The 56890-nt window shown below is 46.2% G+C and overlaps 1 protein-coding gene and 1 non-coding gene across 3 annotated transcripts; one reads left to right on the top strand and one right to left on the bottom strand.

Moving 5' to 3' along the window:
* Nucleotides 1-896: 896 nt before the first annotated feature.
* SLC25A33 (solute carrier family 25 member 33) lies at nt 897-30535 on the bottom strand. Of its 2 annotated transcripts, none has more exons than XM_023635845.2 (7): nt 30237-30535; nt 21216-21395; nt 10603-10680; nt 8836-8936; nt 6257-6323; nt 2823-3103; nt 897-1372 (listed from the first exon to the last, which is right to left on the bottom strand). In XM_023635845.2, the coding sequence occupies exons 1-7, from the start codon at nt 30290-30292 to the stop codon at nt 1170-1172; spliced, it is 966 nt and encodes a 321-aa protein (XP_023491613.1). In that variant the 5' UTR covers nt 30293-30535; the 3' UTR covers nt 897-1169. The 2 variants fall into 2 exon arrangements, with proteins under 2 accessions (XP_023491613.1, XP_005607608.1); XM_005607551.4 differs by lacking the exon at nt 30237-30535 and adding an exon at nt 29583-30206.
* Nucleotides 6505-6604, top strand: LOC111772609 (small nucleolar RNA SNORA32). Its single transcript, XR_002806616.1, has one exon. It is a non-coding gene; the product is annotated as a small nucleolar RNA SNORA32 (small nucleolar RNA).
* Nucleotides 30536-56890: the final 26355 nt, after the last annotated feature.

Consider the following 56890-nt stretch of genomic DNA (forward strand, 5'->3'; position numbering starts at 1 on the left):
TACCACAGTCTTTGCCAGTGAATCTGAAGCTACAATGCATCAGTTATTAGAATCAATTATCTTTTAGATGTTCAGACTGAAAAATAACCTTACTGTGTAATACATTCAAATTCCAGTGAAGGAGCTAATGGAAGGCTATCGATCTTACCTGCCTTCCATCTTATCTTTTTGTCCCTTATTAAATTTCCTTTAAAAATGAGGGGAGGGTGTTCAAAATTCTGGCAATTACTCACTTCTAAGATTTTTTTTTAACTTTGATCTAGGGTATTTAAACACCACCACCACCTCCTGTCAGAGCAGCGTGAACTCTGTGACGGGCGTCAGCCTCTCTCGTGGTTCCCTTCTCCAGCAGCAGAGACCCAAGAGCAGGGTTCCAGACAGGAGAGGCTGTCTGTTCCTCGCCACGCCCCACACTCACAGCCACCTCGGGGGCTATGCTCTCACACTTACAAGGGACCTGGGCTTGACTGGGGCTTAACTTCTAGAAATACATGCAAGAGCAAGGCACCTGGTAAACAGCTCTTTGAAACTCTCGCCTTTGGTTCAAACTGGAGATAGAGGGTAACTTCAGGAAAATGTGTATGGTTCAAAATATTTAGTGCCAGAAAGTCGTACTTCGTTTTTTAACTCTGCAGCCTGAAAGCTTAGATGATCAATTGGAATGAGACTTGGAAAAGGTACAAAGGAGAAAAATAGCTGGGAAGTCTGTCCTGGTCCACCCAGTGCCACCAAAATGTGACACTTCTTATCTGTCCAGCAGAGCAGGGTCAGAGTAGGAAACAAGCTGTACTTTGACTTTATAGTTCTTCTCTGCATTTCTAGCATTACGTTTCACTAAAGTTCTTAGTAAACTAGAGTTTACAGTAGAGTGAACATAAAGGAGGACACAAACCAAATTCACACTTAAATTAAATAGCATGATTTAATTTAGTTGCTGCTTAATCCTGAATCCCCTTAAGTTAAAAAAAAAAAGTTACAATTAACTATTAACGTTAATGACTTTAAACCTTCCAGAAAGCATGAATCCAAAAGGAAATATCCAACAGGTGATATGAACCAGATATTTTATGGCCTTTCCTGTTTCGGTCTCAAACATTCTAAACATCAATGGAAAAAAAATTCTCTAGAGTTTCTCAGTTTTATTCTTCTAGAGTATATTTTCTGGCCTGTTACTGAGTATGGTCCTCTAACAGGTACACAATTAACTCATAGGTAGACAACACAATGGCAGTGTTTGGTATCTGCCGGATGAGCTGAGCAAAGAGTCCTCTATAAAAGGCAAGGTAACCTTCTTCTCGGAAGACCAGCCGAGCGGTCTGGACAAAGGACTTGTACTTGGTGCCCTCCTCCCGGAGCCGCGTCCTTATGACTTCTGCAGAGAGAAACACACACTTAATGCTAGAAATCAACGGTATTACAAGGTAATAAGAGGAGAGAATTCAAAGCACATAACTTTATAATCGTCAATGTACAACTCTGGCTCTTTGCCAGAGTATCTCTGCTCTCAGCTGTATTTGGACAGGACAATCACATAGATGTAATGAAAAGTTAAGATTTTTTTTTTTGGTGAGGAAGATTGGCTCTGAACTAACATCTGTTGCCAATCTTCCTCTTTTTTTGCTTGAAGAAGATAGTTGCTGAGCTAACATCTCTGCCAATCTTCCTCTATTTCATATGTGGGACGCCACCACAGCACAACTTGATGAATGGTGTGCAGGTCAATGCTCAGGATCCAAAACCGCAAACCCCAGGCCCCTGAACTGGAGTGTGCAAACTTAACCACTACACCACCCGACTGGCCCCAAAAGTTAAGATTTTTTAAAGAACTTTTTCTAACTCTGGGAAATGGTCATTTAGGGACATTTAGATATACCTACAAGAGTACAAAATAATTTTGAGGGATTAAAAAAAGCTCAGTCTGAATGGGACTTAATTTTAAGATAGTTTATGGTTTTCTATTACCAATTAAACAAACACTACGTCACTGAAGGTGTAATTTGTATTAAGTATGGTAATACTTCAACGAGACATTCTTTTCATTTATTTCCCAACTTTCTCTCCCTACTAGACTCCGTCTCCACTCTGTCCAGCTTAAAGCTGCCTCCTCCTTTTCCAGACCTTCGCCCACCTGGCCCTCCTTCACCCAAGCATCCACGGCGCAACCCTTGTCACCACCTGTCAAGCAGACCTCAAGCTTCTGTCTCCCGACATGGGAGCGTCCCGACCTCTTCTCCATGAGCCCCATGGTGTCCCTTAGTGCCCCAGAACATGGTGGGACTCAATTACCTGTTACTGAGTTGAGCACGTGCATTTGTCACAGCTGACAGTGCAGTAGGCTTTTGAAAACAAAACCTATTTTTCATGGCACAATAAACTGAGCTATGTTTTTTAAGTAGGTCAATAGGACATTAGGTCTATGATTCCTTAAAAAATCATCTTACCCAAAGTAGCCTTACTCAGTACTCCATTCAAAATGGAAGCTGGGAGATTTTGTTTGTAAAGTTTGGCTCCCACATCATTCTTTTAAATCAAGGAATTTTAAATAAAATCCGGATTGCCGGCTTCTTTGAAAACATGCGAAGTTCCGTAACACAGGGCCCACATCTGCACATCACGTTCTGGCCACGACCAGCTGCAGGCGAGCGGAGAGGACTTCCTAGCACTCCTATAACCTACGCGCAGGGCAGCTGGTCTCACTCGTGAGCAGTCACCTGTGACCTGCAGGTATGTGCACTTCTGTGTGTGCTACAGAGGCCCAGACACTGAGAAACGACACAAACCCGACAGCTGTTTTACCGCTCTGAAAGAGAGAGAAAGCATACCGTGTGGATAAGCAATGCAGGAGGCACATCCCTTAGAAATAGCAGCAGCTGCCATAAGTCCAAAAAAATTTGTGGAATTTTTCTCAGTCCCACTTGTAGAAGAGGCTAATGGAGCTTCTTTCAGATACTTCTTTAAACTTTCATAAATAGCAAAACAGATGATAGTTTCTGAAATTCCAGCATAGGAGGCAGTCAACCCCCTGTAGAAGCCGCGGATGCCTTCCGTCTGGTAAACATAGCGAGCGCACTGGAGTGTGTTCATCTGCTTGGAGCCTCGCACCCTGTGTAAAGGAGACCAAAGACAGGAGTTACAACGCACGCCGATGAGCCTGGCCGGGGTTCCAAGTCACAGAACGAACACTGGACCTAAAGAGACATCACACAGCAGGGCAGCGTGTCCTCCCTGTTGTGCGAGGCTGAGTCTCTTAGCTGGGACACCTCAGAGGCCCATAGCCCATGTGCATCTGTACCAAGATCCATAAAAACACGTTCACAGCCTCTGACCTAATTTTGGAAAGGGTCATATGGAGGAAGATGTTCATCACGGAGGAAAACATAACTGCAATATAATCAAAACAAACATCTAAAAACAGGAACAGATAAGTAAACTATGGTACATATACTAGGTTAAAACAGTTGTGAAGGCAGTAAGATACGGAGAACGGCTTAAGCGGAAAGCAGGGCAAAATCATGTCAAGTATAACTACAATTACAGTACGAATATGCTTTAAGAAAATACTCCAAGAAAATTCACCAGCATTCTGACGGGGCGGTGAGCAGAGGAGTGCTCTTTCTTATTACTCTAGTCTCCAGACGGTGTGTTTTGATTCTATTTTTTCTAAATTTCTACATTTCTAAACACTAAATAGACTACAATAACCAATAAAAGACCTCAGGCCTGGAGGCTCCTACCCCATGACGGGAAGTTTCCATAACCGCCTGGATACAAATGGGACCTGAGAGTGTTTACGCTGGTGGCATGGCAGAGACCCCTCCTGGGGGCTGAAGGCCAGCACACCCTCCTGCTCCGGTCAGTCTCAACAGGTCTCTTCGAGGCCCTTCTCTGCTCCCTAGCTGGAGAGACCTTTCTAATGCAAATCCAACCGTGTCTCCTTCCTGCTTAAAATCCTCTAATGCAGGGTGTCTCAACCTTGGAACTACTGACATTTTGGGCCAGATAATTCTCTGTTGTGACATGCGTCCTATGCATTGTAGGATGTTTAGCAGCACCCTCAGCCTTTCCTAGCAGATGCCAATAGCAGCCCATTTAAGTTGTGACAGCTAAAAATGTCTCCAGACACGGCCAAATGTCCCCTGGGGGGCAAAGTGTCCCCCAGCCCCACCCTGAAAAACAGCTCTAATGACTCTCTACTGCTCTCAAAATACAGCCCAAGTTCAAACTCCAAATTCCTTCCCAGGGCTTTTAAGGATGTGGCCCCCACACGTTTCTGCAGCCCTATCTTTCTGTAATTCCCTCCTTCTCTAGTATGTATCCATGCAGCCCACTCTGATCATACCTCACTTCCTTCAGTTCCCCAGAACCCAGGATGCTTTCTTGCCTCCAGATTTTCTGCACGCACAGCTCTCTGCCTGAAGCACCTTCACTGATGCCCCACCTGGCTATTCCTCGGATGGTGGGGTGGGCATCACTGCTTATCTCTGCCTGTCCTGCCTACACTGCACTAGGAACCCTCCGGGTCCAGCAGGCCCCTTATCCCACCAGACTATAATTGTCTTTCTTTTCTCTGAAGCTGTGAGCTTCCGGAAGGCAGGGCCTATGTCTTACTCCCTGTTTCCCCAGTGCCTAGTGCACAGGAAGCATGAAATAAATACTTCTTGTTGAGGGACATGTTAACAGAGCCCGCCCAAACAAAATGTCCTCCACAGGGGTCATTAGGCAGATTTAAAAGAATGCACGCAGGGGCGCTCAGCCGACTCGTGCACGTATCCTCCGCTCCAGAGAAGTGCTATCAGGACACCGCGTGCACAGCTGGAACGGGGAGTGATTACAAAGGGTTCCAGGAGAGGATGCTGGTCAGAAGCCTGAAGGACAAGTATGTGTTCTTGAAGGAGAAGGGGAAGAGGGATTCCTTGTGAGGGATGGCATACTCAGAGAGAGGGGAGCATGAGAGCATGTGGCATTTTTAGAAAATTGCAAAGGACCTTGAATGTTAAGCCAAAGTGTTAGGATTTGACCCTGAGAACCACCAAGATTCATTGAAGGATTCTGAGCAAGGGATCTGTTCAAAATGATTAGACCTGATTTTTTTTAGAAGGTTCTTTCAGGCAGACTGGACTAGGGGGAATATGGAATCAAAGATCAATTCAGAGGCTACTGATCATTCGAGAGAAAAACCAACTAACGCAGACTCCCGCCTACACTTCCAGCCGGAGTTCTTGCTTGCTCTCCTCCTTTCTTTATGGGACTAGCTGGAAGTTTCCAGTGCGCCCTCCCCCCATTTCTAGGCAACACAGTTTCACAAGGGTTATCTTAGATAAAATCCTACCACAGAATCATTTACCATCATCATTTCTTTGAAATCACTGTAGTTACTGGGCTGCTTGATCTCGTTAACATATTAAAAAAAGTATATGGATATATTGGGCAATTTTTTAAAACATTGATGGGGCCAGCCCAGTGGCGCAGCGGTTAAGTTTGCACGTTCCGCTTCAGCAGCCCAGGGTTCGCCAGTTCGGATCCCGCATGCGGACATGGCACTGCTTGGCAAGTCATACTGTAGCAGGCATCCCACAAATAAAGTAGAGGAAGATGGGCACGGATGTTAGCTCAGGGCCAGTCTTCCTCAGCAAAAAGAGGAGGATTGGCAGCAGTTAGCTCAGGGCTAATCTTCCTCAAAAAAAAAAAAATTGATAACTATATTTCAATAATTGGTTTCCACTGCTTTTAAAAACATTATTCTAAAAAGTGCCTGCAGGCTTCCCCAAGCTGCCAAAGGAATCCGCAGCATAAAAGATGTTAAGCTGCCCTGGCTAGAGTTTCAGGGCAGAAATCTAGTATATTTGAGGGCCTTGGAGATTAAAATCACTCTTCTGAGGCCTGAAGGCATTTGCTGTTCTGCCCTTACTGGCATCTTCCCCCTTGAAAGAGAGGTCATCTGGAGGAAAGCCCAAAGCACTCCAACTTGGGGTGGGGTCTGCCAAGAGCAGAGACCCACCGACTATCCGAGAGGAAGTCAGGACTGCTGAGCAGATTTTTGACCTCCCCTTATGTTATTTATGTTGGTCCTTGTCTCCCCACAATGCTTGGCAGCACAAATCTCAAAACAAAAGGAATTTCTACATGTGCCTGTATTCAGAAAAAATAGGGGCAGGGATGGCTAAGGACGCTGCACACCTCACTCCACACCTGGAACTGGGGGAAGAAAAAATCCCCAAGAATTCTTCTATTAAGGAAGGAACAATTAATAACTTACTTCCGTTCTAGCTGCATCCGGGTTTTCACCATCCATATAGGATTCATTAAGGAATTTGTGACAAAAGCTGGGAAAAAAAGCACAGAAAATATCATCACTGAACACAGTCAATGCTTGTTAAAGCTGCCTATTTCATATGATAAACTCTGAAATGAGAATTTCAATGCCTTAATAGTGAAAATGGACAGTAGGGAGCAGTTACGTTTCTGTACTGCAGGTGGCCACTATGGTCCCCTAAATGTAACATCTGTTGGTATGCTGGACCTAAAAACAAACAAACAAACAAAACTCTTCCCACTGGGTTTTTTTTCTGCTACCTTGCTAGCGTTCAGCCTATTGGGAACATTTTACTAACCCTTGTTTTATTTCCATTGCTTAGATCAGTACTGTCCAGTATAAATATACATCACGAAAGGTCATGAATGAGACTGACCATGGCTAGTGGTGGTTGTACAGTGCATGCCTAGATCTCTGGAGTCTTGCAACTATCTTTTGCCTGGTTAATCCTTCTTAAATTTTTTTTTTTTTGAGGAAGATTAGCCCTGAGCTAACTACTGCCAATCCTCCTCTTTTTGCTGAGGAAGACTGGCCCTGAGCTAACATCCATGCCCATTTTCCTCTACTTTATACGTGAGATGCCTGCCACAGCACAGCTTGCCAAGGGGTGTCATGTCCGCACCTGGGATTTGAATCGGCGAACCCGGGGCTGCCCCTTGAAATTTCTTTTTTAAAAGGGCTATCTTGAAGATTATGACTCAAACTTTGGAGGAATTAAGGTGACTGGAAGGAATCACAACATGGGAAATTATTTAAATAAAAATTTATGGACTTAAAAAAAAATCCCAATTTTCTAGAGCCCTGTCTAATCTTTCCAGCCTCTAGGTGGTGCTGTTGGCATTTCTGTTCATGTGATTCAAATCATTATAGTAAATATGAAACTATCCCAAAACTCAATTTATGAGCTTCAGGGCCAGAAATAATTTGTTTTAAAAAGTTGCTTATTTAATCCAAAAGGTTGCTTTATTTTTATTTATTTATTTTTTAGGAAGATCAGCCCTGAGCTAACATCTGCTGCCAATCCTCCTCTTTTTGCTGAGGAAGACTGGCCCTGAGCCAACATCTGTGCCCATCTTCCTCCACTTTATATGTGGGATGCTTACCACAGCATGGCTTTTGCCAAGCGGTGCCATGTCTGTACCCGGGATCTGAACAGGCGACCCGCAAGCCACCAAAGCGGAACGTGTGCACTTAAGCACTGAGCCACCAGGCCGGCCCCAAAAGGTTACTTTATATCTAACTTAAAATAGAAGGAACCAAATCTCCATTTACCTGAAGCCAAACTCACACTGCATTTTAATACCTGACTAATCATTTCAGAAAAGTGGAGTTTTAAGACTAATCTGCTTACAGAAACATTTTGTTAGTAACTCTTCCCCATGTTAATACTACGTATCGTTTCAGACCAAGCAAAAAAGTAGCATCGTGGTACTGGCCTGACACAAGGAGTCCTCTGGAACACCTCCTCCCCTCCACAGTTCTAAGCAGATTAATTAGCAACCAGGAACCTAGAGAGCGGTTTAAACACCTCCCCCTCCAGGTCCAATTTATTTCCCGAGGGTTCTTCTAAGTTAATTTTGCAGAAGTTATAAAACTGACGAGCAGCTCTTGGTCTGGCTCGCTCACTACTGGTCCAGCGAGTGAAGACAGACCGGTTCCCACACTCCACATTTCCTCCTCAGAGCTCTGTAGTCAGTAGAAGCGCCTTTCTTGTGTGAAGCCGCTTTGCTTAACATTACTTTCTATTTGGGGTCCAGAAATTATTAGCTATCGCTATTCAGATGGGCTACTCGTACTTTTACTTGGAGTAACACAGGCAGACAAAACTGGTGCCTACACCTTACAGGCTGGCAAAAGTTGGAAATTTTCCATCAAATGCCAATTTACATTCTCTAAAATACCTTTCTCTTTGAACAGACATCAAACAGTATCTACAAAGACACCGTCTTCTCTCAGCAATCTGCAAGTCCATGTTTTGTGCCACACATTTCCTGGGGAAAAAATCCTGTCATGAATTTTCTAAGTAAGTGGAAAGACTCCCTCGAAAGAGAATAGAATTATCTAATGTGTCACTGGGCCCACTAAAAGAACTGCACTCTGAGTCCTGAGCCCTCATCACAGAATCCAGTCGTGAAGGAGAGAAGTACCAACTGTACACATGGTATGCGGGACATCGTTGGGAGTCACGAAAAAGGCAGCTTGAATTTTAGAAAATAATGAAATAGACAGACATAAAAACATTAATATTCCTTTAAAAGAAATATAACACTAACCAGTAGCACGCATGAGAACATGTAAATTTTGAGGGAGAATAAAAAGCTTTAGTGGTTGAAGAAAACGGAACCAAGTTACAAACTGCTCTCAAACACTCATATTTTCTCAGTTCTAATACACAGCTTTAGAAAAACGACTGTAGATGCAAAAGGAGCAGAGGGCTAATTTCTGATTCCTGGAAGAAGCTGTTGGGCACAACACATGCTTTAGGAGAGTGAGAAACTTCTCTCCATCACTGGGGAACATACCTGCAGAGCCAGCTGAGAAGATGTGCACAACATTGCTGTTCGGCACAAAAATGCCATTGAACTGCTCTTTGGCTTTGGAGTAACACGCGAAGTACACGGCCCTGTTAGAACCAAGAGAGAACGCTATGAAGACATCGATATGGAGCTATGTGATAGGTATGTCCCTCTGCAACCTCTGGAAAATTTAGGAAAATATGGGAAAGAAGCTAACATATAACCAAAAGCTTGACCTTATCCGTGCTAAAACCAAAACCTGCTGCAGGCACCTTCAGGAACTTCCTGCCTGTCCTTCCAGAAAGTATTCAGTGATGACGGAAATGTCCAAAATAATTAAGGAAAATGAGATTTTGGTAATATACACACGAAGTCCATTTATGTTCTTCATTTTGCAATCCCTGAAGCACCAACTTTAAAAATCTGTACTGTTTCTAAAATACAGCACACTTGTCCTGCCTTACACCAAAATGAGTATGTCAAATATAATTTGAGCTTTATTTTGATGACTCAGGATCACACAGAAGCAATCATCATACATGTTCTCATAAAGCGCTCCCTCCGCCCTCCTCCCCAAAAGTGACCCCTGTTGGTGGCGTCTGGCCTCTCCATGGCTTTCTGGTCTGGTCTTCTCTGTCTCCGCCTGCTTTTCCCCTTCTGTCTTCTCTGTTGGGGCTGGGGAGCAAGGGCTGGTTGGGATTTCCCCTGCTCCTTCATCAGCAATGCCAGGGAAAGTGCTTCTTTTTTTCCGGCTGGCCAGTGGATCAACCATAGAATATATTTTTCAACTTGGGATCCTGACTACTTATCATTATTGTGTTGCGAAACAGTCTTCCGTTTTTTCTAGGTCCCAAGGGTTCTAAATGGGTGTGGTAGCCAGGAATCTATATCCTAATTTTTGTTACAAGACTTAATTCTCTTTAAAGCCTATTTGAATATTTAGAGCTACATTGTCCCAACACAATAGCCACTGACGGCATGGAGCTGCTTAAAAGTAAAGTTTAAAATTCAGTTCCTCGGTCTCACTAGCCATGTTTCAAGTACTTAATATTCACATGTAGCTAGTGCTCCTATACTGGAGATCATAGTTATAGAACATTTCCATCTCTGCAAAAGTCCTCTTGGACAGTGCTGATATAGCGGGTAGAGATGTGTGAACATAAAAGTGAACAGATGAGTATGTGTGTATAGCATCTCTGAAAAGTAGACTGCCTCCTAGGCGGGGAGCTGGGTGACTGGGGTAGGACATTTACATTACCCCATGTAATACTGGAACAGACTCTAAAGAGAATTAACCTTTATAACAAAAATGAGTATGTTGTTTCATACTATAAGATGAAGACTAAAAGCTTCTAGAATTCTTGCAGATCAGTGCTCCAAGTTGTACACCTGAGGATGTTGTGAAAATGTAGATTCTTATTAAACCCTTTGTTCCTTTAGAATTTTTAGTACGTGTGTATAACAAATTTTATCAAATCAGCACTACCCACAAACATGAGATACAGTTCAATTTTCTTAACTACTAGATATGTACAGTACCTTTGCCATCTATTAATCATGCATGCCCCATATAATCTCACAGACTAGTACTTTCTACTTTTTAAATAGATTATACACACCAACAGTTATCATTATTTCTGTATGTCGGATGTATTTAGGCAAATCCCACACAGAAAAAGAACCTGGCCATCACGAAGTATTGCCCTTCGGGAAGAAAGGACTCAGGATATTATATACCGTATGCAGTGTGCAGGCTGAAAGTTTAATGCTTACCTTGATGGCGCGACTCCAACCAAATTTGGACCCAAGCCTCTGAAAAGTGACTTTGGTCCCTCCTTCTCCAAGATCGACCTGAATAATAAGAAAAGATGTATCTTTAAAACCCCTAGACAATACTGCAAAATTATGAGACATCTGCCTTCACATGAGTTCCTCGAGTAAAGCACAGAATGTTTACAAGAGCTCAGACCCTATCTGATTATATGACAATACGGAATCAGAAGACTGAAGAATACTGCTTTCATTAATACGGTGAAACAGCACGCTTCAAAAGCCATCAGTCCGACACGTCTTCAAGGGGCCCTTTCCCTTGTTCAGGCAGGAGCGAGACGTTCAGGGTTTGTACCACCCATCGAAGTCCTAGTGAGGGAGGAGCAGCACCTGGCAGAGGGCCGGACACAGGGAACAACGTCCTCACTACAACAAGATTCACTGAAAAACGGGTGCAGAGATTCCTGGTGATCATATTTCCTTTGGATTTACTCCTTGTTCATAATAATCCTATCTTCTAGATCTTTACCTATTGCAGGACAGCCCTAAACAAAAATATAAGGAATAGAAAAACTTAATAATTTCCATGGGCTGGATGAATGTTAAGCCAAAGCCTAGTATCTCAAGTTTGAAGAGAATACTGTGCCTGCTTTTTCTTTTTTTTTAAAATTGTGGTAACATATAACAAATTTTTACCACTTAACCACTTTTAAGTGTACAATTCAGCGGCACTGAGTACGTTCACATTGTTGTGCAACCATCACCACCATCCATCTCCACTTTTTCATCTTCTCAAACTGAAATTTCATACACTTTAAACACTAACTTCCCATTCCCTCCTCCTCCCAGCCCTTGGCAACCACCAGTCTATTTTCTGACTATGAATTTGACTACTCTAGGGATCTCACATGAATGGCAGCATACAGCATCTGTCCTTTTGTGACTGGCTTATTTCACTTGGCATAGCGTCTTTGAGGTTCATCCATGTTGTGGCATGTGTCAGAATTTCCTTCTTTTCAAGGCTGAATACTCCTCCATTGTATGTATGCACCACATATTGTTTATCCATGTATCTGTCAATGGACACCTGGGTTGCTTCCCCCTTTCAGCTACTGTGAATAACGGGGCTATGAACATGAGTGTTCAAATATCTGTTCAAGTCCCTAGTTTAAATGCTTCTGAGTATATGCCCAGAAGTGGCATTGCTGGATCGTATGGTAATTGTATGTTTAATTTTTTGAGAATTCGCCATACTATCTACCACAGCAGCTGCACCATTTTACATTCCTACCTGCAACACACAAAGGTTCCAATTTTTCCACACCCTTGCCAATGTGGTTTAAAAAAAAACACAAGTTAAATATGTTTTCTGATTAAAAGTGACTAAGAAAATCCTAAAAAGACTGTACAGAACATTCTTTAGGGGCATTTTAGTCTTTTTTTTGTTTTTAAAGATTGGCACCTGAGCTAACAACTGTTGCCAATCTTTTTTTTTTTCTTCTTCCCCTGCTTTTTTCTCCCCAAATCCCCCCAGTACATAATTGTATATTTTAGTTGTGGGTCCTTCTAGTTGTGGTATGTGGGATGCCACCTCAACATGGCCTGATGAGCGGTGCCATGTCCGCCCCCAGGATCCGAACCTTGGGCTGCCAAAGCAGAGCGTGCGAACTTAGCCACCTAGCCACGGGGCCAGCCCCTAGAGGCATTTTATTCTTTTCAATGGCTCAATTTTCATGGTATCCATTTACATTGTTAAATTATAGTCCTCTAATTTAATCTCCTTTTCTTACTGAGGATTTTTCTTTACTTAGCAATTAGTACCTCCAATTTGACAGCATTCTAAGTTGATCTGGCTCACAAATAATCATACCATTGTCAAAAGAATTTAATGTTTTACCTTCATTATGACATTGAAGATAAAGATATCTTTCATTTTATGCAAAAGCTATTCCTATAAAGCTAATAATAAAGTCAATCCTGCCAAATCTCTTTCTACCAACTTCCATTTTTCCCGAAGAGAAAAAGCTCCCCAAACCAAGCTGAAATTTTTGGTGCAAAACAAGTTAAGCTGACGTTTTGGTCCTTGGTGTGCTGGCTAACGTTAAAGTTTTACCCACTCGTGCTTTTCTTCCCTGCTCTTCCCTTCTTCAGATCAGTGTGACTTTTCATGGTCTAAATTCCCTCAATGTACAAACTACATAAAATTTTGAATCTTAGCTTCTCTTCTCCAAATTTTGGGATGTTTATAAATATTTCAATTGCTTGAAAATAAAGAATACTTATACCTTTAGGAGCTTTCCTAAAAAGCAGTAGGCTAACAATTACACAAGAAATAAAAAGTATCTAGATTGGAAAAGAAAAAGTAAAACTATCTTTATTCACAGAGAACTTGATGTTGTACTAAGATAAATACTAAGAAATCCACTAAAAAGTTACTATAACTGGAAAATGAGTTCAGCAAGGTTGCAGGATACAAGTTCAATACAGAAAAATCACCTATATTTCTACACAGTAGCAATGAAGAATCTGAAAATGGAAATAAAAATCAATTGCTTTTTATTTTTACAACAGCATAAAAAGAATAAAATACCCATAGAGACGTTAAGTAGATCAGGGGTTGGGGGAGGGAGAGATGGGGAATGACACATTTCTTTTTGGTGTGATGAAAATGTTCTAGAATTACATAGTGGTGATGGTCACATAACTGTGAATATACTGAAAACCATTAAACTGTATACTTTAAAAGGATGAATGTTATGGTATGTGACTAATATCTCAATAAAGCTATTATTTAAAAAGGTAGTAGGGATTGGCCTGGTGGCGTGGCGGCTAAGTTGGCATGCTCTGCTTTGGCAGCCCAGGGTTTGCAGGTTCAGATCCCAGGCGTGGACCTATACACCGTTCATCAAGTATGCTGTGGCGGCAACCCACAAACAAAATAGAGGAAAATTGGCACAGACGTTAACTCAGAGCCAATCTTCCTCACCAAAAAAAGAAAGAAAGAAAGGTAGTAAACTAAACCTCAGTTCTATTTATATAATTAAATTACTTCAATATATTAGGGAGACAATAGTCTTATTTTCTAATCATAAAATCTTTTCTTACTGGCAGATTTAAATCCAGGCCCTTTTAGGTGATTCCAAGACACACTCTTGTTGGCGTGGCCCACATGAAACCCTCTGGCCACCCCTCAGTGTCACATGAAGGTACTCTGTTCGCCACACTAGATAACTAGGGAGCACTCACTACGAGTACAGTGTAACTTCTTTTCTTCTCTTTTCATGGCATCTGGGGAAGGTCAAAGCAATGTATTTAAAATAAGACCTAGCCATACAGGAGTATTATTCAGAAATAAAAAGGAAGGAAGTACTGGTACACACTACAACAAGGATGAACCTTTAAGAAACATTAGATTAAATGAAAAAAGCCAGACACAAGAGGCCATATGTTGCATGACTTCGTTTATGTGAAAAGTCCAGAGGAGACAAATCTGTATTGACAGAAAGTAGATTCCTGGCGGGCTGCCTAGGGCTGGAGGGTGGAGGACGGGGAACGACTGTGAGCGGGGAAGGGGTTTCCCTTGGTGGGGATGAAAAGGTTCTAAAATCACACTGTAGTGATGCTTGTACAAAACTCTGTGAACACACTACAAACAGTTAACTGTATAGTATGCGAATTACATCTTAATAAATCTGTTAAAAAAAACCCGGCAAGGAGGGAAAAAAACGCTCACTGAGAAAGCTCTCAGGAGCAGAAGAGCTACTGGCAGGAACAGAGCTGAAGACAAAATTTAGTTCTTGTGCCACAGCAATCACAACAGACAACTGATGAAACTAGAATATGGACTGTAGATAGGTAAAAAGTAGTATTTCAATGTTAAATTCCTTGAACTTGAAAACTGTACTGTGGTTTTAAAGGAATACACTTGCTCTTAGGAAATAAATGCTGAAGAATTAAGGGTAAAGGGGCATAATACCTGTAACTTATTTTCAAATGGTTCAGAAAAAATATGTATATAGAGCAAAAATTAAAAAGCAAATGTGGCAAAATGTTAAAAATTGGTGATGAAGTAGAGAGTATAAGCAAATTATTTGTACACTCCTGTAACTTTTCTGTAAGTTTGAAATTATTTTAAAATAAAAAGTTCTTAAAGCTATAAGCCACAGGTTATAAAAATATTGAATTCATGATGACAGCTCCCCCGAAAGTCATGGAAACAGGGGTTGGGTGAAGACATTCTTGGAGGTCGGCCTGGTGGTGCAGCGGTTAAGTGCGCACGTTCTGCTTTGGTGTCCCAGGGTTCGCCAGTTTGGATCCCGGGTGCGGACATGGCACCGCTTGGCAAGCCATGCTGTGGTAGGCGTCCCACACATAAAGTAGAGGAAGATGGGCATGGATGTTAGCTCAGGGCCAGTCTTAGCAAAAAGAGGAGGATTGGTGGCAGATGTTAGCTCAGGGCTAATCTTCCTCAAAATAAATAAATATTTCTTTCCTTTTTTTCAAAAGATTTTATTTTTCCTTTTTCTCCCCAAAGCCCCCTGGTACATAGTTGTGTATTTTTAGTTGTGGGTCCTTCTAGTTGTGCCGTGTGGGACGCCACCTCAGCATGGCTTGATGAGCGGTGCCATGTCTGCGTCCAGGATCCAAACCAGCAAAACCCTGGGCCGCCGTAGCGGAGTGCACGAACTTAACCACTCAGCCACAGGGCCGGCCCCTAAACATTTCTTAAAAAAAAACAGACATTCTTGGGTTTCCATAAACCTAACACTCCAAATGAAGATCATGGAGTTTCAGTGAATTTTCACATTGGCCAAAAACAAGCCATTTGGCCTTTAATAGAGGTATGAGAATTTAGTGTTTTCAACTCTAAGTACTTTCACTCTTTCTCAAAAAGGATTGTGCTTTTAAAAAGCCAAGCTCTCGGAACAAAACCTTCTCCTAAATATCACCTTGAAGTGACCTACACCTTACGATAAAGCATGTAAAAGATTTCCAAATGCTCAGTATATTCGTAGTTTTTATAAGTTTGGATTCTGTCTCTGGTCCCATTAATGTACACTGTGCAGCCACCCCAGGAATCATTTAAACACAATTAAGGGAATCTCTGGCTCCAGAAAGCCTGAAGCCTCTCATCTATAATGCAGGAGCAAACTCGTGTCCTCAAGTGACTCAGGCCTTTCAAGAACTGCAGAAGCAGTCTCCATAGTTACACATATTAACAGTGGGCAAACGGTCAAATGGATTACATAATTCAAACTTCTAACCTATTTGGATGTTGACAAAACTTTTCTGGAACAATCAAGTTCCTACTATAAATGGTACGCTTTGGCTTCAAAATAAAGAATGTTAGGATCCAGACTAATTTTCCCACAGTCATATAAAGTGTCATTTAGGAAAGAAATGAAAACAGAAATTAAGGTCGTCTTGGAGCATTTCCTTCTCTTCACCAGTTTGAGGTCATAAAGTGAGCACCACAGACTAATCCAAGACACAGATCTCGTCTGAACCCAACAGGTTTTAAAAGATAGAGACTAGCTCCTAACATATTATGTTTCAGATTAAAATGGTACTCGAAAAAACAAAAATAAGGTACCTGAGTAGTTTAAAGAATAGGAGCTCTGATTTAAAAAAAAAAGATTAAGTCCTAAGACTTTTTAAAGTAGATACCTGAAATAAATTGGTATATTAATACCCTTTGGCAAATTTAATAGTGAGAGCCTAAATGTGTTAACATCTTGCCTTTTCTTCTTTTTAAGTAACTATACTCAAAATACAAAGATTATTAGTACTTCGATAGAGAATATTTTTTCTCTAATAGGTTAACCTAACATGAGGCACAAGCAAACACTGATTTGCATTTTGGAAAATAAATTTCCTGTAAACAAGTTCTGCAGCCTGCTAAGTCTTTTAAAGGAGTACTTCCTGAAAGAGTAAGACTAGTAATAAGCAGGTTAGTTTTAAATGAATAACCATTTTATTCCTTGGGGTTTTTGATAAATCCCATGTCTTCTAAAAATGTGAACAGAACACTTCGATGGGTTTTGTGGCACAGAGAAAAGGCCTGCGCCTTGTGCTCATTTGCTCGATAAAGAGCCCTGTCTGTGGGCCGTCATCACCGCCCTTAGCTTAGCGATAGTTAATGGAAGAATGAGAAAGCAGTCCAAGAATCCAAGGGAGAGAGGAAGGGAGCTTCAGCCAGGGTGGTGGTAAAGCGAAAAGCAGTCATCTATTAAACTATCCTACAAGACAGTGCTGCTTATGCTGGTCCACTGTCTTTATGTACGTGCTGAGCAACAGACTGCTTTTAGAACTTATTAACAGGAAAGGACACATTTCCCCTGAAGAGTGAGTGTGCTTTCAGATGAGAATTATGTAATATGATATTCCTCTTTTTGCCTTGGCTGCTAAGAAACTCAGTTATAAATCTTACGTTTAAAAAGTACAGAAAGTACATATTATGACAGCAACTAATATTTATTATTTACATGGCAGGGCGAGGGGTGTGTGTTAAGCTCTTTATATGTAATGTCTCACCGACGTGCTAAAATAGAATGCATCCACTCATTCTATTGTACCGAACGCCTGCCATGTGACAGGCAGCATCCTAGGTGCTTGGGGTGCCTCAGGGATCAAAACAAATCATAGTTCCTGCCTCTGAAGAACTTCTATTCTGGTGGCGGCAGGGAGAGAAAATAAACCACGTAAATAAGTAAACTACACTGCATGTTGGATGGACATAAGTGCTGTGAATAAAAATAAAGCAGGAAGGAGGGAAGAGGTGAGGGGGGAGGGTCAGTTTTAAATAGCATGGTCGCTGTAAGGCCTTCCCGCAAAGGTGACAATTGGGAGCCAGCCATGCAGATAATGCCCAGTAAAAAGGCCCTGCGGTGGAACGTTCCAGTGTTCCTGTTCTTTTAAAGGGACTGCAAGGCCAGAGCAGCTGCAGCAGTGTAAGAGGGGAAACATCACGAGATGAAGTCAGAGAAGCAAGGGGAGGAGTGACAGCTCTTAGGGGCCACAGGGACAGCACTGGCTTCTACTCGGACAGAGGGTAGTCCCTGGAGGGATTTGAGCAGATGATTCTCTGGCTGCGCTGGGAAGACTGAGGATGGAGAGGGGAGTGAGGTCTCAGGCCAGATCAGCGCTAATGCAATAATACAGGTGGGATATGGCAGCTTCCACCAGAAGAACAGTGGAAGAAGTAGTGAAAAGGGGTCAGATTCTGTCCGTATTTTGGAGGTAAGAGTGACAGAATTTGCTGTGGGGTTGTGAGAAATAAGATCCAAAGATGACTCTGAGGCTTTAGATCTGCATAGCAAGAAGGATGGCGCCGCTTTTAACTCACAGAAGACTCCGGGAGCAGCAGGTTTTGGGGGGTTTAGTTTTGCACAAGTTATGCTTTGAATGCCAAGATGAGATATCACAGGCAGCTGGACGTGAAGTGCAAGGCTCCAAGGAGAAACGCTGTCAGCTTACAGAAGGTATGTAAAGCCATGACACTAACTGTGGTCCCTGAAGGAGGGGCTGGAGTTGGAGGAGACGGCCAAGGCCAGAGCCCTGCGGCCCTCCACCATGAAGAAGTTATCAGATTGGAGACTCAGCAAAGGAAACAGAAGCAGCAGCCAGCAAGGCAGGAGCAGGTGGTCCTAGAAGCGTGTGAGCTGGGACCTGCTGAGGTCTCCTCGTCAATACAGCAGAAGCAGAGCCTCTGCTGGGCTTTGCTGTTGTTTACTCCTAGCTGCTTCCAATCTTTCTTAGAAATAGGTGAATATACACTAAAAATGACCTCGAGTAAGTCATTTAACCTCTAACTTGCATTTCCTCATCTATAAAAGAGGGGTACTATCACACCTGAGTGCTAAATGTCATAGGGCTGTGAAAAATCAATGAAATAATACTACATAAAAATACAGTTGTGCACTGCATGATGATGTTTTGGTCAATGATGGACCACATATATGAGGGCGGTCCCTTAAGATTGGTAACATAGAGCCTAGGTCTGTAGTGAGCTATACCACTTAGGTTTGTGTAGGCACACTCTATGATGTTCACACAACAAACTGCCTAACGACACATTTCTCAGAACGTACCCCGTCGTTATGCGATGCATGACTGTAGTCACTTTTTAACTTGAAAGCTATTAGATATCAGCTGAGAATCTTAAAAACATGTATATACAAAGCCAAGGAAATAAAGCTTAATGAAATAGCTCTTGGGTGAAAAATGCCACCTTACAAATACTTTTCTTAACAAAATATCATTATAAAAAATTTTTCTTAATAATTCCATTATATTTTGATGTGAACACAGAATAAATGGTTTTAGAAAGTATTCATGCATAAGTGATGTCTCATTATTGTGTAGCTGTGGCTGCATTACCCAGTGACTGCTGGGGTGCACAGTGGAAATGAGTTGTCTTCTGTGTAGTGTGGTATGGGTGTTGTTCCTGTATTTTAAAAGACGGAGAGGCTTTTTTCCCCTTTGATTTATGTTTTAATAAACAATTGTCCCATTTGGAGGGGAAATATAGAGAAAGATGTACTGGAGATACAGAGACACTGGAGATGTAGAAAATGCATTCTAAACAACTTGAACTACAGAAACATTCCCATTTACCTTATTTTCCTTACAGGCTTGGCCCTGTTGACACCCACAACTTCTGGGTAACAGTTTCCCAGTTACAGTAAATATAAATCCACTAGTCATGAATTATGAGGCAAGCAGGTCACAGGAAGTTCATTTTGGATGTTAGTAAAGTCAGCAAATTACCTGTCTGTTTCATTACATCCAAAGTACTTTATGCTCCTCAGAAGAAAGGTGTCGTCTGAGATATTGCAGCTGCCTAAACGTATAAAAAGGCAAACCAGGCTGGGGGCGTTTTCACAGCCATGTCTTATTGAGGTTGTGGGCCCGTCTCTCTCCTTACTGAGCTCAGAGTGTGCCTCCCCTCTCTGTGTTTCTTTCTCTCCTGGGCCCATCCCTAACCTCGTACTCTCTGTTGTCTTCACTCTCTTTCTCAGTGTTTAGTTTACAAAGCAGATTCTCCTGGAGTCCCGGGTACCAGCCTCCTCTTTCTCTAGCCGGGCTTCTGACTCTCTCACCTGGGACCTTGCCCTTGCAGCTGGTCTTCTGTCCAGTTTTGCTCAATATGCTCAGATGCACCTCATACACAGGTTTGGTATGGATGCCTGGGTGACTTCATAAGTAGGCTTTCCAAACAAAAGTACCTAAAAATAAATTAAGTGCTTTCCAATTCATTCTACCTCATCTAAAATGTGACTGAACTCTGTTCACTGTGCCAAGAGTAGTGGTTATTAAGATAGAGCATTTCCATTTTATTGTATCTTTTTCTAAGGTTTCCCAACTAAACATCCATGCTGACAAATAGCAATGTCTTTCTTCAACACACCCTTTCCCAATGATAAGTTTCAGAGATCTGAATATCAAGTGTAGTTAAATTCAACTATAATTTATTGAACATCTCTTTTAAAGCACAAGGCCCCAAGCTAAAATGCAGACATTGTCAAGTACTCTTCTGAATTCCTGATTTTGCCTTAAGCATAGAGACTGATAAGCCAAATTTAACTTATGAATATTTAACTACTTGGTAAGCAATGAGACTTTCTTTTTCTTCTTCTTCTTCTCCCCAAAGCTCCCCAGTACATAGTTGTATATTTTACTTGTGAGTGTCTCTGGTTGTGGCACGTGGGACACCACCTTAGCATGGCCTGATGAGTGGTGCCATGTCCGTGCCCAGGATCCGAACCGGCGACACCCTGGGCTGCTAAAGCAGGGCGTGTGAACTTAACTGCTTGGTTACGGGGCCAGCCCCAGCAATGAGACATTTTTAATGCAGTAAAAACAATAAATTAGGCAGGTCGCCTAGGTATGAAACAAAAATTTTAAAAAACATTTTACTAAATACATATTGCAACTTTTCTACAAATGTAAAAGTATTTCCAAATAAAAAGTAAAAAATTAAAACATTTTGTTTTCGTATTACTTCCTCTTAGAATATTCACAACTCTTCTCTTGTCCAATTTTTAATTTCATTCTACCACCCCAAATCTTCTTGCTAGTCCTCAAAGATTTTGGGCAAAAGCAACACCTTGATGCAACAATTTAAACATGGATTTTTTTTTTTTAAGATTTTATTTTTCCTTTTTCTTCCTAAAGCCCCCTGGTACATAGTTGTACATTTTTAGTTGTGGTCCTTCTAGTTGTGGCATGTGTGATGCTGCCTCAGCATGGCCTGATGAGCAGTACCATGTCCGCACCCAGGATTCAAACCGGTGAAACCTTGGGCCGCTGAAGCAGAGCACGAGAACTTAACCACTCGGCCACGGGGCCGGCCCCTAAACATGGATTTCTGGTTTGCTTTTGGTTTGCTTTGGTTACTTTGTCCCTGGATGGTGACCACATGTGCACTGGGAGCCCTGCTGCCAAGGGAGCAAGGTCAGGGTTCAAAGGTACTAGTACAGAAACCTCATTCATAAGTTTGGACAAAGACTGTAAAAACAGAACACCCATCTGATGGGCCTGATAAACATTCTGTATTGACACGGGGGGCCAGGGGTGTGCTGGTGGCCCAAGCCCAGAGTGAGGACTGAACTTACTTCAGAACCTGTAAAAGTCCAGGTGTCACTGACGTTGGTCTCACCATTCCAGCTCCACTAATGGTCCCCAGATGAACCTGAGGATAATAGACGGTCCGAAGAGCTAGTCTCGAAGACTGCAATCTCGTCTTAATGACTTCTAGTGGACAAGTGAAAATAGCACCAACTGTGCCCCCACACCTGTGAGGAAGAAATCACAACACGATCAGAAAAGCTATAACATTCTCTATACAAATGAAATGCGAAACTTAACTTTTCTCTATTAAAAAAAAAAGCACCTATGTTCATTTCATAATTAGAACATACTGGAAGGTAAAAAAAAAAAAAAAGTAGTTGAAATCCCAGCAGCTATAGAGATAACCACTGTTAAACGTTAGTACATCCTTTGGGGCTTTTACTACTGGCTTTTTAATCCCACTTTCCCCCCCACCCCGGACTTATCTAGATATTGTGAATGTCTTTCCATGTCACTATACACACTTACATCATGACTTTTAATGGTTGCATACTATTCCTCTGTATCGATGTATAAGATTGTAACCCATTTCCTACTGTTAGATATTTGTTATTTCTAATTTCACTACCATGCTGCAAAGAATATTTTAGAAAATTCACCTTTTCAGAGTCAAACAGAATCGTTATTTGGGTAACGCTACAATGTTTTTTGAAAATCAATGCAACACAGACTTGTATAAAAATCTTATTAATTTGGATTCCATTGAAAATTAAACTAAAGCTTACTTTTAAGGACAAAGTCCTTGTGTTTCCCTCAGTCAGAACTAATCAATTCACCCTCCATGTTTTCATTGGTCACACTGTTTCCCTGGGTCAGGGTTCCCCTAACTACCCTTTATGATTTGTTTATATCAAAATATTACCTGAACTAAAAATTTAAGTATTTTTCTTTGAGACAATTCATTTATTTTAAAACACCTACTTTTATCCTTTTTTAAACAATAACATCCATGAAATTGTGTATTTGACGGGCTAGTTATAATTACCAACGTTACGTACCATCTAAAGCCACCTCCACACCACCAGTGAGAGGTTCCACTCTTTGGAAAACATTCAAGATCAGGACCTGAGTCTTATTCATCTTTGTATCCCTGGCGTTGGGACTCACAAGGTCACAAACAATATTTGCTAAGCGAAGGAACTACTGAACTGAAATTTCAGGGGGAATGTCTCTTAAGGGATCTAAATGTTTGAAAATAGCACTTACTGTCTACCTTCTATCACAGGCTGACTCTCCCATGAGACCAGGAGCTCCCTGCAGGGAGGGGCTGCGTAGTCATATAGTGTTTTTTTTTTAATTGCAGTAATATTGGATTATAACATTACATAACTTTTAGGTGTACACTGCAATATATTTCAAATTCTGTGTAGATTACACCATGTTCAGCACCCAAAGACTAATTACAATCCATACCCATATATTCTTGCACTTAGAGTATGATACCTGGCACAAAACAGGTGGTTCAACAAAAATGATGCAGCACCAGCATCTCTGTTTGAACAGTAACAAAGGGAAGGAAGGAGAGGCCCTGGCAAACAGAATATTTAAGCTAGCTTCCCTGCTCCATAAGGTGCAGGTGCTGGAAATCTGGAAGCAAACGAACCCAGCACCTAACCCGACCCTGAGGTAAGGAATGAAGTAGAACCTCCAGGCAGTATTTTAAAATCAGGAGCCCGCAGTTCCACAGAGCAGGTAACATTCTGACAACTAAGAGCTAGAAGCTGCTGATTTAAATAATAGCTCCACTGCCACTGATCATTTTTTGATCAAGCATGCAATCCTCTAAGAAGCCTATGAGGTAGGAACGATTTAGCCTCAATTTACCACGAGGAATCTGAATGTCAGAAAATAACATCTACAGATGGGGGCGGATGGAGAAGAGAAGGGAGGAGAGGAAAAGAGACATTTATGACTATTTAGGTAAATCTGCTTTAAAATCATGATGATAATATCCCCTGAGTTGAGCTATTTATCTACTAATTTATTACTACTAATTTACTACTATTTATCTAGTATTTTCTGGACGGTGGGCCAAAGCCCACCAACCACTAAAGCAATGCAGGGCGTCACAATCAGAATGGAAGGAGGACGGCAGGAAGGACTCGCCATATGAACCAGCTGTCACTTAACCCTCAAGGATTTTGCTGAGTGGTATCACCCTCACTTCACAGACGGGGAACCTAGGTCTCAGTGAGGCGATACACTTTCTCAAAGTCACAAAGCAGTTACGTGTCTAAATGGAAACCCAAAGCCAGACCCTGCATCTCTAAAGCCCGTTCTCCCCACTGTACTCAGGTGTCCCCTTCGGGAGTATTATGGAAAGACAGGTATTATGTATAGTCCTGTTAGCTCCTTTAGACTATTTACATTCACACTCAAAATGGAAAATTGTTGATTAGACAACTAGGACTTTAAAACTCCAGGGGATCGGCCCCGTGGCCAAGTGGTTAAGTTTGCACGCTCTGCTTCGGCGGCCCAGGGTTTTGCTGGTTTGGATCCTGGACGCGGACATGGCACTGCTCGTCAGGTCATGCTGAGGTGGCGTCCCATGTGCCACAACTAGAAGGACCCACAACTAAAATCTACAACTATGTACTGGGGGGCTTTGGGGAGAAAAAAGCAGGGGAAAAAAAAAAAGATTGGCAACAGTTGTTAGCTCAGGTGCCAATCTTTAAATAAATACAATAAAACTCCAATGTGTCCTTTTGTATCAAGAAAAAATTGTGAGCCTAAATGAATGCTTGTTTGTATAATTTGCTCTCAGCACTAGAATATATCTAAGGAAAATGGGATATGATGGGGAGTGTTTATAGAAAGACAGGAAAAGTAACTTCCAACCCGTGTCTAGTCACATCAATTCCTCTTATCTATTACATAACCATGCACTTAAAAAGTGTTTAACACTTAAAAACACTGGAAAACTTACACGCTACAGAGTAAGATAAAGAAATATCTGAAATCTATTTATGTTCAATAACATGACTATGTCAATGAAAAAACAGAGCTTCTGGGTAAATTCTTTCATCAGAAAGTCAACATGTTCAAATATGACACAGGTCAACCACTTTTGCTTTGACCCCAAGTCAGATGCACTCCTACTTTGGCCAACTGTCCTCCAAATCTATGCCACTGATCCGATGATCCGAAAGGTGGTGTGCCAGCCTAACAAAGCACGTGTCCTACTGACAGCAAGGCGGTGACCTCTTCGAGGGTGGCAAGCCACACCCACTACCACAGGCACTTTTCTATATGTTGTACACTGTGCCCATGGCAGGAGTGGGCGGTGGTGGTGAAAAGGCCCTGACCTTTGGGACCACTTACAGGGCACCAACCAAGGCCCTCTAAGGCTCAGGTGCCCCTCCTACAAGACTGGGATGATGCTGTCTCACGGTGTCACAGGAAACAACTGAAAAATAGGACAACACTGCAAACAATGGTAGGAAGTTACTGCTCAGTAGGTAAGCCCCTCCTTACCTACTAGGAAAAAAAATCTTAGATGAAAAATGGCCAAAGGACATTTTAAATCATTACCTGTACTGGATATTACAGAAGGAAATAAAATTTCATTTTATCTTTATAATCTTCACCATTTAATTTCTATTTTGTGTACATGCTTTATAACATGTATAAAATTAATAGGGTAATAAACAGACATGTAGATATGCACAAACATTTTATTTAATTTAATTAATTTTATTTATTTATTTATTTTTTTGAGGAAGATTAGCCCTGAGCTAACATCTGCCACCAATCCTCCACTTTTTGCTGAGGAATACTGGCCCTGAGCTAACATCCATGCCCATCTTCCTCTACTTCATATGTGGGACGCCTGCCACAGCATGGTATGACAAGCAGTGCCATGTCTGCACCAGGGATTCGAACCGGCGAACCTGGGGCCGCCAAAGCAGAACACGTGAACTTAACCGCTGCACCACCAGGATAGCCCCAAGCACAAACATTTTAATCATAGGGCTGTGTGATCAAAGTTTGAAGACCACTATTCTAGAACAATGGTTCTCAACCAAGGCAATGTCCTCCCCACCACCCCCCACCCCATGACATTTGGCAATGTCTGGAGACATTTTTGGTTGTTGAAACTGGGGGAGGGGGTACTAGCATCTAGTGGGATTTCAGCTTTTCTCTCAATGGGACAGTTTAAACGGTAGAAAAGGAAAGATAGGTTTTATTATGTAGTAACAATAAAATTTGCTTGAGTACATTTTTTGTTTTGACAGCACCACCCAATTTTCTAACAAATCTATTACTTGGATTTTTCTGTGCCTTTTCCCTCTTTTACTACTTGTTTCTTTTTCTATACACAGTCCCCTCCCCCCATCCTCTACCTTCTCTCATCCCTCCTGCCCAGAACTGCAGTCTGCTGCTTCTGCATGAAGATACATTTACTGTTTATCTCCTTACCCACATAGGCCTTGCTTGATTTTCCCCTATGGTTTAGGCTCCCCTCCTCCAGTTTACAGCACAGAAAAGCTGGACTATTACTACCACAATATATACACCAGGTTTTTTTCTACTATCTTTATGCGATCAGAGACATAAAAATTTTAAATTAGGCACACAAATTTTCACCTTTTAACTCTGAGTTTCAAGGAACAAGCATCACTTTTAAAACTAGATGTTTTCAACATGAATCTCTGTTTTCTATACATACACTCACTCATTTTAGGCACTAAAGCCAAGACTGATGTGCTCTTTACTATAATTGCTACCCAGTTGATAGTAAACTGGTTCTTGGACGCACAGCTTATATATTACCTACAATATGGACCCCACCAACAAATGACACTGCCAGACAGGCCGGAATCCTAATCTTTGGGGCTTTTGGTAATTTCTCCTTTTCATCTGCTACCCCTATAGTCACTATTTGAAAAACACTCCTGCCTCTTTTTAAGTGCTATACTTTTCTGGAATGTTTTATCTGAATTCCTGGCATAAGGTTTGAAAGATTTTGATTATGCAAATTCTGTATTCACTCAGTGGAGGCAAAATGCATAGTTTTTGATCCAGCTGATTATCCTTTAGATGCTATTTCCTGTAGTCTCTCTCAGTTGGAAAGAAAATTTAAAACAGCACCCTGAATGAATAAAAAACTCTATAGTACTTTCTGAACCTGAAGAGAACCAGTATCTTTCACAAATACACAAATCCAAAATAATATTACCTTATACCAATACAGTTTCACCAAATCTTAATACAGAACTACAGTCATAATTCACAAATAATCAAAGTACTGCTTCTCTTTATTTGGAAAATTTAACAGGCCACATCAATCTACATCTCCAAAATACCTTTCATGCACTGAGTCAATCGTTAAGCAAGTATTGACTAGGCATCTGTAACGTGCCTGGTACGGTACTGGAGATGTACCAGTGAAGAAAGCAGACACGGCTGCTACCCTCATTAAGCTTAAATTCTAGTGAGAACCTTTCATCCAAACACCACATCTCACATATGTGAAATACACTGGATGAAACCAAAGTCAATTCATATTCTTAGCAGTATATTTATATAAGCCTTGTATAAGATACTATGTGCACACTGTATTTCTCTTATCAAAATTTAAGCATTTCAAATATGCTTGCATCTTCTTCTGCACTGTTCCCCTGGCAAAATCATAAACATGTGCCTAACGCTTCAAAAGAACCATTAGCAGATGCAGACTAAACCTGCAAGGACAAGGTCTGTACGGGCATACACCTGGTGACACTGTCCATAACAGAAAGGAAATACTGAATTTTGAAAATATCTTGGCTCACATACTTTAAAACCTTAAAGATATACTATATTCTCATCAAAAACACATTTTAAAGGCTATATATTTGATGACAAAAGAAAAAATCATGCCATAAAAATAGGACCTAAAGCATATAATCCAGGCCACTCACCTCTAAAGAGGATGACAGCTTAGCCCAGCTATTTCAGGTGCTGAGTCCATCTCCTAAAGCGCTACCTGCTACATTACCGCTTGTTCAGCAGTTGACGGACACCACGAACACTACACGGACAACCAGAACCCCCAAGTCATTTGAGAAGTTAAGGGATTTTTCTCAACAGACATAAAGCCTAGACACAGAAGGGCCACCTCAGAGGATTTCAGCTTTTCTCTCAATGGGACAGTTTAAACGGTAGAAAAGGAAAGATAGGTTTTATTATGTAGTAACAATAAAATTTGCTTGAGTACATTTTTTGTTTTGACAGCACCACCCAGATTTTGGGATAGGAGGAAAGAAAGCAGCAAACAGGAGGATCCCTAAAGACACTAAAAATCGACAAAGGAATGAGGTTCGCTCAGGCAGAAGTAAGCTGCCCTGAGGCGGCCTGTGAATGTGCTGTGCAGGTATCAAAAGCCTTAAAAGTGTATTTTGACTCAGTAATTGTAGTTCTGATAGTTTATACAAAGGAAATAATCAGACCACCACACATGGACACTTAAGGACGTCCAGTTATTTATAATGGCAAAAAGTCAGCAGTGAGAGATCAGAAAGAAATTCTGTCAGCAGAATAAGTTAGGCAGCCCTGTCGGAAATTACTCTAACATCCTCACTGAACTCAACCACTGGGCTTGCAAACTGCCTTTGCCTCTTTGTTGTAACCGCTCAACGGTAAGGACCGCCTAAGGGTACACTCAGAGAACTCACGACTATGCTGCCATTAAAACTCAGCTTGTTACTAAGAAGAAAGCAACTTAAAGACTATGAGCATATTTTAAAATTAACCTAACCACTCGGCCAGCGGGCTGGCCCCTCTGACTTCTTTTCAAAAGAAGTGAATTTAGTTCTTTGGAAAGATGCCAGCTTGACAACTGTGGAAACTCTTCACTTAGAGCAAAGCAGCAACAACCTGACCAGGTGGGACCACTAGGTTGACTAACATTAACTGCATGATAGACCCTTTCAATACTTAGCTCCTTTAATGTTCTTCCATAAAAAGAAATGGAAGTAACATATTGTAGGCTAGTGGGAATGAATCCAAATCCAAATCCAATTAGTTACTCTGAAAGCATCCTTTTCAAAGATTTATTTTCTTGCTTGAATATCTGCAAGTAATCCTTAATTGCTGCTAATGAAGGAATGGAAAGCTGTTAAGTGCAACGGCCTCAGGCACTACCCTAATAAACTCCCTACTTTTTAATCAGCCCAGGCAAGAGGTGCTGGCTACTGCAGTTTCCTCCATCACAAGGCAAGACGCTGGTGCTCTAGGAGAATCGGCAGCCAGAGGGCACTGTGAAGGGCGCTAGGGAGATTCACCAAGACAGGGCAATGCATTAGTAGGAAGCCTCACAAAGGCTCTCCAGGCCGTGTAACTCTCCCAGTTTGGGATACAAAGAATTTTTTAAAAGACCATCTCACTAAAAACAATAAATCAAAATCACTGAGTACAAAATCATTTTATTTATTTTTGAGGAAGATCAACCCTGAGCTAACATCTGGTGCCAATCCTCCTCTTTTTGCTAAGACTGGCCCTGAGCTAACATCCATGCCTATCTTCGTCTACTTTATATGTGGGACGCCTGCCACAGCATTGGCATGCCAAGCGGTGCCATGTCCGCACCCGGGATCCGAACCGGTGAACCCCGGCCCGCAGAAGCAGAATGTGCGCACTTAACTGCTGTGCCACCTGGCTGGCCCCCAAATGATTTTAAAAAATTATTCTTCTTGGCTTGAGAAATGACTTTAATAATACGGCCAACTTGTTTAAAATTCCCAAGGAAGATGAATTAATAGAGTGTCTTAATTCAGGAATGCTCCCCCCTTGTCTTCTTCTCAGGAAAGGCCATGGGGAGATGAAGGGAAGAGATGAATGAGAAATCCTCCCTGTCGGTGAAGAACCACCAAAAACTCTTGGTTGTGAGAACAGAGTAACTCGCTGATCACCTACAGTGATAAGTACAAAGAGCTCAGAAACACTTCATCATAGTTATTTTCGCAAAGTTCTCAACCACTACTCGTTTGTCATAAGGAATATATGTAGGTAGCAGTCCAAGCTGCAACTGAAATACTCAAGTCAAGACGATAATGCATAATAAATTCTATTTTACGCAGAATGTCCTACACCTAAAAATTGCTGTGCCAGGCCTGTGAGGTCCTCTAACAAGACTCCGAACATCTGGAAGACTCCAAAAGGACCCAAAGCCACCGGCTGTATTAAAAAAAAATTACTAATACTCTAAACCATATTAACGTCTGTTTTCTGAACAACAACAACAAATCAGCTCCCTCCCTAACACCCCTACCGCCCAAGCTCTCTAAAAACGCATTGCCGCCTCTGAAAGAATCAGGCGCATGATATCCAAACTAACGCAGCTCTCAAAACAGGGCACCCCTTAAAATTACGTTGTCTCCGACGTTGGACGCGTCCACCAGCAGATGAGAAGCATTTCAACACATCTTCCCGACCTCACTTTCTCCCGAGGTCCCTCGTGAGCCCTCCCACAGGTTGCTGGCCAGCATCACGGCTCGCCAGCACTTTCCAGGCCCCTGCTGATGTCCAACACCTGCAGCCCTCTGGACCGTCTGAACTTGTCCCTGCACTGCCCCCGAGGAAGTCCCAGGCCGACCCGAGCATCAGCAAGCCCGACCGGGGCTCTGAAGGGCCGAGCTTTCGGGAAAAGGCCCTGGAGGACCCAGGCAGAGACAGAGCAAGTGCAGTGTGGCCCGGGCAGCCGAGCCACAGTGGCCAGGCAGGACCGCCCCTAAGTGACACTCGTCACATCAACCACTAATTGTTTAAAAGGAAAAAAGCTAGAGACGCCGCAGGAGGCGGAGGGGCGTGGGAGCGCGGCAGGGCGGGGTGAAACCACGCTCGGAGGATGCGGTCGGGAGGGGGCGAGAGGCCGCGCCCCCCGGGCCTCCCCACCGCCGGGACTCCCTCCTCCGGGAGCCGGCGCTTCGGCCCGAGGAGGGCCGGTAACCGGCCGGGGCGGCCCGAGGGCGCGGGGCGGCGCCGCGGACGGGGATGGGGGCGCGGGGGCGCGCCGGGACGCTCACCCGCCGGCGAAGAGGTGAAGCAGCGTGTTCTCCTTCTGCTGAGTGCCGGTCGCCATGGCCGCGCCAGCTCCCAGGCCCGCCGCCGCCGGCTGCCGCGGGCGCGCGGAGGCTCGAGGGATGCGCGAGGCGGTCTGCTGCGCTCGCCCCGCTGCCCGCAGGCGGCCGCCAGAGCCGCCTCCACGCGCGCGCCCCCTCGCCCGGCGCCCTCGCTCCGCGCCCTCCGCGGCGTGGCCGCCGGCGCCTCAGCGGCCTCTGCGGCGCGAGCCCGGAGGCCAGCGGGAGCCCGGCGCGCGGCCGTCACGTGGCGGGGGCCGAGCCCTGACGTCGCGCGGCGGCGCGGGCCTGGGGCGGTGCGCGGCGGGGGTGTGGGCCCGGACCCTGCGCGCCTATTGGCCGGCGGGCGAACGTGGGCGGGGCGACTGCGCTACCGGGGGCGAGGGCCCGAGCGGATCGCACGGCTGGGCGGGATCGGCCTGGGCCAATGTGCGTGGAGTGAGAACCGGCCGAGGCTGCCTGGTCTCTGCTCAGACGCAGAGAAACTGGGCTTGGCAAACCTAGCGAGACCCCGGGCCCAGCCTTTTTCTTTTTTTAAAAAAATCTATGTTTAGTTTACTTTGTGATACTTAGGATGTGGAAAAAGGCCTATACATGACATATTACACCTCACAGCTCTGTACTCACTACCCAGCTTAGGCGAAAAAACATGATGAAAACAGCCTAAACTGCCAGTGTACCCTTAGTATCATTTCGTGTATTTTTAGTTTTTCTATAAATAGCATTATATGCTGTAAAACGCTTTTTGGTGTATCCTTTCTGATTATCTCCAGCCCAGACTTCTAAGCTCCAAGCTTCTATATCCAAGACGCTTCCCAATTTGTATGTCCTTGGGTCACTGTCAGACTCATCCTGGCCTCTTCTTATCTCCAGGTTTCTATAGGCGGGCCTTCCCTGGTCACCCTTGCAGCGTATTCTATCACATGACTCCATTTAATTTCCTCCCGTAGGCTCCCGCAGTACTTTGTTGACTGACTTGTTTAAGCTGTCCTTCTGCCCCTGGAGTATAAGCTTCAGGAGAGCAGGCACCTTGTTTCTTTTGTTCAGGGTTGTTCCTGACAAGGTACCTGCTGCTAGTAATGCCCAAGAAACTAGTGGATAAATGTCCTGAACTAAACTCATCCTTGCATTCTTCCCCTCCCCCCAAACCTGCCCTGCCTCTTGTATTTCCTGTCCTGGTGGTGACACCACCATCGGCACAGTCACCAACCCAAGAAACTTTCCTGTTACCTTAGACTTCTCTCCTTCTCTCTCCCTCTCACTTTCTCTCAGCATCCCATCAGCCACCTGGCACTTCTATCTCCTGCTATTCTCCCAAAGCCATATCCTTCTCTGTGTTCCTTCCATTGCTGCTGCTGATTTCAACACTTGATGTCTCTCACCTACTTTCTGGCAAAAAAATCTTCTACCTGCTCGGACAGGCCATCCCTCCACCCCTTAGTCTGTTACTCCCCACTCTCACCTCCTTCTAGAAGCACCAGGTACTTAATATATCAACCCTTTGTTTTCAATCTCCCGGAGCTGTGGAAAGCAGTACCTTGATCAGACTGAGCTGGTAGATGTCCTGTGTGTAAACACAAAGAGAGCTTAAGTAGAAAGGAAATTGTGCGCACACACAGGAGCTGGGTATTTGATTGCTGGCACTGTTTAAAAACAACTCTTAGGAGCAGTCATCCAAAAATACAAATACAGTGAGCATTCTATATTAAAACCATTACTCCCAGGCCTAGAAAGGCGGAAAAACCAGACTAGTGCTCCATATATGGGAAAAAGAGGGAGGAAGGAAAGAAGGCAAGCAGGAAGAAAAAAAGTGAATTTCTTCATGCTTCCCGGATCTCCCAGACCCCTTGCTTTCGTTGCTTAGGAAGTCAGCATTGGTCTTAGCTGAAGATGATTTGTGAGGCATGAGCAGGAAGGGAGGAGAAAGTAACGTGACTCTGTTAACCAGGAGGGAGCTGCTCCCATCCAGACAGGATTCTAAACCCGAGGAGATGCCACCCTTGGAGCACAGCCCTGCATCTTGGCTCCTCTCTCACAGGGGGGTTTGGAGCCTGGGACCCAGGCTTCTAACGCCACGGCAGCACCCAGTCTCTTGCCTTCTTTCCCCAAGGACAGTCAGCATAGGCTGTGCTGGACACATAAACAGGCGTCCCCACCTCCTTGTTAATGGTAATGCTGCCTTTGTATAAGAGTTTTTCCAAGGTCTTTCATGTATATTATCTTGTTGGATACTCACAAAGTTTGGCAGCCCTGTTGTTTTCATTCCCTTTTTATGGATAAGCAGGATAGATTTACCCAAGGTCACATAGCTGGTTAGTGGCTGATGCAATGATCTTTCATACCTCCGTGCCTTGAAACACGCTGTTGCCTAGGATGCGCCCTTCCTCTGCCAGCCAGATGCCTTCTGGTCCTCCTCTGAGACCAGCTCGGAAATCAGCTTCTCTGTAAAGCTGCCCTCTGTGCTTCCCGCTCCGTTCTCTACCACTTAGCAGAGGGACTGTGGCTGTGGCTCCTAGGCCCTGTTGCTGCGCCATATTGCAACGAGCTGCACCAGCATTCATTGCCTGGCATACGTGTTGGTGGGAGTGAGTTCTGGGACAACATTTTCAGAGGGAATTCGGTACATTTCTGTCAAAATGTCATGATGCTCACATCCTTTGACCCCGACATCAAGGAAGTGATCTGATTCCTTCGTTCATTCAACATATTTATTGAGCATTTACTCTGTTGAGGGCAGTGTTCTAGGCTCTGCGGGTACACCAGAGATTAAAATGGATAAAAAAAACTTTTAGTGAAACAGTCACAACCAAATCCCCTGATGTATCAGAAGGATACTACATCATGACCAAATGAGATATGTCCCAGGAATGAGAGGTTGGTTTAACAATTAAAAGTCAATCAATAAAATTCAGCATATTAATAGAACAAAGGAGAAAAAACAGATGATCGTGTCAATAGATGCATTTGGAAAAGCACTTGGCAAAACTGAACACCCATTCCTGAGAACAAGAAGGAATTTCTCTACCTGATAAAGGATGTGTACAACAAACCTACAGCCAGTATGGTAATCAACGGTACACGACTGCCTGCCTGCCACCCTAAGATCCATCGGCAAGAAGAAACGATGTCTGCTCTCACCACTTATTCAACATGGTACTGGACGTCCTAGTCAGTGCAATGAGGCAAGACAAGGAAATAAAGGCATAAAGATCAGAAGGAAGGAAAACTGTCTTTAGTTAAAGATGATAGAATAGTTTAGTAGGAAATCCTAAGGAATCTATATAACAACTGCTAGAACAAATTGGTGAATTTAGTAAGATCATAGGAGACAAGGTCAATGTACAAAAAAGAAACACTTTTTTTGCCAGCTGCCAACAATTTGAATACGAAATTTTTAAAAATTCTATTTGCAATAGTATCAAAAAAAGTTCCACCACCAACAAAGAAGCCAGAGGTAAAAAAAAAAAAAAAAAAAAAAAAAAAGTACGTGGTTTCATTTATATGAAATTTTAGAAAAGGCAAAACTAATCTACAGACATAAGAGATCAGTCGATGCCTGGGGCTGGGGAATGGACTGCAAAGAGACCAGAGGAAGTTCTTAGGGTGATGAAAATGTTCTGTATCTGGATCGGCTTATATATGTTGGTCAAGATTCATCAAATTTACACTTAAAATGAGTGCATTTTATTGTATGTAAATTATATCTCAATAAAGTTGATTAGAAAGAAAGAAGGCAAGACAGATTACATATATAATATATGATAACATAGCAAGTTTAGAGATGACGGAGGGCACAGACACTTGTCCACAGAGATCCACTTGGACGTTGCTGAGTTTCAGACCAGGGCCTCCCTCCCAGACTTGGTGGGGCGGAGGAGGAGAGGCTTGTTTGGGTTTTTTGTAACCATTTGAATTTTGAAGGGCCTGAGGCTTCCTGCTGACCTGCTCCCGCTTGTTTCTTGCTTTCTTTCTCTGACTCTTGGCTGTCAAATCTCTAATTGCTTTTTTAATCCTTGTTTTTCTGCAAAAGCTGCTGGCTATTGGAAAACCACCCCCACCCTGAGGGGCTGAGATTTGATATCTGCACAGGGAATTATAAGGAGCATTTCGGTTTTGCAGAGGGCCTAAGGCTGGGGCAGGGCGGGTGTCTCCCCTGAGAGGCCCCACCTGGAATGAGCCGCTGAAAGGCCTGGGTCTGCTCAGGGGCTGGAGGGCAGCAGGGGCGGGTGGTGTGGTTGGGGGCAAAGGACGCATGGCCAGCGGGCCGCTGTTCTCTCTCTCCTTTCCTTTCTCCTGAACAGATGCAGCCTGAGCCAAGTTTCCGGCCACAGTCCTAATGAGGCTCTGCAAGCCGAGCTTCTCGTTCATGAAAGGCCCGGCTGTTCCGGCTCCGGCTGTGGCAAGGACAAGCCACTGGCAGCCAGTCTCCCTCTCCGTGTCTGCCAGGCTGGAACACGTTTTTCCAAACTCTTCGCGAGCCCATTGTCCTTGCCCTCAGGTTTCCCCAACCATTTCTTAGAAGGAAAGCACCTTGGGTAAAATGTCAATTCTAAGAGGCCCAGACTTGTGTTCCAGTATATTTTGAATAATTCTTGGAACTTGATGGATACTCAATATTAACCAATGACGCTTGTAGCCGGACTATCTGACCAGCTAGGTTGGCACTACCAGGGTGGACAAAGCTGTTTTTCCTTCCTCCTCCCTCCCTCCCACGCTTCTCTCTGTTCCAACTTCTGCGAGGCAGTAGCACACAGGGCTCTGTCGCCAAACTGCCAAGTGACTTAATCTCCCCGTGCCTCAGTTTCCCCATCTGTACAACCAGGCCAGTTATGGTACATACTTCAGAGTGAAGATTGATGATAATAATTCTGGGTGTAGTGGTTAAGTTTGGCATGTTCTGCTTCGGCTGCCCAGGCCCATGGGTTTGGATCCCGGGCGTGAACCTACACCACTCGTCAGCCATGTTGTGGTGGTGTCCCAAATACAAAATAGAGGAAGGTTGGCACGCATGTTAGTTCAGGGCTAAACTTCCTCAAGAGAAAAACGGGGAAGATTGGCAACAGATGTTCGCTCAGGGCTAATCTTCCTCAGTAAAAAAATATAATAATAATTCTAATAATTCTGCTAACACTGACTATGTGCCAGGCACTGTTCCAAGTCCTTCCAGGACTCTTTCAGTTGGAACTATGATTGTAGCCCATTTTCTGTATCATGGATAAGTCAAACAGCAGGCCTTGCTAGTAGGTGGCAGAGCTGGGATGGGAACAGAGGGCATGCCTTGGCAGAGGGCATGTGCTAACCACCCAGCTACACTGGCTGAGGCAGGACGCCAAAAGGGCTTACAGCCCTGCCCATGCTCAGCACTGAACACCCGGTAGATATTACCAGAATTTCCACTAGTATCTATTTGAATCCATTGAAATGCACAGGAATTCTTTTTTCTAACGTAGAAGAGCAGAGTGGGCTGGAGAGAAAGAGGTTAAGGACATGTGGAATCCTAAAAGAAGGAAGAAGTGTCATTCATTGAGCACCTGCCATACGCCAGCCTTGTGCGGAGGGTGCTATAAACACAATCCCTCATGCGAAAGCCTGGGGTGTGTTTCACAAGCATTCTAGAGAAGTCAGATGGTGCATACTCCATGTGCTAGATGTCACCCCCGGCCTGGGGCACCACTCCACTCAAGCACGGAACAGTTGTGAAGAGTCCCACTGCGTGGGTTTTAAAAAACCCTGTAAATGGCCTCACGGTCAGGCAAGGTCAGGGTTCACCACCAAATGAGGCGGAGCCAGGTCAGGTTCTGCTACCGAGGGAGTTAACGTCCAGTTTTCAGGGCTTCTTGGATCTTAGAACTGTGTATGAGGGATTGCGGAGGGGTGTTGTGTTTCATCCTCCCACCAACCCTGAGAGGTCGGCATTCTCTCGCCTGGGCGGCCAGGCTGAGCCCTTTGCCTCAGGTTGCACAGCCACAAGGGCAAGAGCATTCACTCTAGCCAGGTCCAGTGCTATCTCATTTAATCCTCCCAACAAGCCATGTCCTCTTGTTATTCCCATTTTACCGATTAGCAAACTGAGTTTAGGAGAGGTTAGGCAAGCTACCGCAGCCTACAGAATGGGAATGCTTTACCACCAAGCTGGGTTGGAAGTTAAGCATACCCACCCTACAGTCAGGCCATGTGGGTTCGCATTCCAGAAACTTGGGCAAGTCGCTTAACCTCTCTGAGCATCTGTAAAAAGAAGATGGATGCTAGTACCTGCCTCACAGGGTTGTGGTAAGGATTACAGAAGCTAATGGTGCCTCGGCTGGAGAAAGTGTCGCTAAACATGAGCCTTGTTATTGTCATGCTTTTGGCTTCCCAGCCCCTCAATATGAGTTTAAGCCACATTGATTGGTGGGAGATGGCTGGCAGTTGGCAAGGCTGTTGGGCAAGAGACTTTGGGAAGTGGGATCTGGGTTCTTGTCCAGAGAGTGTGGCCTTGAACCGGAGAGAGGCCCACTGTTCTCCTCAGCCTGTACCCAGTGCTGACCTTGCTGAACTCTGAGGGGTGCTGGCCAGGAGCATCAACATGGATGTGGCTGTCCCATAGGGAGAGGCAACGGTGTCTGGACCTGCAGCAACTTCCAACCACTGAGGCGGGTGGGGAAGAGCAGGAAAGAGAAACAGGGCAGACAACACTCATTCATTCATTCATGCAACAAATACTGATTTGCGCACTGCTTTCTTATAATCCTGAGCCTGGCACAGGGCCTCCATAGGGAGTAAACTTTAGAGGGTTCTGCATGCCTGGAGCTTCAGTCTAGTGGAGAAGAAAATGCAACAAACCCTGAAAGAGAAGGGAGCCAGGATGGGGAGCACAGTGTAATAGGAGCCCCCAGGCTTGACTGGGGAGGCTCAAGGGTGCTTCCCTGGGGAAGAGAGACCTGAAGATTGACCCGGAATGAACCAGGCTAAAAGTAGCAGGGAGAATGATCCAGGGGGTGGAGCAGCAGGGGCAAAGGGCCTGAGGCCTGGAGGGAAAATAAGTCCCATGGGGCTGCAGACTAGAGGGAGAGAGGGTGAAGAGGTGGGCCAGGTCAGAGCAGGAAGGCCCAGGAATTTGCACTTTATCCCATGGGCAATTGGAAGTCACCGAGGGTTTCAAGGGGTAGTAGTGTGACTGGAGACTTTTGAAGGAGATGCTGCTGGCTGCTGTGTGGACAAAGAAATGGTTGGTGGAACATCAGAAAGAGGGAGATGTTTGCATGGTGCAGACAAGAAAGGCCAGTGGCCTAGACCAGAATCATGGCATGGGGCGGAGGAAAGGGCTGTAAATTTATGGCGGAGGAAAACTGGATGACAAGGCAGTGAGAGGGAGGGGGGAGAGGGGATAGAGACTGTGACTCCTGTAGCAGAGAGCTGGTATTCTGAGCCTGCTTATAATGGAGTGGGGGACACTGTGAAGGTGGGGGCAGAGCTCCTGTGGTCAGGAGGGAGGGGCTCGGACCCCTCTAACGTGGGCATTTGGTGTCAGCAGGACCTCCGGTTATAGCTTAGGCTGGCAGGGGCATGGCTCGCTCTACCTCCATTACTGGACCTGCCATCTGTCTGGGGGCAGGTCTGCCTCAGCTGTCTGTGACAGTCTTGAGAAGGAACAGCTGTCTGGCTTCCTGTAAGATATGAAGGAGCTGGGAGACCTAAGAGCAGGGCTGGGAGTCCCAGCGGCTCGTGCAGACGTGCGGGTGAGTGCAGGTGACGCAGGTCCCTGGGTGTGTCCCGGAACTGTCCCTCAGTGGGCGCAGCCTCAGGCTCTGACGGGGCACTTTTCAGTGGGGTTTTTCCTGGGCCTGCTTGCCCGGGGAAGCAGAACCAGGCGCCCTTCAAAGGACTGAAGGGGTAGTGTGCCAACGAGCCCCAGGGGTTTGAAGAATTCATTAGCTCCTGGAAATGATCCCACGTTCCCTGCCCTCCCGGGGGAGCTGGCTCCGGTTGCAGGCCTGGCATTGCCACAGTCTAAGTAGGACAGAGTCAGGATGCTGTTGCCCTGGGCCCCGGTCAAGGGGAGGGGGCAGGTCTGCAAAAGGGACCCAGAATCCTAGCTAATGTTTATGGAGCGCCTGTGCTTGTGCTAACTCACTCAGCCGTGCCAACAACCCCATCGGTGGAGACTGCTATTACTGTCCACATTTCACGGATGAGGAGCACGGAGGCTGTGAGTCCGTGTGAGTCTGCTCCAGAGTCTGCTCCAACCCCTCCCAGGACTGGATCAGAGGCTCTAGGAGAATGCATCCCTCTGACTTTCTCCCTCGGGCATTCAAGTCATGCTGATCTATGAGCCACCTTCCCCATTGATCACGCCTCTGATATGTAAATCTGTTACCAAGGACAGCAGAGGAAGGCAGGCGTAGGGAAGAAAGACAGGCTGGGTTCTCCTTACCAGAGGGCTTTGCCTGCTGTGGCCACGGCCATCCCCGTCACTGTGTGCTCTGCCACGTGCAGGTTGTGTGACTTTGAGAGAGTTTCCTGCCATCTCTGAACCTGACTTTCCTCTTTTATAAAAAGATGCTTAAAATGCTTACTTCACCAGGTTCTCCCCAACACACGTTCTCTCTCAGAGTCAGAAGCGGCGCCTCCTGCTTCCTTGGGACTCGGTCCACTCCTTCCTTGCAGCTCTCACTGCTCTGCCTCCAAGCCTCTTCCACTAAACTGTGGGATCCAGAATAGGGATACGTTGCTCCCAACACCAGTACTTTTTTTTTTTTTGAGGAAGATTAGCCCACTACTACTGCCAATCCTCCTCTTTTTGCTGAGGAAGACTGGCCCTGAGCTAACATCCATGCCCATCTTCCTCTACTTTATATGTGGGACACCTACCACAGCATGGCTGCCAAGTGGTGCCATGTCCGCACCCGGGATCCGAACCGGTGAACCCCGGGCTGCTGAAGCAGAACATGTGGACTTAACTGCTGTGCCACCGGGCTGGCCCCTCAACACCAGTACTTGAGGGCACTGGGCGGGGAATGTGGTTTGACTGTTGATAGATCAGTTAGGTCATGTGACACATGTTCTTTTTACAGGTGGGGAAACTGAGGCTCTGAGAAGTTGCGTCTTGCTGAGCTATACAGCTAGTAAGGGACAGAGAGAAGACGAGACCTGAGTCTCATCATTCTCGAGTCCATGCTTCTTCTGTGGTATCCTGATGCCCACCACTGAAGGACACCCACTGGGGTTGACACAGTGGTACAAAATGTGGTCCCCACAGCTCAAAGACTGCCAAACTTCCCAGTGCCGTCACTGGGGGCCATGCCCTCTCTCTCTGGTGAACTCATCTAGTCCCAAGACTGTAATAAACACCTATCTAGCATCTGTGTGGCTCCCAATTTCTGTTTGCTGTTCCACCCTTGCCCTGAGATATGTTCTGGAACTTTCCCCTACCTACTTGATGCTACCAGATGGGTGGTGAACAGGCAGGTGGAATTTAATGTTGACACAGCACATCTTCTGATTCCTCATGCCATCCTCCCTCATATCTGCTGTCTGCCCACCCGCCTCATCTTCCCCACAGGATAGTCACCATTAGAAGGATGTTGCCACCCACAGTGTGCTTTCTAGGCCTGAAATCAGTTCAGGGCATAATGGTGTCATTGAATCCTGAAAAGTCTGATAATTTGGGGGTTTTTTTTGCATGTCTACCTGAATTCCTCCTGGTCTGGCCCCTAGGGACTCAGGGATGAACAAGAAGTGGTCTCACCCGTCAAGGAGCTCAAATTCCAGTAGGGGAGACCATCAATAAACAAAGAAACAAATGCTACATTAAATCATTACATTGTGTCTGATGCCACAAAGGAAATAAGTGGGGAGCTGTGATGGTTAATTGCTCTACGTATCTAACATGCCCTTTGGAAAGGGTGGCTGGCAAAGACCTCCCTGCAGAAGCGGCATTAGGCTAGATGCAGAGGACGCAAAGGAGCCAAGCATAGAAGAGCCTGGGGAGAGTGTCCCACCCAGTGGGTACAGCAAGTGCAAAGGCCCTGACGTGGGAAGGAGCTTGGATTGTGTAAGAATCTGGAAAAAGGAGGCCAGTGTGGTGAGCAAGGGGAGGAGAGATACCAGGGGGTGGAGATGCGGGCTGGCACCGGGTCAGGCAGGCTGTGTGTGCACAGATGTGGACTTTTACCTGCAGGGGTTGGTTTTACCTCCCAGTCCGGGGATGGTCTTGCAGCGGCCTATGTTCTGAGTACCTCGTAGTTCATAGGCTGAAACTCCCCTAATTCGAGCCTCAAGAGTTTGTAACAGAGCAAACACAGCTGAATAGCACACACAGGGAGAAGCAGCCTTGCAAAGCAAACCAATGGTGTTTATAAGATTGCAAAGGAGATAGCGACAGGCATGCTGAGGGACCTACGAGGTCCAGAGCCCCTGCTTCTGGAAATATGGCTGATTTGAGATCCTGAAAAGCCCCACTTGCTACAAAACTCTGACAAATCTAGGATGAGACATAACAAATAACTTTTTAAACACAAAACTGGGTTATTCTCTGATTCATTTATTTTTAATTGTAGCAATATAGACATAACAAAATTTACCATTTTTAAGAATTTAGTTCAGTGGCGTTAAACATATTCACATTGTTTTACAACCATCACCACCATCCATCTCCAGAACTTCATCTTCCCAAACAGAAACTTGGTCCTCGTTAAACACTAACTCTCCATTCTTTCTCTTCCAGCCCCTGGTAACTACACCCTTCCACTCTCTTTCTTCTTCTTCTTCTTTTTTCTGCTGAGGAAGATTGGCCCTAAGCTAACATCTGTGCCAATATTCCTCTATGTTTTGTATGTGGATCACTGCCACAGCACGGCCGCCGATGAGTGGTGTAGGTCTGCAGGGCCACCCCCACCCTTCCACTTTCTGTCTCTGAATTTGACTACTTGAGGTACTTCATATATGTGGAATCATACAGTATTTGTCTTTTTGTGACTGGCCTATTTCCTTTACCATAACGTCCTCAAGGTTCATCCATGTTCTAGCATGTGTCAGCATTTCCTTCCGTCCTAGGGCTGAATGCTATTCCATTGTATGTATATATATGTATCATATTTTGTTTATCCCTTCATCCGTTGGCAGTCACTTGGGCTGCTTCTACCTTTTGGCTCTTGTAAATAAGACTGTTAAGAACGTGGGTGTACAAATATCTGTTGGAGATGCTGCTTTCAATGCTTTTGGGTATATGCACAGATGTAAAATTGCTGGACCATATGGTCATTCTATTTTTAATTCTTTGAGGAACTGCCCCGCTGTTTTCCACAGAACCGTGAGAAATCTCCAGAGCTCACTAAAGAGGGACTTATGGCTACCCTCCAGGTGTTAGTTGAACTTAGTAGCCCAGATGTCCGGAGGGAGATGGTGGAGGGAACAGGGGTACAGGTGGGCCCTCCAGGGCCACAGCCTCTGTGAAGGGTGGACTCTAACACATCTGCCAGCAAAGACAGGTGAGGAAACTCTTCTGTCCATCTGGACTCAAGGAGGAAGGAAAAAAGCTCCTCTGCAACTTAGTGCCCACAGGTCTACCCCATGGGAGTTCGGGGTTTGAACCAAACGGGAACGTTTCTCTGGCCTTTGCACAGCCTGCGACCAGGCCTGGGTGGAGGTGGTATGTTGGGGAGGTGGTCAGGGAAGTGGCGGAAGGGAGGAAAGTGGTGAAGGGGGTGCTAATGAGCTGTTACCCTTGGGGGACCTGGGGCCCAGTCCCTTGGGGACCCCCAGGGGACTGTAGGACCAGCTCAGAACGTCCCCTGTGGGGCGCTGAGGCGAGCATCACTCCCCTGACTCCTATTCCTTAGCGGTTCAGGGTTGCGCCTGGGGGCTTCTCCTGGCTCCTCAGATTGCATGCTCTCCCACAGCCAGGGGATGTCCTTGCGGAGGATGCACAAGCCAGGGGCCTGCCAGCGTGAGTCTTGGGGCTGGCTGAGGGGATACAGGTGGGTCCCTGACAATGTTTGATCCATTAAGTTAAATAGTCCCAGGGGGCCGGCCCGTGGCTGAGTGGTTGAGTTTGCGCGCTCCACTTGGGTGGCGCAGGGTTTCGCTGGTTTGGATCCCGGGCGCGGACATGGCACCCTTTGTCAGGCCGTGCTGAGGTGGCGTCCCACATGGCACAACCGGAGGCATTCACAACTAGAATATACAACTATGTACTGGGGGCCTTTGAGGAGAAGAATGGAAAAAAAAAAAGACGATTGGCAACAGTTGTTAGCTCAGGTGCCAATCTTAAAAAAAAGAAAAAAAAACCTTAAATAGTCCTGGGTGGTACTGCTGGGGGTGGAGCAGAAGCCGCCCCCTCAATGAGACTTTGCAGGATCCCCAGCCTAAAGGCCCAGCTGAATGTGAGCTCAGAGCCACCATTCCAAAGCACAGTCTGCTCCTGGCAATGTTTCCAGATTCTTCCACCACCGGAGACTCCTTCAGGCCTCCATGCTTTGTACGTGCTGTGTCGTCTGCCTGGGACTCTCTGGCCCTTCCCTGCGGGCAGCTTTATCTGAGATGTGGCCTCGCTGCCCCCCTCGCCAGCCCTAGTGGAGCCTTCTTCCCCCTGCGCCCCTCGGGCTCCTCGGCCAGCCGGATGTCCCAACAGAGAGGCATTGGTTTACATTCCTCTTTCCTGCTTTAGTTTTTGCTGCACCGCCTGTGAACGGCCCAGGAAATACATGTAAATGCAGAGATAACAGAGTCGTGGAAGGTACAGCCTGCCCGGGAGGGAGAGCTTTGCTGCAGAAAAGTTGTTCAACTTAGTTTCAACAACCCCGTGTCCTTGAAAACAATAATATTTAATTCTTTAAAACAGGTGGTGAGGGGCTGGCCTGGTGGCACAGCGTTTAAGTGTGAACGTTCCTCTACGGCGGCTCAGGGTTCACCGGTTCAGATCCTGGGTGCAGACATGACACTGCTTGGCACAGCATGCTGTGGTAGGCGTCCCACATGTAAAATAGAGGAAGATGGGCACGTATGTTAGCTCAGGGCCAGTCTCCCTCAGCGAAAAGAGGAGGATTGGCAGCAGCTAGCTCAGGGTTAATCTTCCTCAAAAAACAAATCAAAAACAGGTACTGAATTTTAGGCCAGGTCTCCCTTCAAGGTGTGGGTGTCAGTGTTTCTGTTTTCAGTGGAGGTGAGATTCACCTCCCGGTCAATGAGATTGTAAATGTCCCTCTTGGTTCTCGGTTCGGGGCTCACCTGGGCCACTGAGTTCTGTTTCCTTCCCCCTGTTTGCCCATCCCTGGGAGACTGGCTCGGCTCGTCCTGGCAGCGTCCCCGGGAACTTGCTGTACCGTGAGAGTGATGGCGATGTTTCCTTCCTCCAGGTCTCGCCTCTCCCTGGGAGGGCTCTCCCCAAGGGAGGACGGGGGCTCAGCTAAGGCTCTAGCACAGGCCTGGGGTTGCCAGCTCTTCTTAGGCAACCACAAGGACAAGCCAATCTTTCAACCGAGGAGCGGAGCTGGCGCTCTGACTTTGGTTGTTAAGGACAGCGCGCAGGGACTTGGCCCCCCTCTGTGCCCTCACAGGCAGCCCCGACAGTCGACAGTCGCAGATCACATTTCCATCCTCAGAACTTTAGAAGCATCTTGTTCCTGAACAGCAGATTAGGTCACAAGTCACAAGTCTTGAGTGAGGAGTAAACTGGGAAAGTGACTTTGAGGGGGTGTTTCCATTCCAAGATCAACTCCTCAGGAGCAGGTGGAGGTGGGGTACCATCCCATGGAGACAGCCCCAGCTTAACTTGTCTAATTTTTATAGCTCAGCTTTGACGTCAGGAATCCTGTCCATCAACAAGGATGAGACAAAGAAAAACTGATGAATCAGTTAGACTCAGCATCATTTTATTATACGTCTGGCTTGACGACATTCTGTTTTTATTAGAATGAAAGTCATCAAACTGTAGGCCTGTTTTTGTACAGCCTGGGAGTTAAGAATGGTTTTTACATTTTTAAATGGTTGCAGGAAAAAAAGCACAAGAGGAATAATATTTCGTGACATGTGAAAAGAATAGAAATTCAAATTTCTTATTGGTCACAGCCACACCCATTCATTTACATATTATCTGTGGCTGCTTTCCCTACAAAGGGAGAGCCATGCAGTCGAGACAGCAAAGCTGAAAATAGTTACTATTTGGTGTTTAACAGAAAGTCGGTTGAGCCTTGGGCTAGAATATCTGTGATAAAGGAGTTAACGGTGCTGCCCGCCAGTCTGTAGCACCTGGCAGGATGCCAGGCAACCCTGAACATTCCGAACATATTTGCCGAATGAATGAACGAATGACTGGAGCGAGTGACCAAGGCCACTCTTGGTCTCTCGTGTAGGTTTAAATGGTGCTCTTCCCAGATCCGGCTGCACCAGTGCTGAGGCCTGAAAGGGGATGCCAGGGTCTCCGCCCCCTGGGAACCCACGCCTTCTGGACCTCGAGGGTTTTGCCAATGTGATGAGACTCGGGGCATCAGGAAACTGCCCCCTGGACAGCCAGCAAGCTAGTTCTGCCCAGGAACACACCTGTCCCGGTGTAGACGCCACTCCCTCTTCTTGAAGCTGGGAATGGCAATTTATCTAGTGTCAGTCTGCTCTGGCTGCGCTGGCAAAGTACCGTGACCTCGGGGGCTTGCACAGAAATTTATTGTCTTGCCGTTCTGGAGGGGGGAAGCCTAAGGTCAAGGTGCCAGCAGGCTGGGTTTCTTCTGAGACCTCTCTCCTTGGCTTGTAGGTGGCCGCCGTCTCCCTGCGTCCTCTCATGTGGGGACACATCCTCTGTGGGTGCACATCCATGGTGTCTCTTCTTATGAGGACACCAGTCCTATTGAATTAGGGCCCACTCACATGACCTCATTTAACCTTAATCCCCTCTGTAAAGGCCCAATCTCCAAACACAGTCGCATCCTGAGGTGCTAGGAGTTAGGATTTCAACATATGAATTTTGGCGGTGGGGAACACGATTCAGTCTACAACACCTGACCTTCCTGATTTTCTTTAAATCAAAGTGTCTCTGCTCTGGGCCTTGTCATGGAAGGGTAATTCCTTATCAGGTGTTACTGCAGCCCCCACCTTCCCCCTGCAGATGTCCTAAGGGTGTCTGAGGCCCAGACGTTGGGCAGGACCTGAAGAACTTCTGGCCTCACTGGTCACTGCGGATCTGCCCTCTGTCCTTGCCATCCTCTTCTAGCTGAAGCTGGGAGCTCCAACCGCCCCCAATGCCAGAGTCGGGCCCCGCATCCTCCAGGCGGCTGTCTCACCTGGGGCCTCTGAGGCTGCAAGCCAGCCCTCCACCTGCCCCTTCCCTGCCTGCCGCTCCCTACGCCCCAGCCTCGACAATTCAACTCTTTTTGGAAACTAGACAAGCTCTGAACTTTGTCCTAGAGCAGGGAATTCCTGAGTTTCCAGCCTCAAAGCCCGGTCCTTTAAGGTGGGGAAAGGGAGGGAGAGAAAATAGCTGTGTTCTTTTTTCTACAAGTAAGGAAACAAAGTACTCATTATTCCACAGCTTAGTAGATGGTGCTGACACATTCAAGCTCTCTGCCCGCAGCTGGATGCTCCCTGTGCCCAGCAGTGGCCTCTGCAAACCTCCACTAGGCTCAGCTACCACCAACCCCTCCCCCCCGACGTGGCACCAGCTCGGCTTCAAAGAGAAAACCGATGACAGGGCTGCCGGCCTCGACCTCCCGTGGCTTCCGGCCAGGGATCCACGCAGCATCCCTTCCTGCGTCCTTCCCAGGCGGTGGAGGGGGTCCTCCCTGCCCCCGGCCAAGGCTCCCCCACCCCTCCCGCTCCATCGCTCCATCTGTGATCCTGTCTTCTGCATTTTGGGTTTGTTTTTGAATAAACCCTTTTGTTTTGGAATTGTTTTAGATTTACGGAAAAGTTGAAAAGATAGCACAGAGTTCCCCCTCCCAGTTTCCCCTGCTTTTAATGTCTTACGTCACTATGGCACATTTGTCACAACTAATGCACCAATATTGATACATTACTATTAACTAAAATCCATACTTTATTTAATCCTCCTTCTTTTTTACCAAATGTCCTTCTTCTGTTCAGGGAGCCCATCCAGGACACCCCATCACATTTAGTCTCCTCAGGTTCCTCTTGGCCATGACGGTTCCTCAGACTTTTCTTGGTTTTGATGAGCTTGACGGTTTTGGGGAGTATTGATCAGGTGCTTTGTCGAATGTCCCACTATTGGGATTTTTCCGACGTTTTTCTCATGATGACACTGGGGTTGTGTGTTTTGGGGGAGGAAGACCAGAGGTGCAGTGCCATCTTGTCACATCGTAGGAAGGTGCCTGCTGTCAACATGACTTATCGCTGTTGGTGTCGACCTTGGTCACCTGGCCCCGGTGGCGTTTGTTGTGCCCCCTCTCATACTGCGTCGTCAGAAGGAAGTCTCCAGGCGCAGCCCACACTTACTGGATGGGGAGTTATGCTTCACCTCCGAGGGATCAGCGACTACATCCATTATTTTCTCTCCCACCTCCTTCAGTGCGGTGAAGTCTTATGTTCTTAATACAGTTCGATTCTTTTGTCACAGTTTGCATTCCATCCTGGGATCCCCCAGCCTCCCAACTGATTGATTTTTTTTTTTTTAATTTGCATCCATGCAGCTTCACTTTCTGTGCTAGAAAGCTCTGGGGGTTTTGACAATGAGCAGTGTCAGACATCTACCCCCACAGTGTCCCGCAGAACAGTTTCCCTGTCACCCCGAGTCCCCTGTGCTTTGCTCACTCAGCCCTCCTTCCAGTCCTGGGCAACCAGCCATCTGATTTCCCTCTCCCTCTTCTGCATTTTAACTGAACTTGACTTTCTCTGGGCTCTTGCATTTAGCATCTTTTAAGAACCTTCCCTCCCTGCTGGTTGGCTATCTCCCACGATGACATCACGTGTCTTCTCCCCGTCATAGCCAAACTGTGTTGTCTTCAGCCTGATTCTCTCCTTGCCGCGGAAACTGCTCCCACCAAGGTCACCAATGGTTTCCTTCTTGCTAAACCCACAGGGTCCCCCATGCCCTCTGTGGCCACCTCCTGGTGTTAGAAGCCCAGGCCCGCCTCCTCGCCCTGCGGTGTCTCTCCCTGGTGAGTCATTACCCCTCGGGGGGTTAATGAGTACCTGTGTGCTGGAGGCTTCCACGTGGACACTCCCGCCCGGACTTGTTTTGGACGTCAGCTCCTTCTAATCTCCACTAGACCTCCTGCTAGGATGTTCTCGCCGGTGCCTGCAACACCGCAGGATCCATACCGACCTCCTTCTCTTGCCGTCCACCACGAGACTAGAAGAAATCAACCCAAAGTGGGGAACTTAAAAAAATAAAAATAAAAATAAATCCAGAAAAAATAACATTTAAAACATTAATCAGCTGCCTGATTAAGAGTGCCTAGCATTCTTTCTCCTACGTTTGGCCTTCCTGGCCTGTCATTGTGGCGGGTGAGCAGCAGTGGGCGGTGGAAGAAAGTCCAGAAGCCTTTTCTACAGTAACATACAGACTTGACTATGAGCCATCCAAATATGCTTCACCAAACCCAACTCATCTCCCCTCACGAGATCTCAAAACATGCCCTGTGGCCACTGTAACAGCCCCTGACACAGGAGCAACGAACTGGAGGGCAAGTCTGAACGGAGAGAAGCAATGTTTAATGGATTGCAGTTAAATATCTCTCTTTTGCAAGTTTTGCAAAAACATGTCATCATGAGAAGACCATTGCTAGAGTTCCTGATGCTTAAACTGCTCCCACCTCTGCGTAAATCCCCTGAAGGCGTTTATAACCCAAGAGCTCCTGTTGTTGCAGGTAAGACGGTGCACACGGTTCTCTTAAGGACATTGGTACATTTTCTGGCTGATGATTCCAAAAGAAAGCAGTATTTTAAAAACTTGCTTATACAAATGTTCATAGCAGCAGCATTCGTAATAGCCACACAGCATAACAACCCAAATGTCCATCATCTGGTGAATGGATAAACACAATGCGGTCTGTGCACACAATGGAATATTACTCAGCATAAACAGGAACGAGGTGCTGGTACACTGCTGCAGCATGGATGAACCCGGAAAACAGTATGCCACGTGACAGAAGCCAGACACCAAAGGCCGTGTATGCTATGATTCCATTTAAATGAAATGTCCACAACAGGCAAATTTATAGAGACAGAAAGAAAGTAGATTAGTGGTTGTCAGGGGCTGAGGGTAGGGAGGGCTACGGGGTGATGGCTAGGGGCATGGGCTTTCTTTTAGGGTGATGAAAATGTTCTAAAGTTGATGTGGTGATGGTCGCACAAGTCTGTGAACGTACCCAAAGCCACTGAACTGTGCACTTTAGGTGAGTGAATTGAATGGTATGTGAATTATGGCTTAATAGAGCTGTTACTAAAATAAAATAAAACTCTTGCTGATTGCTTTAAGGCAGTGGTCATTTAGATCACTATTGCTCACAGTGGGAGGTGTCACTGTGTGAAGTGTCAGGCTGATTTGGAGTGACAGGGTTACTTTCATGACAACCCCAACTTGAGCTTCAGGCCGACTCAGGACCAGCCAGGTGGCTTATTCAAAGGTGCATAAAACTGCACTACACAGGGACCTGGCCGTGCTCATCTGTGAGATCTCTTAGGCTCTGGGGTGGTGGAAATTGAGCAGAGATAAAAAGACAACGAAAGTTTGTGCACAAAGGAAAACTAGCCACCCGTGTTTCAGCTTCCAATCTTCATCTCTCTCCACTCTAAGACGTGAATTTGGGATTGGAACCTGGGACAGTTTTTGCAAGTGACAGAATTTAGCCCCGCCTTCAGGACTGTCGCCCTGCTTCAGAGGGAGCCCGCTTTTTGAGGCCGGACCAACCTAGACGTGATTACAGGAGCAGAGTTGGGAAACAGCAGCAAAGCAGACAAAGAAATTGGTTCCAGAAGCTAACCGGAGAGGCGGTGTCACCCACAGTGTCACACACACGGTTCTCATTGAGAATGACCTGTCATGGGGGAACGCAGAGGGAGGCCAGGTGGGATTCCAGAGCAATCGTGAACTCCCTCTGCCTCAAGGTCCAGCTCCACCTGCAGACCTTTCGACCAGCAGACGCTGAAGGAGCTGGTCTATCTTCCGTTTCGCTCTTATCTCACCCGGGTGTTAGGCCCTGCGGTGGGTTGAACGGTGGCCTCCTCAAAATATGTCCACCCAGATCCTGTGACTATGACTGTCTCTAGAAAAAGGGTCTTTGCAGATGTAGTTAAGTTAAGGATCTCGACGTGAGATCATCCCGGATTACCTGGCTCAGCCCCAAATTGAATGATCGGTGTCCTTAGAAGTGACAGAAGAGGAGAAGACACACAGAGGAGAAGGGCACGTGAAGATGGAGGCAGAAAGTGGGTGATGCTGCCACAAGCCGGGGAGCCCCCGGAGCCCCCAGAAGCTGGAAGAGGCCAGGAAGGATCGTCCCCAGAGCCCTTGGGGGGAGGGAGGCCCTGCCGACACTTTGAGTTTGGACTCCTGGCCTCTAGAACAGCGAGAGAACACATTTCTGTTGTTGGAAGCCACCCACTTGGTGGCAGCTTGTTACGGCCGCCACGGGAAGTTAATCCAATCCTCCTGAGTTGCCAGACCTCGTCTACTAAATATTTTAAAATAAAGTGGCATTTACCACGTACTGTGTCGGTTAAGCATTAACCTCCTTATACCATCTAGTCCTTGGAATCACCTGTGCGGTGGACACTGTTACAGTCCCGTTTTGCCCGTGTGAGAGGGAGGTGCAGTGGGTAGAGGGACCGGCCGTGGCCGAGTGGAGCCCTGCTGTGTGACCAGCTCTTCCAGGGCTCCTGCCCTTGGCCCCCTCGTGCAGCCTCTGGCCTGGTTCAGTTCTGTGTACCAGCTAGCACTGAGGTGCCCAGGGGCAATCAAAGGGTTAAACCAAACTTTAAGTGACCAGGGTGGAAATGACCCTGGGGGGCTCCTATTGTCCTGTCCAGAAGGACCTCTCCTACCACAGCTCTTCTGGCCCCTGCCAATCCCTGGTGTACCCTCTTCGGGAGAAGGGTGCTTGGTCAGGCGGGGAGTGAGCGGTCAGAGCTGAGAGTGACCCCAGAGAGCACCCTCTCCTGTGCAGGTGAGGCGCCGAGTCTGACTTGGAAGGTGAGACGCACGTCGGCCCATTGCTTCATTTTGGTGTGTGTAAGCAGGAGTGATGGCAAGATGCCGAAGGCTTGGAAGGCACGGACAGGGCCTGGTGAGAAGGGAGAATGGTCGTGAAGAGAACACGGGGACAAAGTGGGCTCACTGAAACCCCCTGAGGGTGGGGGCCCCCTGTCCGTGCACACAGCCACAGCTTCTAAGGACGGATGGCAATTCTCCCCCAGGCTGTGCAGGTGCACCCCCATCTCTCACCCTTGCACCCCAGGAGAAAACAGTACTGGCTGTTAAGACACATTTAATGATAAACAGGTTTGACTCCCAGGGTGCGGGCCCTGAGGAACACCTGTTTAACGCAAGTAACATTAGCCTCATGACCTTTCCCACAACTGGGAGCTTGTCCATCTGTCTGGCCAGAATGTGCGCACCCATGAAAGTCATCTGAGCCGCCTCCCTCTGCTCTCTCCTCCTCTTGCAGTAAATAACAGCTGGCTGCTGCCAGAGGGGGATGCCTCGGGCCGGGTGGGATGGACTCTGTGCACGGCATCTCTGGGGCCAGTGGCGGTGCCCTTGTTTATTAGCCTGGCTGCGGCCAGAACTTCTGGATCGGACTGGTTTGTCTGAGTCTCTGGTGCCCAGTTCTTTTCTTTCATTCTTTTTCCAATGAGAATCGGAATGTGAACGTAGCCCGGTAAACCCTGAATCAAATCACTGGTTCAGTACTCGGTCGCCACCCACTGCCAAGGCTTGAAGGGTCAGGCGTGAGGTTTGTCTTCCACTCTCTCCGGGACACATGCCTTCACGGTGGGAAGGAGATAGCAGGGCTGTGGGGGGTGGGAGGCGTGCTCCCAAGAGGGTCTGCCTAGACTTTGTCCTCGATTGTGTCCTTCTCAGAGAGGGACACATCACAGCCTCACTGTTATTTACCATGTAGATGGAAGGCACTGGAGAGAGGGCCCCCAGAATGCCCGCTGTGGGGCTCGGGGCTGCACGGTGACTTCCTTGGCCCTGAGCACTTGTGTTGTGTGGGTCCTTTCCTCCATAAAAAAAATGTTAAAAATTATGTTATGCGTTGGTATAAAGACAAACATAATTCAAGCTGGATTCGCTATTATATATTTACTATTAATATATTCACTTTTTTTTTTCTGTTTCATAAAGTAAGTGAAACATTTTTGTGGGCTCCTAAAAGTATCGGGGCCTGGTGCCCCTGGGGCCTCCCTCCCACGGCTGCTGCATCCTTTCGTGGTCGCGGGCATGCAGGTTTACCGTGCTAAGTGACTTACATGCAGAATCTCACTTCTTCTCCATGCAGGCGCATGCGGTGGGTGCCCTTGGTAGCCCCAACCCACAGATGTGGAAACTGAGAAATTAGATAACTCGTTCAAGGTCACGCACAGCTGGGGCTGAACCCACCACTCGTCATGCCCCACAGCCTTGTTCTTAACGTCTCTGCTAGACGCCTCTTCCCCCACATTTGACTTTGGAAAGTTTGCATGCCTGCTGTTCCCTGTAAAAGTCGCACAGCTGCCTGGAGGACTCCGTTCATCGGTAGGCGCTTGCACTCGGGCCCGTGGGTGCTACCAGGAGCAGAAAGTGGAGCAAAGAGAGAACCACAGGCTGCAGCTGCATCTGGAGCCCCGCTCTGGCCTCCCACTCCTTTCCCTCATCTCTGCTGGGCCTGGCACCCTCAGTGTCGTCCAGTACATGAAGCAGCAGGCTCTCTGCAGCCTCCACTACTCCAGGCCCAGGGCCATCGCCTCATGAGAATTAGAAAAAAGCATCACTTCCTCAAGACCCTCGACTGTCAGGAAATTAGTGCAGTAAACGTGCAAATCTATGATGTCCAGCATGTCCATGATGCAAACATCATGTGCAATGTACACACCCTGCCCAACCGTACATGGTTGCCCTGTCCAGGCCTCCAAAGTCCCCCACCACCACTGCCTGCTTTCAAGGGGTTTCTAATCCAATGGTGATAGGCTCGTCCTGGGAGAAGGCTGGTGACTGAAGTGCTTGCCGCAGAAAGGAGGGGGTGGTGGCAAAGTTCTCAGGCTGGCACCAGGGGGAGGACTTGGGGGATGCAGCTGTAGCTGAAAGCAGAAGCCCAGGCTGCCTGGTGGGACATGGTGGCCACATAGGGACACTGGCGATTAGCACTACGTTATCCTAGGGAGTTGCACTTGGGCTCCAGAACATCCAGCATAGGTGCCCTTAAGACGGAGCTTGGAGCATGCACAAGGGCTACAAAAGCAAAGATAAAAAGGCAATTAATTCTGCTTGGGCAGAAGGGACAACCAAGGAACATTTCGTGGAAGAGGGAATATTTGAGCTGGGAGCTGGGCTTTGCAGGATGAATAGGAGTTTGCTGTGCCAAGGAGGCAGGAAGAACATTTTAAAAAGAGTGTAGAAGAGAAGGAACAGAGGAGGAGTTCTGAGATTGCACAGCTTCCAAAGCCCCTGTGCCACCCCTGTTCTGGCACTAACCCCCCTGGGTTACAGTGGTTGGTTCACTCACATCTCTTTCCCACTGCACTCCTGAGGGACTGAGTCTAACTGGCCTTGTATCCCAGGACCAGGTGTAGGGCCTGGCACAAGGATCTCGCAGTAAATATTTACAGGATGAACTCACCACCTGTCCATTTGCTGTCTGTTGTAGCCAGCGTTTAAGGGGCTGGGAGTTGCAGTGAGGGCTAAGAGGTGGTGAGGCTGCAAAGGCAAGCTGGAGACGAGGTGTGTGCCTGGGCTCTGCCGCGGGGCCTGGGTTCACCATGGAGGGGAGGTGGCGTCAGCGGGAAGGCGATCCTGACCTGCCCAGGCCCCTGCTCTGTTGAATGAGGTTTGGGGTGGCCCCCAGTTCAAGCGTGCAGACCGAGGGCAGAGCCCTGAGACAGCAGAGGAGGCCCTTGGATTCTGGAGAAAGTGGCAAAGGGCACAGGGCTGCTGCCCCAAAGCTGCCTGGAGACCCCCTGCCGGCCGGAAGAGCGGACGGGAACCACAGGGAAGGGAGGGGAGAGCCAGCAGAAACCGTGTGTTTGGGGTTTTAGTCGGGGCTCGAGCAGGTGGTGGAATCAGGGCACTTGAGTCAGCTTTGTCTAAATTTCAAAGGGCCGCGTTGGCCCAAAGTGACCTCTGAGTTAGTCACAATATTTAAGTTCAGTATCCTTGATGTTGCCTGGGAAGCTGAGGCGCTGCCAGCAAACAGGCTATGGGACAGGGCCATCGACGCTCGAGGATGGCATGCTGTTCCGGAAGGAGCAGTGGGGCATCCCGCTCAGGGAAGGGGGTGGCTAAGAGAGAGGGGCTCAGGGGCTCCCAGTGTAGACATGGCTAAACTGGGGGTCTAAGGGGGCCCCACCTGCTCAAACCTGACTCCAGTTCTTATCATTCCCTTTACCTCAGACGTCTTCACACGGACTCCTTCTTCACAGGCTCAGAAATCTCTGAAAGACTTCGACAAATTTCAGGTTCTGGGCGTCTGAAAGAGGTCAATGTGCAGTATTTCCCATTTTTCTCTGACAGTATCTCAGGTGCATTTTCTGTTAAAAAATCATTTTTATATGATAAAAGTAATAGAACTGTAGAGATCTGGAGAAAGTGGGACAGAAAGACAAATAAAACCTCTGTAACTCACCCACCAACACATTCGGCACGTGGCTCAGTTCCCCTGTTTATGAACACGGCTTCGATCCCAGGCCCCCTGCAGATCTAAATTATGTGTGAAAATAGGAAAACACTAGAAGGGTAGATCGTAAGCGTTCTCACCATACACACCAAAAAAGGCAACTACGCGAAGTGATGGATGTGTTAACGAGCTTGATTGTGGTAATCATTTCACAGTGTTTACATATATAAAATCTTCACTTTGTGCACCTTAAATGTATATAACTCTTTTTGGTCAATTGTACCTCAATAAAGCTAGAAAAAATGGAAAAGCAGGTGTCTTCAACAAATAAATTGCAAGGTGTAAAGCTATCTATAGAAAAAACATTAAATGGCAGATCAGCCAGTCTCAGTGGATCTTGATTCAAACAGACTGTTAAAAAAAAAGGACGTTTTTGGCATTGATGAGACTTGTTAATATGATGCTAATAATTTAATGATGTTGGAGAGTGTTTTTTTTAGGTGTGATAGTAGTATTGTGGTGATGTTAAAAAGGAGTCCTTGTCTTTTAGGCATGCGTCAATACTTACAGATGGAATAACCGCTCATTCGCTTCAAAATAATACACTTCGGGGGGTGGATGGAGGTCAAGATGAAATGAGGATGAGATCGGCCATGTGTTGGTAATTGTTGAAGTGGAACGGTGGGTTCGTGGGAGTTCCTTAAACTAGTTCCCTATGTTTTTTATATGTTTGAAATTCTCCATAATAAATGCTCCATGATAAAAAGGTTTTAAAAATCAAAAAGAGAGGGGCCGGCCCGGTGGTGCAGGGGTTAAGTGCGCGTGTTCCACTTTGGCGGCCTGGGGATTACCGGTTGGGATCCCTGGTGCAGACACGGCACCACTTGGCACGCCATGCTGTGGTAGGCGTCCCACATATAAAGTAGAGGAAGATGGGCACGGATGTGAACTCAGGGCCAGTCTTCCTCAGCAAAAAGAGGAGGATTGACAGTCGTTAGCTCAGGGCTAATCTTCCTCAAAAGAAAAAAAAAACAAAAAGAGAGCTACGCAGGGGCTAAGACTGACCCTCTTTGGGTGCAAAGGGACTTGAGTCACCAAGAGGTACCGCTGTGGGCTGGGAGAGAGCACGGGGCTAGCCAGACTGGTCCAGGCGCTTCACCCTCCAGATGCCCCTTTCTGTGGCTTAGTCTTTGGTGCCCGCCAGGGGGCGACTGAGACCACGTTAACTAACCCAGGGCCCAGGGGCTGGACTGGGCTCCCCCTGGCGCTCCCTGCTCCTTTCTCGACCCCCTCTGAGATCTGCTGAGATTTCACACTCCTCCATCGGGGGAAGTTTGGGCTCAAACCTAGGAGATGTGCCTGAGGTCAAGGCGAGGGCCAAGATTGCAGGGATGTTGCTGAACACTTGTGGGTGAAAATTGGGCTTTCCTGCTGTTTTCTTATCCCAGTGTTGCTTCGGAGAACTTTATTTCTTTGGTTTCTGTCCCAGAGTTTCTTTTTCTTACAATTTTTTTTTTTAGATATAATTCACATTTCATACAATTCGTCCATTTAAAGTATACAGTTCAGGGGCCAGCCCCGGGGCTGAGTGGTTAAGTTCGAATGCTGTGCTTTGGCGGCCCAGGGTTTCACCAGTTCGAATCCTGGGCGCGGACATGGCACCGGTCATCAAGCTGTGCCAAGATGGGGTCCCACATGCCACAACTAGAAGGACCCACAACTAAAAATACACAACTATGTACCGGGGGGCTTTGGGAGAAAAACAAAATCTTTAAAAAAATAAAAAAATAAAGTATACCATTCAGGCGTTTTTAGTATATTCACAAATATGAGAAACTATCACCTCCATCAATGTTAGGATTTTTTATAACCTCAAAATGAAACTGTGTACCCTTTAGTGACTGCTTGTCTGTCCTCTTGGCCCTGCCCCCAGCCCTAAGTAACCAGCAGTCTCCTTTCTTTCTCCAGATTTCTTTATTCTGGACATTCCCTTGTGGTTTCGATGAGTGAGCAGCCTTCTTTCTCTCCCACCCTGGAAGTGAGAGCGCTATGGGAACCCTCGCGGCCTCCTGCCCCTTCCCTTGGCTAGCTTGGTCCAGAACGCGGAAGTTGCAGGTTGCATGATAATCTCCAGGCTGCTGCATGAGACTGGCTTCTCCCAAATTAGAGTCTAGAGAGCTGGGGTCCGATGCAGTGGGTCACACCCTCCAGTACACACGTGTGCACACACGTGTGCACACACGAGGAATTAGAACAGAGTGAACAGCAGTTACGGTTCAAAAAGGCCCCAATCACCCTCCTACGTGGCTGGAGGATTGTAAAATGGTGCAGCCCCCGAGGGCTGGCAGTTCCTCAAAAAGATAAACATAGAGTTACCATATGACCCAGCAATTCCACTCCTAGGTATATACCCAAGAGAACTGAAACTGTACGTCTATGCGAAAACTTGTACACAAATGTTCATAGCAGCATTATTCATAATAGCCCCAAACTGGAAACAACCCAAACGCCCATCAACAAAGGAGTAGGTAAGATATGAAAGAGCCATACAGTGGAATACTATTGAACCATGAAAAGGAATGAAGTACTGATACACGAAAATATTATGCTAAGGGAAAGAAGCCAGACACCAAAGGCACATATTGTACGATTCAATTTATACAAAATATCCTGAATAGGCAAATTCATTGGGACAGAAAGTAGATTAGCGGTTGGCCTGCGCTGGGGGAAGCGAGAATTGGGAGTGACTGCTGGAGGGTATGGGGTTTCTTTTAGGTGTGATGAAAATGTTCTGGAGTTGGATAGTGGCGATGGTCGTACAGCACTGCAGACATTCTAAAAGCCAGTGAATTACACACCTTA

This window comes from Equus caballus, chromosome 2, assembly GCF_041296265.1.
Source record: "Equus caballus isolate H_3958 breed thoroughbred chromosome 2, TB-T2T, whole genome shotgun sequence".
Taxonomy (NCBI): Eukaryota; Metazoa; Chordata; class Mammalia; order Perissodactyla; family Equidae; genus Equus; species Equus caballus.

Excerpts from the sequence above, each read along its gene's own strand:
- SLC25A33 (XM_023635845.2), bottom strand. The coding sequence starts at position 30,292 with ATGGCGACCGGCACTCAGCAGAAGGAGAACACGCTGCTTCACCTCTTC. Across the intron at positions 6,324-8,835 it reads CTTCTCAGCTGGCTCTGCAG|CTTTTGTCACAAATTCCTTA; the intron begins GTATGTTCCCCA and ends TTTTTTTCCCAG. Across the intron at positions 3,104-6,256 it reads CGGATGCAGCTAGAACGGAA|GGTGCGAGGCTCCAAGCAGA; the intron begins GTAAGTTATTAA and ends TCCTTTACACAG.